The 72,089-nt window shown below is 43.6% G+C and overlaps 1 protein-coding gene across 3 annotated transcripts; it reads left to right on the top strand.

The window, feature by feature from the left end:
• Positions 1-17,897: 17,897 nt before the first annotated feature.
• LOC110497425 (polyamine-transporting ATPase 13A3) lies at positions 17,898-70,140 on the top strand. 3 transcript variants are annotated; one of them, XM_090196568.1, is made up of 32 exons: positions 17,936-18,155; positions 34,631-35,165; positions 49,256-49,340; positions 50,269-50,442; positions 51,028-51,207; positions 51,398-51,468; positions 51,610-51,693; positions 52,260-52,329; positions 53,051-53,185; positions 53,802-53,874; positions 54,192-54,323; positions 54,453-54,629; positions 54,780-54,937; positions 55,129-55,317; positions 55,471-55,683; positions 55,958-56,077; positions 56,348-56,365; positions 56,466-56,619; positions 60,069-60,314; positions 61,008-61,180; positions 61,611-61,733; positions 61,826-61,905; positions 62,025-62,067; positions 62,179-62,288; positions 62,464-62,560; positions 62,704-62,776; positions 62,926-63,103; positions 63,409-63,593; positions 63,775-63,863; positions 64,032-64,112; positions 66,174-66,266; positions 67,132-70,140. In XM_090196568.1, exons 3-32 carry the CDS (start codon positions 49,290-49,292, stop codon positions 67,342-67,344), a joined length of 3,783 nt encoding a protein of 1,260 aa, XP_090052694.1. In that variant the 5' UTR covers positions 17,936-18,155; positions 34,631-35,165; positions 49,256-49,289; the 3' UTR covers positions 67,345-70,140. The 3 variants fall into 3 exon arrangements, with proteins under 3 accessions (XP_036814740.2, XP_036814777.2, XP_090052694.1); XM_036958845.2 differs by lacking the exon at positions 34,631-35,165 and having other exon boundaries at positions 17,898-18,155; XM_036958882.2 differs by lacking the exons at positions 34,631-35,165; positions 66,174-66,266 and having other exon boundaries at positions 17,898-18,155.
• The last annotated feature ends 1,949 nt before the right edge of the window (positions 70,141-72,089 follow it).

Genomic DNA, 72,089 nt, shown 5'->3' with positions numbered 1-72,089 from the left:
CTTGAGATAAATCATCAGGCGTTCAACTGGGCTAATGGACTCCCGGTAGTTGGTTTCCATCCGGGCGATCCTGGCTCGATCTGGAGCAGGTGATCGAACTGGCTTCGGTCCAGACGAAAGTAACGTCGGAATTGCTCTCCAAGCAGTCGAAGCTCTTGAATGAGACGGTGGAACTCCGCCTGCCTGCTTTCGGGACTTCAACCATCTCTGGGTCCCGGCCCAACAGCGCGATCAAGACCACCTTCCTCAACGTTGAAACGTAATCTTCTGGATATGTGTGCAACAAAAATTCAACATTCACATTTCGTTACTTTCTGTCAAGTAAGTCTATGCATACAATTTGATGCATACGTTCGATAAATCTAAAGTATGCACCACACAGAACGCACAGCAACTGCTTCTGCAACCCAATGCTGCAGGAAACGTGGCGTTCCATTGGAAATGAATGTACTTGTTCTGGTGTATCAAAACGCAATGACACAGTCGGTGTGTTCGAAACGTAAGACACCATGGAGCCAGCGGGAGAGGTGGGTCAGAAAACGTACCTTAATGCAGGGATGGGTTATGCCACTGTTCTCCATATTGTAACTTGATCCACAATGATACACCGAGGAGATTGAAATACTACTTTACGTCCTAATGCTAGCTAGTTGTAGCCACTGCAGCAATTTTGGAATGGCAGTGTCAGCCAATCAGCTCCTTTGTTGTTCAATGCTATGTGCCATTCAATTATATTATTCAAATCAAATTTTATTTGTCACATACACATGGTTAGCAGATGTTAATGCGAGTGTAGCAAAATGCTTGTGCTTCTAGTTCCGACAATGCAGAAATAACCAACGAGTAATCTAACTAACAATTCCAAAACTACTACCTTAAACACACAAGTTTCAAGGGATAAAGAATATGTACAGAAAGATATATGAATGAGTGATGGTACAGAGCGGCATAGGCAAGATGCAGTAGATGGTATCGAGTACAGTATATACATATGAGATGAGTATGTAAACAAAGTGGCATAGTTTGAAGTGGCTAGTGATACATGTATTACATAAAGATTCAGTAGATGATATAGAGTACAGTATCATATAGTATACGTATACATATGAGATAAATAATGTAGGGTATGTAAACATTATATTAAGTAGCATTGTTTAAAGTGGCTAGTGATATATTTTACATCAATTCCCATTATTAAAGTGGCTGGAGTTGAGTCAGTGTGTTAGCAGCAGCCACTCAATGTTAGTGGTGGCTGTTTAACAGTCTGATGGCCTTGAGATAGAAGCTGTTTTTCAGTGTCTCGGTCCCAGCTTTGATGCACCTGTACTGACCTCGCGTTCTGGATGATAGCGGGGTGAACAGGCAGTGGCTCGGGTGGTTGTTGTCCTTGATGATCTTTATGGCCTTCCTGTGACATCGGGTGGTGTAGGTGTCCTGGAAGGCAGGTAGTTTGCGTTGTGCAGACCTCACTACCCTCTGGAGAGCCTTACGGTTGTGGGCGGAGCAGTTGCCGTACCAGGCGGTGATACAGCCCGACAGGATGCTCTCGATTGTGCATCTGTAGAAGTTCATGAGTGCTTTTGGTGACAAGCCAAATTTCTTCAGCCTCCTTAGATTGAAGAGGCGCCGCTGCGCCTTCTTCACGATGCTGTCTGTGTGGGTGGACCAATTCAGTTTGTCTGTGATGTGTAAACCGAGGAACTTAAAACTTACTACCCTCTCCACTAATGTTCCATCGATGTTGATAGGGGGGTGCTCCCTCTGCTGTCCACAATCATCTCCTTAGTTTTGTTGACGTTGAGTGTGAGGTTATTTTCCTGACACCACACTCCGAGGGCCCTCACCTCCTCCCTGTAGGCCGTCTCGTCGTTGTTAGTAATCAAGCCTACCACTGTTGTGTCGTCCGCAAACTTGATGATTGAGTTGGAGGCGTGCGTGGCCACGCAGTCGTGGGTGAACAGGGAGTACAGGAGAGGGCTCAGAACGCATGTTTTGGTTGCGGGCCGTGTCAGTGGCACTGTATTGTCCTCAAAGCGGGCAAAAAAGTGATTTAGTCTGCCTGGGAGCAAGACATCCTTGTCCGTGACTGGGCTGGTTTTCTTTTTGTAATCCGTGATTGACTGTAGACCCTGCCACATACCTCTTGTGTCTGAGCCGTTGAATTGCGATTCTACTTTGTCTCTATACTGACGCTTAGCTTGTTTGATTGCCTTGCAATCAATCATTTTTTATTTAATGTCACACAGATTTTGACTTCTTTGTAGTTGCTCTGAAATTTACACATTTTGTGTGCGTGTGTGTGTGTGTGTGTGTGTGTGTGGTATGCGCTCCCAAACTGTTATTGAACAGTTATAACAACAGTTATTGTTATTGAAACTGTTATTATGTTGCTCTACACGTGCTGTGTTATGGCCATCATATAGAGTCATTATAAGTGGAGTGCCTATCTGTAGTCATGTTGTTATAGATGTAACGATGGATATTGTAAATATACATTTAGCTGTTCTACAAAGATTTTAAAAAGTTGTTCAACTTTGATGGAGATTTTATGATGGATTTGCAGTTGCTCTAAAGTTTACACATGTGTGTGTGTGTGTGTGTGTGTGTGTGTGTCTGCAGAATAAACCGTGAAGGAGAACAGCACTGTCCTTTGTCATCCAAGCAAATGAGAACCGTTACACTGGCTCCACAGTGTCTTAATGTAACCATGATTGCGTTCTGACCCCAGTGCAGCTCGTAGGGTCAGTATCTTCCAGCAAATGTAGGTGCAGGAGCTCCATAATATTTTTAAAACTAATATTCAATAAGAGGTGCAGGAGCTTAAGCAGAACAACATTTGAGGTGCCGGTATTCAGCTCCAGTGATTCAGCTCCCAAGTCAAGCACTGTTATGTTTAGGCTACTTATAGTTGTTTTACTTAACTTTTACTTAACTTTTATTGGAAACACTTATTCTCGGCTGGTATGTCGGCGAGATGCAGAGTGTTGGGCAGGAAGTCAGGGGAGGAGGCAGCCTGTACCCTCTGTTTCCTTGGCCATTTGTGCAGCACCGTTGGGGCCTTTCTCTCCAGTCAGCAGGCTCTTCTGGTGACAAGACAACAATCTATGATGTACACAAATATATATGCAACAATTTCAAATATTTTACTGAGTTACAGTTCATATAAGGAAATCAGTCAATTGAAATAAATTCATTAGGTCCTAATCTATAGATTTCACATGACTGGGAATATAGATCTGTTGGTCACAGATGCCTTAAAAAAAAGGCAATGGCGTGGATTAGAAAAACAGTCAGTTTCTGGTGTGACCACCGTTTGCCTCATGCAGCATGACACATCTCCTTTCGCATAGAGTTGATCAAGCTGTTGATTGTGGCCTGTGGAATGTTGTCCCACTCTTCTTCAATGGCTGTGCGAAGTTGCTGGATATGGGCGGGAACTGGAACACGCTGTCGTTCACGTCAGTCCAAAGAATCCCAAACATGCTCAATGTGTGACATATCTGGTGAGTATGCAGGCCATGGAAGAACTGGGACATTTTCAGCTTCCAGGAATTGTGTACAGATCCTTTTGACATGGGGCTGTGCATTATCATGCTGAAACATGAGGTGATGGCAACGGATGAATGGCCTCAAGATCAATAGGCCTCAAGATCTTGTCACAGTTTCTCTGTGCTTTCAAATTGCCATTGATAAGATGCAATTGTGTTCATTGACTGTAGCTTATGCCTGCCCATACCATAACCCCACCGCCACCATGGGGCACTCTTCACAACGTTGACATCAGCAAACCGCGCACCCACACTACGCCATACACGTGTTCTGCGGTTGTGAGGCCAGTTGGACATACTGCCAAATTCTCTAAAATGACTTTGGAGGCAGCTTCTGGTAGAGAAATTAACATTAAATTCTCCGGCAACAGCTCTGTTGGACATTCTTGCAGTCAGCATGCCAATTGCACACTCCCTCAAAACTTGAGACATCTGTGGCATTGTGTGACAACTGCACATTTTAGAGTGGCCTTTTATTGTCCCCAGCATAAGATGCACCTGTGAAACAATCATGCTTTTTAATCAGCTTTTTGATATGCCACACATGTCAGGTGGATGAATTATCTTGGCAAATGAGAAATGCTCACTTTCCTTCTACACATTTCTCAATTATCCCTTTTTTGGCAGAGCTGCTCACAGTTACCCTTTAGGCAGAGCATGTTCGTTGTATCCGGTCCTACAATATGTTATCAACACAAACAATACGCTTGCACTGTATGTATAGGAATAACAATAAAGTTTGATCTATAAAGCCAAGAAATGCAAAAGAAATGAGGCTGAAGAGAGGTCCTTGTGAAATACTTTTTTTCAATGTTTCAATGGAAAACATTCAGTTAGCAGAACTGCAATTCTCAACCCTCACCCCTTTACCTTCTCCAGATAATAGACTGAGGATGATGAAGAGGAGGAGGAGGATCCAGAACCCCATGGCTGTTTCTCTGCTGTTGGTGGAGGGAGCTACCTGACATCCAGGACCAGCCCAGGGCCTGTAGACAGGCCTCTAACTGGGAGGATAATGGGAGAAGAACTTCTCACAGACCTCCTCCATTTAAGTGGGAGATTCTCTTATGAAATCACCTCCACACTAGCACCCTGTTTTCAGTGGCTAACTGACTGCTATGCTGTGTCCTTGGGCAGGACAGCACTGATGTCCTGGGTTATGTTATTGGTTTGCTCTGGACCTACAAGTTCTGTGCTTTCTCCAGAGCAGTAAGTGACATCCCATTGTAGTTCACTTCTGTTCATGTCTGAGTTGCCGTACTTGGATGTATTGTCTCAACAGTCCCTCAAAGTCAAGTGTTATGTAGTGAAAACTTGCAATACAATATGACATAATAATGCTCTTAGCACTTGAACCTCTTCATCTTTTAACGTATACTCCTCGATCATATTGCTCTACGACACTCAGTATGAGTTTGTACTGAGAGCCATGCCATGACTACTGGCATCAACGTTCTGTGCAACCCTGCATCTTGCTGTATCCTTCTCCAGCTTATGAATATGTAGCTTCGTCCCCAGCCTCGAGAGAGCTAGCTGGTGGGCGAGATTTAATGAGTATGTGAATATAACTTCTAATTGAATTGAACCCTAACCGTGTTGTCATTACTATCTTGACTCTGTGGTCAGATTGTGTTCCTGTCCTGGTGCAGGAAGAGTACCTCTCCCCGCAGCAGCCTGGAAGGGGTTCTCCAGACACAGTCTCTTGGGGGGTTCCTCTCCCCCACTCAGCACAACCCCAGAGGGAAGACTAAGAAAAACACACAGTAAGCCCAGAGTCCTCTCTGGGTTAAGGAGATGGACTCAATGCCTGGCAGTGTTGTTTATGTAATTTTATAGCAAGCATTGGAATGAAAGAGCAAATAAAGATCTTTAAGATAGAGAATGAAAGACTAAATGGTAGATGTTTGAGAACTCCTTTTTAAGTTGCTCTTTCATTCCTGTCCTGGCTTTGCCTCATACAGTATTTGATAATCATCTTTAAACACAGCTCTCTTTCCTCATGTGCGTTGGGCTTGGATGGCACTCCTCTCTGTGTTCCCTCCAATAACACAAATCTCAACAAGATGGCTGATATGGGATATTACATGGATGTCAACATTCAACCAGACTCTGTCCAGGGAAGCAGGTGTGTCAGAGAGATCCCCCTCAGGAGGACCGTGAGAATGGACAAACCCTGCACCTTAGAAATGTTCTCTGACTCCTCATCCCTCAACTCTGATGTGGAGGTCAGATCCCAACGGATCCTTACATTCTTTTTTAACAACCTTACTATTGTGTAAAATCATCTTCTACAGCAAGATTTTGCCCAATATGGTTCAGTTATTCTGAGTTTAGTATGTGATCGTAAAAAAATGTGAACTGTTAAACCATTTTCTGCCACAAGATGGTGATAGTATGTGAAGGATGGTTGAAAACTTGTTGCTTTGGATTCATCTGCGCATCAGGGAAACCTATTATTTTCAGTCTTAACACATTGTAGGCCCTGCCTATTACCAAGTAAGGAAGGTCAAATCAAGACCTTTACCCACAAGGTCTTCTGAAGTGCTTTGCTTGCTAACTAAGTATGTCTATTTAACGTTACTTCTCTATGCTCAGGCCTTTCCATGTCAACTGATTATTATAGTGCAGTGAAAGTCCACTCAAGGGCCATTTCATATGAATTCGATCACTTTCTGACTGCACCCCTTTTGATTTGAACGAAACCTTCCATACATGTTTGCCATGGTAGGAGTGGTCAGAAAAGTGACCTTTTGGACCTGAATGCCAAAACATTCAGGAGATAGAGGTGCTCAAAGTTGATGTATTTTGCATACCTACCATTAGACGTCTGTGTCTTCATCACTGAAAAATATAATTCAAATCAAATCAAACTTTATTTGTCACATGCACCAAATACAACAAGTGTAGACCTTACCGTGAAATGCTTACTTACAAGCCCTTAACAGTGCAGTTCGAGAAGAGTTAAGAATATATTTACCAAATAAACTAAAGTAAAAAATAATAAAAAAGTAACACAGTAACATAACGATAACGAGGCTATGTACAAGGGGTACCGGTACCGAGTCAGTGTGCGGGGTTACAGGTTAGAGGTAATTTGTACATGTAGGTAGGGGTGAAGTGACGATGCATGGATAATAAACAGTGAGTAGGTGCAGTGTACAAAACAAATGGGGGGGTCAATGTAATAGTTTTTAACGTTAAAGGTTAAACCAAAAAAAAGCTGATTTTTGATATATAAAACTCGTTTATCTAAACGTGTAAAGTCAGATTTGTCTCATTTTCGCATAGGTTTTAACTTAGACACGGATTTATCTGAAGTTCCAGGCATAAGCGACATAAGCAGGTAGCTTAGGGCACCCGGCCCCAAAATCAGTCGGGGTCTTGTCACGTCCTGACCATAGAGGGCCCTTATTTTCTATGGTGGAGTAGGTCAAGGCGTGACTGGGGGTTTAGTTTAGTTTATTATTTCTATGTGGGGTTCTAGTTTTGTTTTTCTATGTTGGTGATTTTGTATGATTCCCAATTAAAGGCAGCTGGTAATGGTTGTCTCTAATTGGGGATCATATTTAAGTAGCATTTTTTCCACCTGTGTTTTGTGGGATATTGTTTATGTGTAGTTGCATGTTAGCACTCCATTGTCGTCACATTTCGTTTAGTCTTTATTGTTTGTTGTGTGGTTCACTTATTTCTAATAAAAGATGTGGAACCCAGATCACGCTGCACGTTGGTCCGAGTATGCTTCCAATGATCGTGACAGAATATCCCACCACAACAGGACCAAGCAGCATTCCCAGGAGGAGAGTGTAACATGGACTTGGGAGGAGATTCTGGATGGGAAGGGATCCTGGACTTGGGAGGAAACCCTGGCAGGACAGGATCGCCTTCCTTGGCGGAAGACGCAAGGAGAGAAGGGAGGACAGTGACGACGCCGGGGTTCGTGGCCACAGAGAAAGCCCAAAAGGCAGCCCGGGGGAAAAAATGGGGAGGGGGCATATGGGGTGGTCGGCGGAACCGGGGAGTGAGCCAGAGCCTGTGTGGGAGTCGATAGAAGAAGGTAACGAGAGATTCCGGAGAGAGGTTGTGGAAAGGAGTATGCTGCAGCGCAGGCGCATTGAAAAGCTCCTTCTCAGCCCGGCACCATCTGTGCCAGCTATACGCACCAGGTCTCCAGTGCGCCTTCACAGCCCAGTACGTCCTGTGCCAGCTCCTCGCACTTACCGTGCGAAGTGTGTTAAAGTTCCGGTACAATTGATGCCAGCTATACGCACTAGGTCTCCAGTGCGCCTTCACAGCCCAGTACGTCCTGTGCCAGCCCAGTTCGTCCTGTGCCAGGTGTGTCATCGAACCGGTACCATTGATGCCGGCTATACGCACCAGGTCTCCAGTACACCTCCACAGCCCAGTACATCCTGTGCCAGCTCCACGCACCAGGCCTCCAGTGCGCCTCCCCTGTCCGGTACGTCCTGTGCCGGCTCCACGCACTCGCCCTGAAGTGCGTGTCACCAGTCCGGTACCACCTGTGCCGGCTCCATGCACAGGCCTCCAGTGCGCCTCCCCAGTCCGGTACGTCCTGTGCCGGCTCCACGCACTCGCCCTGAAGTGTGTGTCACCAGTCCAGTACCACCTGTGCTGGCTCCACGCATCAGGCCTCCAGTGCGCCTCCCCAGTTCGGTACATCCTGTGCCAGCTCCACGCACTAGGCCTCCAGTGCACCTCCCCAGTCCAGAGCTTCCGGCAACGGTCCCCAGTCCAGAGCTTCCTGCGATGGTCCCCAGTCCAGAGCTTCCGGCGACGGTCCCCAGTCCAGAGCTTCCGGCGACGGTCCCCAGTCCAGAGCTTCCGGCGACGGTTCACAGCCCAGAGCTTCCGGCGACGTTTCACATTCCGGAACCTCCAACGACGGTCCACAGTCCGGAACCTCCTGAGACAGTCCACAGTCCAGAACCTTCAGCTCCAGGGCAGGAGCCTTCCTCTGCGCCGATGTCTAGTCCAATCACGGCGTCCAGTCCAGCTCCAGGGCAGGAGCCTTCCTCAGCGCCGATGTCTAGTCCAATCACGGCGTCCAGTCCAGCTCCAGGGCAGAAGATGTTCTGTGTTGGTTGTTGCTCAGACAGTTTTTGTAAATTATTTTGTAGCCGGTCCTGCGGAGGTATGTTTACATCAAAAGGACTGTTTTGATTATTGAAATTGTTTGTATTATTCTGTTTTTGTTCCCAGGGGGGGGAGGCATCTTGGGAGTGCTTAGGCCTGCAGGCATACATATACCCGTAGTATGTACTCTGTCTATGCACACTTAAGTAAGACCTTCGCGGACCATCCCCTGCATTTTGGTTAGTGCGGCAGGTGGTGCTAGTTAGGTAAGTTGTGGGTAGGTAGGAGAGGGGGCTCTTTAACTTTAACTTTCTTTGCCTTTGTCTGTCCAGACCCTTTTTCTCAAAATGATCGTGTGAAGGAATAAATTCCCTGTTAATGGTAAGATTCTCTGTCTCAGTCATCCTTACCCGCACCTACAGTCACATTACTCTTTCACTCCACGGGAGTTGAGTGTAGCAGGGTGTTGTGTTCCCTCCTCCAAGAGGTGTGCGTAACAGGTGTCATAACTGACTTCAGTGTGCAAATGATGGCCATTGGTACGCTGGGGAAGTGTGCTCTTCACGGCTGAATCCCGGTTTCAAATGTACCAGGCAGTCGTTGTGTATGGCATTGTGTGGACGAGCAGTTTGCTGATGTCAATGATGTTAACAGATTGCCCCATGTTGGCAGTGGGCTTATGGTATGGGCAGGCATAAGCAATGGACAATGAACACAATTGCATTTTATCTATGGCAATTTGAATGCACAGAGATACCATGATAATGCACGGCCCCATGTTGCAAGGATCTGTACACAATTGCTGGGAGCTGAAAATGTCCCAGTTCTTCCATGGCCTGCATACTCACCAGACATGTCACCCATTGAGCATGTTTCGGATCCTCTGGATTGACGTGTACGACAACATGTTCCAGTTCCTGCCAATATCTAGCAACTTCGCACAGCCATTGAAGAGGAGTGGGACAACATTCCACAGGCCCAAATCAACAGCCTGATCAACTCTATGCATGAGGCAAATGCTGGTCACACCAGATGCTGACTTGGTTTCTGATCCGCTCCCCTACCTTTTTTTAAGTATCTATGACCAACCGATGCATATCTGTATTCCCAGTCGTGAAATCCATAGATTAAGGCCTAATTAATTTAATTTGTTTTCTTCAAGGACAACCTTGAGGGCTTGATTCATGCATCCTTCACAAAGACAAATCAACTCAGGATTGGTTTTTCCAGCAGGACAATGCTCCATGCCACACAGCCAGGTCAATCAAGGTGTGGATGGAGGACCACCAGATCAAGATTCTGTCATGGCCAGCCCAATCTCCAGACCTGAACCCCATTAAAAACCTCTGGAATGTGATCAAGAGGAAGATGGATGGTCACAAGCCATCAAACAAAGCGGAGCTGCTTGAATGTCTGTGCCAAGAGTGGCATAAAGTCACCCAACATCAATGTGAAAGACTGGTGGAGATCATGCCAAGACACATGAAATCTGCGATTGAAAATCAGGGTTATTCCACCAAATATTGATTTCTGAACTCTTCCTAAGTTAATTAAAACATTAGTATTGTGTTGTTTAAAAATGAATATGAACTGATTTTCTTTGCATTATTTGAGGTCTGACAACACTGCAGCTTTTTTGTTATTTTGACCAGTTGTCATTTTCTCCAAATAAATGCTCTAAATTACTATTTTTATTTGGAATTTAGGAGAAATGTTGTCAGTAGTTCATAGAATAAAACAAAAATGTTAATTTAACCCAAGCACATACCTATAAATAGTAAAACCAGAGAAACTGACAATTTTGCAGTGGTCTCTTAATTTTTTCCAGAGCTGTTTATATATATTTTAAATGTCAAGAGGGGGGCCCTTAAATGTTTTTCCACGAGGTGGGAGGGTCCCACAACCATATCTCGTTTGGAACCACAAAATGCTGGAGCCGGCCCTGGGACTTTGTGTTGTGCCAGACACAGCATACTTTTCAATACAGGGTGTCATTTCAATTATAGAAACATAATTCATAGAATGGACTTATCACTTGAGACAACTGCAATTTAGCTGGTACAACATTGACATTTAAAAAAAAAAAAAATCACATTTTACTTCCAATTACAACCAAAAATATGGCTGCTGGTCCACCCACAGTCGAATGTCAACTTTAATGGGAATGTCTATTCTAGTGTCTATATTTCTATGATTTCAATAGGTTTCCTGTTAAACATTTTCTGATGTGTGAATCTTCAACCATCTTTATGGTACCATTTGAAAGCTGAAGTTGAATTGTACTCACATTTTAGTACATTTATCAGCCAAAACATGACGTCCACCCTGTATTCAAGAGCACGCTTAGTGTCAACCGATGGTGGGCACAACAAACACCTCTGATGTAAAATAGGTCCTAAGTTCTAAGCTATGAACATGAGAAAAAGTGTATGCGTTTTTAGATATTGACATTAAAGGTAAAAATCTGTTTTAAAAAAAAATTGGAAATAGTTTAATCAACCCTAGTTTGACAAAGATTTCAAATTATACCAAACTCAACCGTTTCTGTTTTTCAGCGATGAAGACGGATGTCTAATGGTATGGTATGCAAAGTGGATCAATTTTGAGCACCTCGATCATGTGAATGTCATTGAGGTCAAAAAAGTCACTTTCTGATCACTTCTACCACGGGCAAACGTATGAAAGGGGTGCTGTCAGAAAGGGATTGAAATCATGTGCAACCTGTCAACCTCATAATTAGTAAAATAGTTTAGAATTGTTAGGGTGGTGATTGTGTGATGTCTTTAGTGCCTTGTGGAAAATACATTTTCTATTGGCACCCTTTTGTCCCTCACATCTTTAGAATAATGGAGCTCTCTGAAAGTAAAGTCATGGAGGACGTCATTTAATCTGAAACAATTGCAAATGGTGTGAGCGAAAACAATTGGAACTTTATACTATTCACCAAACAGGAAAAAGCTAATGATGTGAACCTCCCCTGGTTAAGTGTGTCAAAGAGCAGTAGGGCCCAAACAGGGGTTCAGAATATATTGTAGTTAACATGGCTTTGAATTGAGTCGTTGTCATTTTGTCAGCAGTGGCATGCAAGTATTTGAGGTCTTTTTCATCCAATTACTTAACATTTCAAATGTTATTCTTTCCCTCTTGTTAGAATTTACCAAGGTCTGACAAAGGTCAGATGTCCAATTACTTAGTAATATGGCGGGGGAACGACTCCCGCTCAGTTCCGTCTACACATATTGCATAATCTTCAATCACTAACACTGACAAATCATCTATAAATGGGGATGGGCTGGCAGCCTGCCAAATGTGTTCCTATAGGTCTGAGAAGTGCTATTCTTATTGCAGTGCCAGCTACACCACCGTTCAACAGTTTAGGGTCACTTAGAAGTGTCCTTGTTTTCCATGAAAATATACATGAAATTAAGTTGTAAAATTAAGAGGAAATATAGTCAAGAAGTTGACAAGGTTATAAATAATGATTTTTTATTTAAATAATAATTAACTTTTCTTTCATCAAATAATCTTCAATTTGCAGCAATTACAGCCTTGCAGACCTTTGGCATTCTAGTTGTCAATTTGTTGAGGTAATCTGAAGAGATTTCACCCCATGCTTCCTGAAGCACCTCCCACAAGTTGGATTGGCTTGATGGGCACTTCTTACGCACCATACGGTCAAGCTGCTCCCACAACAGCTCAATAGGGTTGAGATCCGGTGACTGTGCTGGCCACTTCATTATAGACAGAATACCAGTTGACTCCATTGTCTCCACAATGCTTGACAGATGGCGTCAAGCACTCCTCCAGCATCTTTTCATTTTTTCTGCGTCTCACGAATGACGTTCATTGCGATCCGAACACCTCAAATTTAGATTAGTCTGTCCATAACACTTTTCCCCAATCTTCCTCTGTCCAGTGTCTGTGTTCTTTTGCCCATCTTAATCTTTTATTTTTATTGACTAGTCTGAGATAGGGCTTTTTCTATGCAACTCTGCCTAGAAGGCCAGCATCTCGGAGTCGCCTCTTCACTGTTGACATTGAGACTGATGTTTTGCGGGTACTATTTAATGAAGTTGCCAGTGTAACGGATGTGAAACGGCTAGCTTAGTTAGCGTTGCGCGCTAAATAGCGTTTCAATCGGTGACGTCATTTGCTCTGAGACCTTGAAGTAGTGGTTCCTCTTGCTCTGCATGGGCCACGGCTTTTGTGGAGCGATGGGTAACGATGCTTCGTGGGTGACTGTTGTTGATGTATGCAGAGGATCCCTGGTTCGCGGCCGGGTATGGGCGAGGGGACGGTCTTATTTCTTTCTGGCCATTTTGAGCCTGTAATCGAACTCACAAATGCTGATGCTCCAGATACTCAACTAGTCTAAATAAGGCCAGTTTTATTGCTTCTTTAATCAGAACAACAGTTTTCAGCTGTGCTAACATAATTGCAAAAGGGTTTTCTAATGATCAATTAGCCTTTTAAAATGATGAATCTAGATTAGCTAACACAATGTGCCATTGGAATACAGGAGTGATGTTTCCTGATAATGGGCATCTGTTCGCCTATGTTGATATTCCATAAAAAAATCTGCCGTTTAGGAGCTGGAAAGGGGGGTAAAAAATAAACAATGTCTACACTGTATTTCTGATAAATTTGATGTTATTTTAATGGAGCTTTTCTTTCAAAAACAAGAAAATGTACAGTTTCATTTACAGATGTCGGAAGTTTACATACAACTTAGCCAAATACATTTAAACTCAGTTTTTCACAATTCCTGTAATTTAGCACGAGTAAAAATTCCCTGTCTTAGGTCAGTTAGGATCACCACTTCATTTTAATAATGAGTAATGTCAGAATAATAGTAGAGTGAATTAAATGTTTCAGCTTTTACTTCTTTCATCACATTCCCAGTAGGTCAGAAATGTACATACACTCAATTAGTATTTGGTAGCATTGCCTTTAAATTGTTTAACTTGGGTCAAACGTTTTGGGTAGCCTTCCACAAGCTTCCCACAATAAGTTGGGTGACTTGTGTCACTGAGTCAGGTTGTAGGCCTCCTTGCTCGCACACACTTTTTCAGTTCTGCCCACAAATTTTCTATAGGATTGAGGTCAGGGCTTTGTTGCCCTTAAGCCATTTTGCCACAACTTTGGAAGTATGCTTGGGGTCATTGTCCATTTGGAAGACCCATTTGCGACCAAGCTTTAACTTCCTGACTGATGTCTTGAGATGTTGCTACAATATAGCCACATAATTTTCTCCTCATGATGTTATCTATTTTGTGAAGTGCACCAGTCCCTCCTGTAGCAAAGCACCCCCACAACATGATGCTGCCACACATGATGCTGCCACCCCCGTGCTTCATGGTTGGGAGGGTGTTCTTCGGCTTGCAAGCTTCCCCTTTTTCTCCAAATATAACGATGGTCATTATGGCCAAACAGTTCTATTTTGGTTTCATCAGACTAGAGGACAAAAAGTATGATCTTTGTCCCCATGTGCAGTTGCAAACCGTAGTCTGTCTTTTTATGGTGGTTTTGGAGCATTGGCTTCTTCCTTGCTGAGCGGCCTTTCAGGTTATGTCGATATAGGACTTGTTTTACTGTGGATATAGATACTTTTGTACCTGTTTCCTCCAGCATCTTCACAAGGTCCTTTGCTGTTGTTCTGGGATTGATTTTCACTTTTCGCACCAAAGTACGTTCATCTCTAGGAGACAAAGCGCGTGTCCTTCCTGAGCGGTATGACGGATGCATTGTCCCATGGTGTTTATACTTGCGTGCTATTGTTTGTACAGATGAACGTGGTACCTTCAGGCCTTTGGAAAATGCTCCCAAGAATGAACCATACTTTTGGAGGTCTACCATTTCTTTTCTGAGGTCTTGGCTGTTTTCTTTTGATTTTCCCATGATGTCAAGCAAAGAGGCACAGAGTTTGAAGGTTGGCCTTGAAATACATCCACAGGTACAACTCCAATTGACTCAAATTATGTCAATTAGTCTATCAAAAGCTTCCAAAGCCATGACATCATTTTCTGGAATTTTCCTAGCAGTACAGTCAACTTAGTGTATGTAAACTTCTGACCCACTGGAATTGTAATACAGTGAATATAAATTAAATAATCTGCCTCTGATTGGGAACCACACTCGGCAAAAAACAAAGAAATAGAAAACATAGAAATAAAGAAACTAGAATGCCCACACTAGTCACACCCTGGCCTAACCAAAATAGAGAATAAAAGCCTCTCTATGTCCAGGACGTGACAGTCGTGCACAAAGTAGATGTCTTAACTGACTTGCCAAACTGTAGTTTGTTAACAAGAAATGTGTGGAGAGGTTGAAAAACGAGTTTTAATGAGTCAAACCTAAGTGTATGTAAACTTCCGACTTCAACTGTAAGTGACCCCGAACTTTGGAACGGTAGTGTACCTTTATATTTTATAAAACTAAACTCTAGGCTTAGGCCATAGAGCTGTAAAGTTGTTTGATCTTATTTGGAGAACAAATGGGCTAAGGATTTAAAGTATTTTGTTTTACAACTGAATGATATTAAAATAATTTGCATAAATCATGAGGTTAACTGAAATAATTTAGGTTGTTTTGCATTTCACTAATTGCTTTTGCATTGAAATCCCATGAGGAAATAAGGCCTTTTGCAATTTGCCAGCTGCATAATCTCACCACAGGACTCTGTTTCTTCATACTCTAAAAACAACCCCAGCCACAAGAAAGCTGTTTCGGAATTTGCTTTGTATTGTGTTTCTAACTCATTTCTGCTGAGTGCTCGTTCTAGCGGGGTAGGGGTGAGGCGGAGGGGTTGAATTGTTCAAGATTTGCATTGTGTTCTGCTGTTAAAGATCTTTGATTAAAGACTGAGGCAGGGCCAGTCTGCCTCGGAAGCAAGCAAAATGGTTGCCTAGTCTATAGGGGATTCGTCACTTGGCTCTGATATTTTGGGAGCTGTTTACAGTCTCCTGTGTGATGCCTGCTGGTCAGGGGCTTGGCTCAACATTTTGTAAACTGCTCTCCAAGGACTGAGGAGTTGATTGGTTGAACATGTGACATCATTGAGTATCACAGTTTGCAGGTTGGAGTGAAAAAATGAACATTGTTGTGTTTTATTGCAGTGTAGAATATTTCCATAGAGAACAAGAACACAATCATGTGATTAAGCTGTAGACATAAACAACATGTCATTCATAGTGAATATGCATAATAGATAAACAGTATCTCTGCCTTATAACAAAACAACGGTGGGATTTTGAAAAAGCAACTGCACAGTGGAAAAAACTGCCAAAAGAGCATGAGAAAGTGTAGCAGTTTCCCCTGCAAGAATGACCAAAGAACCGAAGCCCAAAACCCACTGTCTGAATCTGTGGCATCATTGGACAGACTATAAAGAGCATATCAAGCAGAGTGGTGACTGGAGTGGCATGATAATTTCAAACACTGGTGAATGACCTGGTAATAGTTCCTCATTATATCACATTGTGTCAGATCTGTGTTTTGTATTGTGACTTTATAAGGTAATAAAAGTGCAAATAATGTATCTGTCATCAAACTTTGTGTTTTTATTGTCATGTCTCATGCTTTCATTGGGTGTCATATATGTTATTGGTTTGCCATCATAAGTGTCCTGTGGAGTTTACATAACAATTTGGACCATGATCCAGCAGTTTGTTGTTTCATTAAATATTGAATGACTGGGTTAAATGGCTCATATACACATTATATGGCCGTGTATCTGTCTTGTTATTCTCTTTCTCAGTGTGTCGACTACAAATGCCGATATCACTCCTCAGATGCTCAGGTGGCCTTGCAGACAGCTTGCCTGTTATGGGTTTGCACCGCTCATTAAACGAATGACACCCAAACTACTTATCAGCCTGGCTTTTGCATGGGCTGCACTAACTAACAAGACCCATTAGGGATGTGTCACCGTAGACCTCCCCTTATAAAACAGTGTCACTCCCTGGTCGCCTCGCAAGGTCAAGGGTTCACTTCCTGTATTTTACTAGTAAGGCCGGGTTATCAGGGCTGAACTGGAAAAGGCCCAGCAAACCTGATAAGGGCCAGACTAGACGGAATGGGCTCCTCCGTCCTTCCCAGTAGCTCCCACTCCCCTGCCTGTCTGGCCCGTTTCTCGAACTGCGGGCTGGGTAGTACAGTGCCAGAGTCACAGACTTGTTTTAACTGATGGGCATTCAAGTGACTTCCCTGGGTTCTGATAATAGGACAATACATAGATTAGAGCAAAGTTGTGAAGCACATTCTTCTCCACCCCATTACATTTCCTTTGGTGAAATGTCTGCTGAAGACATTGGTCTGTGATAAGGACGAGGGTTAGCCAAGCAATTGCTGATAAACAGTAGAAATTTGCCATTAATTTAAAACCTCTTGACTACATCAACATGAATTCTTGTGACAATGAATGCCAGTGTCCTCATTACATTTAATTTTATATTGCACATCTATAAAGGCTTATTACCATATTTGTCTCAAGCTCCTTTGACATGCTGAAAACAGAGACAGCATAGCACACATACAGAGTACATGCAGGTCCTGAAGCCCAGTCACTGCCAGTGCCTTGTGTTCTGATGTAGTCTGAATGCTGAGCTGGCATTGCCCAGCCTCTGGGCTGTGAGGTGCCAGGGCCTGAGGTTGATTATTTTCCCTTCCGAGACTGGGGAAAATTAAAACAAACTGTCCTTCCATATAAATAGTTGGAATTCTGTTTGCACAACTGACTGGGAGCAAAGATTAGAACATCTGAGGCACCAGTCCTGAATGGGCTTTCTTGTTTTTCTTTAGGATTGGTGAGTACGTCATTGGTCGCTCGCTCTGAGGGAAGAGAGACGTGGGATGTATTATAGCCGGTCTAAACTGTATGAGCTTTTGCTCGTCATATGTTATGACAGACTGTTCTCGGTAGTTTCAATAGATCTCATAATGTTCTGCCATCCAGAGTAAAATACAAGAAATTGCCGTGTTAAAGCAATTAAGCTATATTGTCTGGTCTTGAATGAATCCATGTTATTTATACAATAATATTTCATGCAAGAAGAACACACCTAGCCAGATGGAATCATGAATGGAAAACACCCTTCCATGCTGTGGGTATGCATGCCGGCGTACAAGTATGTATGACATGTAGATTGTAATGTTTAAATACAACAAATGTGACCCCAGCGAGGTGAATGAAGATATTGTGATGATAATATAAGGCAGAAATATGTGCGCTATTTGACCACGGAGTTTATAACCGCGTATGTTCTTTCGTGATCTCATATCCTGTGCCTCACGCCTTCACTTCCTCTTAGTAAGTGAGGAAGTTTCAGGCAGTTAATCCGACGCCTCATTCGTTCTTTCACTGAGCTGTCAACATTTAATTGTGAGGCGACTACATTCGATATAAAATATATATATAGCCAGCTATACTTCTCTGCAACAACGTTTTTCTTTTTGAAAACAGCTGCTCTCGTCTTACTATGACTCTCAGGTGATCGTCAAAGAGTCCAGGTGGTTCTGGTAAGTGTCTTTATTTAATTTGAGCTCTCCACATCACCCCATGTGTTGGAGATTGCTTGCTTGCTTGCTAGCGAGCTAAAAAAAAACAGGCAGGCAGTCACTTCTGATATTTTTTCCACTGATTGTTCTTTTGACCAATCACATTCACATCAGCTCCTTTTCAGAACAGATCTTTTTAGTCTAAAGAGAAATTAGAGAGAAAAAAATCTGAATTGGGCTGCCTGTCTAAACGCAGCCTAAGAAAGCTAACGTTAGCAACTAGCCACAGTTCAGTCATGCTCAGCCATACCATAGTAGTGTAGCCAGTTCTTGTGTATCACGAAATGGGGATTCCTCCAGTCCGTTTGCTGTCTCTCCTGTGTTTCACATTGACAGCTAAACTAGAACGAGCGTCTTAAACTAGCTATTTATCCAGCTAATTTAATTTCTATGAGCGAGCTAGCTTTCTTGCTCTGTCATATTGGTCCCCCTCTCCCTATTATCTGAGAACATTAGCTAGTTAAGGTTACTTGGTTAGCTAGCGAGAATGTTTTAGCTGCTATTGTATGCAGTTGATCACTGCGTTGTCTGTCTAAAGTCACTAAGATGACTAACATTAAATAACACAAGCATTTGCTTTTGTTACTAACTAGGTAGTGCATGGGTGCCTAACTTTGTCTGAAAGTGGGGGTGCAAAAGCTTGGGAGGGAGTGTGTGTCCCAGAAAATTTGAGTGTAAACATTTCAACACAGTTTCTTAACAGGGGGAATCCATATTTATGAACAGAACACAACTATTTTTCTTAGGTTTAGCCACAAATTATATTGGAAAATAGGCTTTGGTAAACCGTGTATATACTGTATACCGAGATATTTGGAAAAAGCCACAGGATGGTTTTTCAATACCATTGAAACTATTTACTATTTATTTTATACATTTGAATACTGGTATTTACCTTAAGTAAATACCTGCAGTCAACTTGCACAATACGTTAGGAGATAAAGAACATTACGTTCTAAATTTCACTTGTCACAATATTATGAAGCTTACGGTAGTCCCCAGTCACATGTCACGTGGTGTTTGTCCGGAGCCTTGTGAGTAACTCACTGTTGTGCAGCATGCTCCAGGTGATCTAATTACAGTAAGGAATTCACAGCTACATTTTTGCCAGCTAGATATCTTATAACTATTAAGTTACTGTCTAAAATGTGCTAAATGCTCTGCAGTTGTGCATTTTGGTGTGCTAATTTAGTAGCTAGTTAGCTATCTAGTTAAGTGGTTAGCTATGTCCTAAATCAATTATTTGCTTGGTAACAGCATAGAATCCCCTCATAGATCAAGAGCCTTGCTGCCTATTATTTGTTTTGGCGTGCAGCAAACTGTGAGTAGCATTTGAGTAATTTATTCTAATTTTTAAAATTTACATTTGGGCAAAACAGTTAAGAACATTCTTATTTACATATAGTTGTATAGTTTAGATCCAAAGCTCTACAAAATGTTCGCAATGCACTCATCAGCATTTAGTTAGCATTCTCTATGGAATTTTACATGTACACTGAACAAAAATATATAGGCAACATGGAAATGGTTGGTCTCATGAGCTGAAATAAAAGATCGCAGAAATGTTCCATACGAACAATGCTTATTTCTCTCAAATTTGGTGACTAAATGTGTTTCCATACCTGTTAATAAGCATTACTCCTTTGCTAAGATAATCCACCTACCTGACAGGTGTGGCATATCAAGGAGCTGATTATTACACAGGTGCACCTAAAAGGCCACTCTAAAATGTGCAGTTTTGTCACACAACACAATGCCATAGGTGTCTCCTGTTTTGAGGGAGTGTGAAATTGGCATGCTGACTCATGGAATGTCCAACAGAGCTGTTGCCAGAGAATTCAATGTTTATTTCTCTACCATAAGCTGCCTGAAATGTTGTTTTAGAGAATTTGTCAGTACATCCAACTTGCCCCACAACCGCAGACCATGTGTATGGCGTTTTGTGGGCGAGAGGTTTGCTGATGTCAATGTTGTGAACAGAGTGCCCCATGGTGGCTGTGAGGTGATGGTATGGGCAGGCATGAGCTTTGGACCACGAACAAAATTGCATTTTATCGGTGGCAATTTGAATGCACAAAAATACTGTGACGTGATCCCGAGGCCCATTTTGAAGACCATTTTGATCAGATCTGTATTCCCAATCATGTGAAATCTGTAGATTAGGGCCTAATGAATTTATTTCAATTGACTGATTTTCTCAGGAACTGTAACCCAGTAAAATCTTTGAAATTGTTTCATGTTTGTTTTTGTTCAGTATACTTGTTAGCATTGCTAACCTTCGGATTACAGAATATTAGTGGGGTTTGATAACAGCGCCCCTTGTGTTCAGTGCCAGTATTACCAAATATCCCAGTATGACAGTCTCGTTACCGCCCAAGCCTATTCGGGGAAAAAGTGTTTAAATGACTAGATTACTAACCTATTCCCTTCCCCCGAAAATCCCACCCCCAATAATTAAATAACAGGTCTGAAACCCTAACAACCCTGGGACTCTCAAACATCCCTTCCCTGAAAATCCCACCGATAGTGATCGATTGATAGGTCTGAAATAGAGGTCGAGCGATTTAATCGGAATGGAAGATTTAATTAGGGCCGATTTTGAGTTTTCATAACAATCGGTGATCTGCATTTTCGGACACCGATTGTGGCCTATTTACATTGCACTCCACGAGAAGACTGCGTGGCAGGCTGGACGACCTGTTTCGCGAGAGCCGCAAGAAGCCAAGGTAAGTTGCTAGCTAGCATTAAACTTTCCTGCATTTGCCAGCAGCTCTTTGCTGTGCTTCAAGCATTAGGCTTGAAGTCATAAACAGCTCATCAACTCCTGAGATTAGGCCGGTGTAACCGATGTGAAATGGTTAGCGGGTTGCGCTAATAGCTTTTCAATCGGTGACGTCACTCGCTCTGAGACCTTGAAGTAGTTGTTCCCCTTGCTCCGCGGCTTTTGTGGAGTGATGGGTAATGATGCTTCGAGGGTGGCTGTTGTCGATGTGTCCCTGGTTCAAGCCCAAGTAGGGGCAAGGAGAGGGACGGAAGCTATACTGTTACACTGGCAATACTATAGTGCCTATAAGAACATCCAATAGTCAAAGGTATATGAAATACCAAATGGTATAGAGAGAAATAGTCCTATAATTCCTATAATAACTGCAACTTCTAACTTCTTACCTGGGAATATTGAAGACTCATGTTGAAAGGAACCACTAGCTTTCATATGTTCTCATGTTCTGAGCAAGGAACTTAAATGTTAGCTTTTTTACATGGCACTTATTGCACTTTTACTTTCTTCTCCAACACTTTGTTTTTGCATTATTTAATCCAAATTGAATATGTTTCATTATTTGAGGCAAAATGTATTTTATTGATGTATTATATTAAGTTAAAATAGGTGTTCATTCAGTATTGTTGTAATAGTCATTATTAAAAATAAATAACTAAAAATATTAAATCGGCCGATTTAAATCGGTATCTGCTTCTTTTTTTTTGAGTCTCCAATAATTGGTATCGGCGTTTAAAAATCATAATCGGTCGACCTCTAGTCTGAAACCCTACCAACTCTATGACTGTCTCAAATACCCTGCTCCACCCTGACAATCCCACCCACAGGGATGGATTGACAGGCCAACCTGCTAACCTCTCTGGGGTAGGGGGCAGTATTTTGACATCCGGATGAAAAGCGTGCCCAAAGTAAACTGCCTGTTGCTCAGGCACAGAAGCTAGGATATGCATATAATTGGTTTAGATTTAGATAGAAAACACACTAAAGTTTCTAAAACTGTTAAAATTATGTCTGTGAGGACAACAGAACTGATATGGCAGGCGAAACCCAGAGGACAACCCCCCCACACTATTTTCAATGGCTAGTACTATAATTTATAAGCCCAAGTCCTCCCAAATTGCAGTTCCAAGGGCTTCCCCTAGATGTCAACAGTCTTTAGAAAGAGTTTCAGGCTGGTTTTTGGAAAAATTACCTGGAAATTGTAGTTTTTCTAGGTGGCTCCCATTTTGGCTGTAGTGTTTCCAAGCGCGTGGAGGAAATCTGACACAACGGCTGGATTAACAAGAAGTTGAGCTTTATTTTGATATATAACACATATTTTCAAGAATGTTAAATATTTGAATTTAGTATTTTTGAATTTCGCGCTCTGCAATTTCACTGGATATTGGCCAGGTGGGACGTTACCGTCCCACGTACCCTAGTGAGGTTAAGAATGTGCCCAGGATAAATAGATAAAAATGTTATTGGTCGCATACACAAACTCAGCAAAAAAAGAAACGTCCTCTGTCAACTGCGTTTATTTTCAGCAAACTTAACATGTGTAAATATTTAATATTTAATATTTAACATAAGACTCAACAACTGAGACATAAACTGAACAAGTTCCACAGATGTGACTAACAAATGGAATTATCTGTCCCTGAACAAAGGGAAGGGGGGGGGGTGTGAAGAGCACTTTTTGCCAGTCCTATCTGGTCCAGCAACGGTGGGTTTGTGCCCATAGGCGACGTTGTTGTCGGTGATGTCTGGTGAGGACCTGCCTTACAACAGGCCTACAAGCCCTCAGTCCAGCCTCTCTCAGCCTATTGCGGACAGTCTGAGCACTGATGGAGGGATTTTGCATTCCTGATGTAACTCGGGCAGTTGTTGCCATCATGTACCTGTCCCGCAGGTGTGATGTTCGGATGTACCGATCCTGTACAGGTGTTACACGTCGTCTGCCACTGTGAGGACGATCAGCTGTCCGTCCTGTCTCCCTGTAGCTCTGTCTTAGTTGTCTCATAGTACGAACATTGCAATTTATTGCCCTGGCCACATCTGCATGCCTCCTTGCAGCATGCCTAAGGCATGTTCACGCAGGTGAGCAGGGACACTGGGCATCTTTCTTTTGGTGTTTTTCAGAGTCAGCCGAAAGGCGCCTAGTGTCCTAAGCTTTCATTACTGTGACCTTAATTGCCTACCGTCTGTAAGCCGTTAGTGTCTTAACGACTGTTCCACAGGTGCATGTTTATGGTTCACTGAACAAGTATGGGAAACAGTGTTTTAAACCCTTTACAATGAAGATCTGTGAAGTTCTTTGGATTTTTATGAATTGTCTTTGAAAAACAGGGTCCTGAAAAAGGGACATTTTTCTTTTTTTGCTGAGTTTATTTGGCAGATTTTATTGCGGGTGTTTCTAGCTGCAACAGTGCAGTAATATCAAACAATACACACATCTAAAAGTAAAATAATGGAATTAAGAAATTTATAAATATTAGGACGAGCAGTGTGTGTGTGGATATATACAGTGCATTCGGAAAGTGTTCAGACCCCTTTTTCCTGTCAATCTACACACTATCCCATAATGACAAAGGAAAAAAAAGGTTTAAAAAATTATAATTAAATTTTACATTGACATAAGTATTTAGAGCCTTTTGTCATGAGACTTGAAATTGAGCTCGGGTGTATGTTTCCATTGATCATTCTTGATGTTTCTACAACTTGATTGGAGTCCACCTGTGGTAATTTCAATTGATTGGACATGATCTGGAAAGGCACACACCTGTCTATATAAGGTCCGACAGTTGACAGTGTATGTCAAGAATGAAAACCAAGCCACGAGGTTGAAAGAATTGTCCGTAGAGCTCCGCGACAGAATTATGTTGAGGAACAGTTCTGGGGAAGGGTACCAAAACATTTCAGCAGCATTGAAGGGCTCTAAGAACACAGTGGCCTCCATCATTCTTAAATGGAAGAAGTTTGGAACCACCAAGATTCTTCCTTAAGGTGGCCGGCCGCCAGGCCAAACTGAGCAATCGGGAGAAGGACCTTGGTCAGGCAGGTGACCAAGATCCAGAGTTCCTCTGTGGAGATGGGAGAACCTTCCAGAAGGAAGGACAATCATCTCTGCAGCACTCCACCAATCAGGCCTTTTATTGTAGAGTGCCAGACAAAGCCACTCAGTAAAAGCTACATGACCGCCAGCTTGGAATTTGCCAAAAGGCACCTAAAGGACTCTCAGACAATGAGAAACAAGACTCTCTGATCTGATGAAACCAAGTTTCTCGCTTGGCATTCACTCTTTGGCCTGAATGCCAAGCGTCACATCTGGAAGAAACCAGGAACCGCTCATCTGGCCAATACCTTCCCTACGGTGAAGCGTGGTGGCAGAATCATGCTGTGGGGATGTTTATCTGCGGCAGGGACTGGGAGACTGGTCAGGATTGAGGGAAAGATGAACGGAGCAAAGTACAGAGAGAGCCTTGATGACAACCTGCTCCAGAGCGCTCAGGGCCTCAGACTAGGGCGACGGTTCACCTTCCAACAGGATAACGACCCTAAATTCACAGCCAAGACAATGCAGGAGTGGCTTCGGGACAAGTCTCTGAAGTGGCCCAACCAGAGCCCGGACTTGAACCTGATCGAACATCTCTGGAGAGACCTGAAAATAGCTGTGCAACAACGCTCCCCATCCAACCTTACAGAGCTTGAGGATCTCAAAATCAAATGTTATTTGTCACACGCGCCGAATTCAACAGGTGTAGATCTTACAGTGAAATGCTACTTACAAGCCCTTAACCAACAATGCAGTTGTTAGAAATATAAGCAATAAAAGTAAGAAATACTTAGAGCAGTGGTAAAATAACACTAGCGAGGCTATATACAGGGGGTACCGGTATAGAGTCAATGTGTGGGGAAACCGGTTAGTCAAGGTAATTGCGGTAATATGTAGATGTAGGTAGAGTTATTAAAATGACTATGCATAGATAATATCAGTAACAGTAGCGTAAAAGGGGGGCAAAGCAAATCGTCTGGAAGCCCTTTGGACCTAGACTTGGCGCTCCGGTACCGCTTGCCATGCGGTAGCAGAGAACAGTCTGTGACTAGGGTGGCTGGAGTCTGACAATTATTAGGTCCTTCCTCTGGCACCCCCTGGTATAGAGGTCCTGGATGGCAGGAAGCTTGGCCCCAGTGATGTACTGGGCCATACGCACTACCCTCTGCAGTGTCTTGCGGTCGGAGGCCGAGCAGTTGCCATACCAGGCACTCATGCAACCCGTCAGGATGCTCTCGATGGTACGGCTGTAGAACCTTTTGTTCTGCAGAGAAGAATGGGATAAACTCCCCAAATACTGGTGTGCCAAGCTTGTAGCGTCATACGCAAAAATAATCGAGGCTGTAATTGCTTCCAAAGGTGCTTCAACAAATTACTGATTTAACGGTTCTGTGTACTTATATAAATGTGATTTCATTTTTAAAATATTTTTTATATACATTTGCAAAATTTTCTAAAAACCTGTTTTTGCCTTGTCATTATGGGGCATTGTGTGTAGATTGAGGGGGAGAAACTATTTAATCCATTTTAGAATAAGGCTGTAACGTGACAAAATGTAAGGAGTCTGAATACTTTCCAAATGCACCGTATCGTCGCTGTCTGGTCCACTGGCCGGTCTACATGTGCATTCCATCATCGCAGAATGATTAGGATTTGCCATAAGATGGGTCATACACAGTCAGCAACATCACACGGCCCAGGATGTGAATAAGTGATTTTAAATAATGATTATAAGTAAGTGTGACCTACGTTATTCTCTTTTCCATGTTCCATGTCCCACTGACTCAGTGGGAGCACTAGAAATCATTCAACAATGTAACTCGAGAGTTGTCAGATGGAGAATGGGGAGGTAAACTTGATTGTTAGATGTCTTCTGGCAGTTTTCTCTCTCAGCTGTGAACTTGCCAGCTCAGCTACCTGTCAAGTCAGTCAGCTAGCTATAGCTTTCACAACTGATGGCCAGCTATTTGAATGACAGTTGACACTACCCAAACACTGAACTAAAGGTCGACCGATTATGATTTTTCAATGTTGATACAGATTATTGGAGGACAAAAAAAGCTGATGCCGATTTAAAAAAATATATATATAATAATAAAATAAAAAATTGAAATGCATTTATATATATTCACACACACACGTTTGTAATAATGTCAATTGCAACAATACTGAATGAACAATGAACACTTATTTTAACTTAATATAATACATATTATGGGCTTTTGGATGGGTGTTCTTAAGGTGATTCCACAGGTTGGTGGTATTTTTTGATTTAGCCGTTGCTGACCCCATGCTTACATATTTATCACAAATAAGACACCTTGCTTTCCCTGGTGCCAATTCCATGTAATAGTCCCACACTGGTGCTCTGCTTTTCTCTGCCATCTGTAAAACACACACACACAGCTCTGAAGTGTCAATGATACTGAAGAGTCTGCTTAGGAGACAAATACTCTCAACTGTTTGAATAAAAATAGAGTTTAAGTTACCTGTGATGAATGTTGAAAACAAAAACTATAATTTCTATATGCAGGAAATCCTATTTTAATAATGGACATGGTAAGAATTGACTACCAAAGTGTGAGTCATAATTCCCATGACACCTTCTAGCAAAATCTGAAAAGCAGTTCCTTCATTCATTTATTCCATAGGATATTTTTAGATTCACTTAAAATAAGGTCTGTGTTTCGTGTAGGCTTACACCACCTTGCCAATTTTACAACTGTGTAGATTTCCATAGGACAAGGTAACTCTGATCAATATTGGCTAAATATAAAGATCATATTTTTTGTAGAGTGGATTTATGAAAATATGTTGACAAACGTTACCTTATCCTAGTGAATTTTACACAGGTATCAAAACGCTGAGGCGGTTTAAGCCTGCACGAAACAGACCTTATTTGAAGAGAATGTCTTGATCTACTATGGAAGACATGAACGGTAAAATAACGAAGGAACCCCTTTCAAGTTCAGCCGCAAGTTATTACAGGAATTATAACGCATCGACTATTTCTCTTTAAACCATATACCTTTGACTATTACGAGCCTGCTGCTGCCTACCACCCCTCAGTCAGACTGCTCTATCAAATAGCTAATCATAGACTTAACTATAATAAACACACAGAAATACGAGCCTTAGGTCAAATCCGGAAACTATCACCTCAAACAAAACGTTTATTCCGTTCCGTATTTTATCTTAACGGGTGGCATCCATGAGTCTAACTATTCCTGTTAAATTGCACAACCTTCAATGTTATGTCATAATTATGTAAAATTCTGGCAAATTAGGCGGCCCAAACTGTTGCATATACACTGACTCTGCGTGCAATGAACTCAAGAGGTGACACAATTTCACCTGGTTAATATTGCCTGCTAACCTGGATTTCTCTTAGCTAAATATGCAGGTTTAAAAATATACTTGTGTATTGATTTTAAGAAAGGCATTGATGTTTATGGTTAAGCACACATTGGAGCAACGACAGTCGTTGATTGTTTTTTATAAGATAAGTTTAATGCTAGCTAGCAACTTACTCCTTGTGGAGTGCAATGTAATCAGGTGGTTAGAGCGTTGGTCTGGTTAACTGCAAGGTTGCAAGATTGGATCCCCCGAGCTGACAAGGTAAAAATCTGCCGTTCTGCCCCTGAACGAGGCAGTTAACCCACCGTTATTGAAATTAAGAACGTGTTCTTAACAGACTTGCCTAGTTAAATAAAGGTGTAAAAAAAAAAAGATTGTTATGAACTTGAAATCGGCCCTAATTAATCGGTTGATCTCTACACTGAAGCACAATGTTCATTATAATATTTTGTTTTTGATTGGATGATAGTCAAAGTGCCAGTTAGTCATATCAATGTTCCCTTCTGTAGTGTATGCTATGTTTTCTCAATTTTTGTTACAGCGATAGTTACTCCGTACTACACACTGGTTTGATGCAGGTTAGACATCATTGGTAAATAATTTCTTCCCATGATTTTAAGCTTGATGGTTGAATTGTATTTAGATTTTTAAGACTGCTACAGCTTGGTTTGGAAATTATCTGCATTTTTCTGTCAAATACATTACTCTCTTTAAAAATTAGTTCACATTTTGTGGGACATTCTTTCATTGTTGAATCTGGATTCTTATTCAAATTGAATGATAATGAAAAATCAATTAAAGCCAACAGTTGTTTCTAGTTAAGTGGGCTAGCTTATTGTTCCTGTTGGCCAAACCACATTCTACTTCTGTGGAAGTAACTTAGTTGTCATGTTTTGTGACATAGCATATTTTCTTTTGTCCACTGAAATGCTTTTCAGGGCTTGAGAATAAACATTATCCATGAGTGTATAGAAATGTGTGGGTTTTTCTAGTGGATATGATCCATGTAAAAACAATGAATGAAGGTTGAATAGAAAGACCAAGAAGGAAGTGGAGAACTATATGGAACTCTGCACATATAATATGCGCAACTTTCTTTCCGGTTCCTTAATTTGTTTTTGCTCTTTGTATTAGTAGGCATACAGTATCAATATCATTTGATACTGTATGCCTACATTGCATAACCTTATTTTGGAACCAGGCTTTCTCCCGGGCGTGAGCCAGGTGGCCTGTCTTAGCCGAGTGTGATGTCTACTCAAAACAAAAGCATGCAGAGTAATGAGTAGGATTCTGTTTTCAAATTCAAAAGTGATTGCTTTTGATAGTTTTTATTGGGAAGGCAGATAAAGACTAATTTGACATTTCAAAACATGTTTTATCGAAAAGAGATGTTCTATGTTTCTGAAAATGTATCCTGCTCCGTTGTTGACAACACGACTGAGCAGCGCAGATTTAATGTTAGCTTTAAGAAGGGCGCTCATCCTGCACTGCTTTTGCCTGTTTCCTAGTTTGTCATTTTAGAAATATGGTAACTTCTAGCCTAACTAAGGCAGATAGTGTTAATGGTATTTCTCCTCTAACAATCCAGAGGTGCTGTCATGCCAATGATTAACCCATTGTTTGTGTGGCTTTAAGTATGAGTCTGACCTTTCCTGTAGTGGTTCACCGGTCAATGCCAAGACTTGCCAAACTAAATATGATGCTGTAGGTTCTGTTGACCCATAGCGGGTTTTTACTGCTGACTGATTCACTATTCCCTTTCAGGGATATGATCATATCATTGTCACAATCACCCTTCAATTGGGAAGGATGAGTCACTCTTTGAAATTACAAATCATCATGAGACCTCTCTCTCCCCGGAGTGTTTACTCCTCGAGTCATTTCTGGCCTTCACTTGGTGTGCCAACTAGGCCCTTAAGGAAATTAGGGCTTACCCCAAATCAAGGAACTTGAGTGAACCTTGGGATAAAAGTGAACAGGAAATACGTTTATTTGAAAAAATAACTAAACTGCTTGGGAGGAATAAAATGACTTCTACTAGCCTATTTTTATTTTCAGGAGCATCTTGGAGGTAGGCTAAATCTTTGATAATAGGAGATTAGCCTGGCTGTATCAGCTTTAGTTTAAGTTAAGACTTGACAGTCTCTCCTCTTGGCCTCAAGTTTTCACCTTAGTTTCCTCATGAATGCTCCAACTGCAGAGAAAATCTTGATGCAAGGCTCTTGAGCATCATTTTTCGCCTTGATTTGTATCCCATTGATAATGTCTATTTCATTCTCAGGATGTAGACCAGTACCTTGTTGCTTTTTCTGCGTCTGGCTGCAGGGTTCAGGATCACGGTTAGAAATGCCTCTTATTGCCCTTGCCCAGTTGACCCCTGAACTTCCTGCTTTCTGGAAAGTTCAAATGCATACAGGATGTCCTGGCCAAACTGGAGATTTGGAGGTGGTTAGTGAAGGCTTGGGAAGCGCGGCGCCAATCTCCCCTAGGCCTTTGAGCCGAGGCCTGTGTACTTTTCACAGGTGAGCTGAAATACAGCAGCCTATGACAGAAGGTCTGCCAATGTTGGTCTGGAGTTGGGGTGAGAAATATTCTGACATGATGCAAGTCCCTTCAGCAGCCCGGCACTGTTTGCACTCTGAGCCCCCTGGCCGCGTTGCAGATAAGCAGGCCTTTCTAGTCCCGGCCCTGCGGTTTACCTCCAACAAGCCCAAGACAAACCAGCAAACCCCATCACTGGAAGCGTGATTTAAGAGCTTTTGAGTTAAAATAGAAACAACCTTGAAATTTTGCACAACGGCGTGAACCAGAGACAAGCTTTTCGGCCAAAACGAGGAGTCCAAACTTGTGCCCTCAAGGACTGAACATTGAAGTGAGATGTTATGTCACGCTGAAACTATATCCCAAGGGTTGAGTCCTCACATGTATACCCACTAAGCTCAGTGGGTTTTATAGCCTCACTGTTGCATGTGGACATAGACTTGTGATATGTGGACCTCCCTCCACTTTGAAGTGCTTATCAAGCATGTCTCTCCTTGAAAGGCACTTTGCTAGAGATCTAGCTAGTTAGTTCTGGATCAGAGGGAAGTCATTACCTCGTGTTTTTTGTATTACAAAAGTCATTCATAAAGAGTTCCTAGGTTTGTTCTGAGGACCTACACTTGCCATGCCAAGAAGCATGTGTCTCTTATGTAAATAATATTGCTTAATCTCTCTGAGGGTGTTATCAGCAGTTTTTCCCAGGCTGTAGAGCCATGCCACGGCTAATCCAGGAGCATGTGGCCTGATTTAGGGCTCCACGGCCGTTTTGATGTCTACATTTTGTTTTTGTCTTCTCCTCTGAGTTCCTCTCTCCTGGCCTACACACACCTCCTGGCCTACACACACCTCTAACCAGGGTGTAGATTTTTCTGTGTTTTATATATTTCCACACTTCCACACTGCCCTGTTTTGAGGACTGCCTAAAATTTCTGCCTGGTGGGATGGAGTTTTGACCTGCCTGGTGACACCAGGCGATAAATTAGTTAATAGACCAATAAGAAAGAGTTCCAAACCTCTACCAATAACATCTAGTTTTCATTTTCTCATCTCTACTCATACCACTCCCAGAAATTCTTGCTTGAGAAATTTCTCTTAGCTAAGAAGCTATTTTTGTTTTATTTTTGACCATTTTACCATTTGACCATGGAAACAGAGTACGGTGCTTGTTACCCAGAAACGATTTGATATTGAGATAACAGGTGCATTAGACCTTTTCTAACCTCACTCCCCGATCTCATCTCTTGATTTAAAGAAATTTATTTTACATGTTTTTTCCCGTCCTGGTTGGTGTATGAATGCCATCTCTAACATTAGCTCCATGGTCTTGTCTGTTCTGAGATATAGAGTTTGAGCGGTCTCCACTTAGGATTACTTGAGTCCCTCATCTTGACACTAATAAGATTGAGTGAGACCTGACTACTACTTTTGGCTATGGCTTAGAGTTAGGGACTCCTTCTGCATCTTAAGGTGAGTTTGACTAGGTGAGTCATGTTGTTTTGACAGGTTGGGATTGAGTTCAGCATTGCATATACATTTGCAAAAGGCCGGTGCTCTTTATTTTCTGTTAAAACGTCAAGGTTTAAAAAATATAAAAAAATGTTGATCTAAATACTCCTGCCATTTGCATTTGTTGTAAAACATGTTTCTACTTTACCTCTACAATCAATCCAGTTCAATTCAACTTTAATTGCACCCGTTTAACAGAAATTATTGCTCTTTGAATTAATCTCATACCACAAAATGTACAGTCGAGAGAGGGACACATGAATTGCAACCATGGATTTCACAGTACCTTGTCTGGTACTTGGCTCAGTAGAGGCTCTAACAGGAGGGGGGTTCACACTAGAACAAAAGCCAAGGCAGCACTGACCTGCGAGTCGAGGCAGGGGGTCCAGGGTCCTGGCCAGAGCTGATCTGAGAGCAGGTGACCAAGGCCACTGGCGGGGGGGTGATATACCACTGAATGTTAGCACGGCCGGGAACAAAGCCCTGTGATTAGGAGGGGAAGTGATAAAGAAAGCGTATTGAGTTGAGAGCATGACTGCAACAAAACATTTTTCCTCCAAATGCTTCCATGAATTATGACCTCCGTCATTGGGTCAGGGCTCATTGTTAGCTATTCTCTCCGTGTCCAAGAACAGGAGAGGGAAAACAAGAGAAGGACTGGCGTCTGTCTCTTCTGAGCCATCCAAATTGCTGAGTTACTGGTTTTTGAAGGCTTGGTTTCCCTGAAGTCAAGCCTTTCATTCAGGTTGTTTTGAAATGTATGCAGCCGGTGTGGGTGGCTGAATTGTTGCTGCTGGCTAAGAAAAGAAAAGCCTCCTCGATGACAGAGAGTGCTCAACCATAGAGTGGCGTGTACAAATCTGCCCGGCTGCCATCACAACTGTTTTCATCCTGAGAACAAACTCGTGACATTTAGGACAAAAATGTTAAAGAATAAAAAACAAACCTGCTGGGTAAAGACTGAACAGAGTCCTTTGATTATTTCCCCTTTTATTTAGAACCTTTGTGCAAATTTTCAATTAAGCATGTAACAAAATATATTGATGTATAAAATCTAAAAAGGTAAATAGAAAACACTTCAAAATAAATATAGGCCTAAAAAATATGTTTGGGGACTTGCCTGTTTTGCATGTTATTTTGTTACATATCAATTTGCATTTGGTATCTTGGATCGAGTGTTGGCACCAACTCAGGAAACCCCCGTTTCTCGACCGTGTAAATTTGGGGCCATGTTTTTGCAGATGTAAGTGGTAACGGCAGCTGTTATCTCCTTCCATCTTCGTGATTCTTTGCCATATGTTGTGCCGCAGGCAAAAACCCCCTTGCAACATCTGAGTCGGGCGTTTGTGTTGAGCTCTCAGCTCTACCTTTTTGTGTCTCATCCGTAGACTCTCCGTACTGTTTCACGTGATTTTTGCATAGTTGTTTGAGCCTGTTGTCGGGACCGCCCTGCGGCATATTTTGCAGAGGACGGATTTCTGGTCCGTGTCAGACTTTTCATACCCAAATCACGTCCATGCGACCGAAGTAGCCCCTCTTTTAGATATGAGCTCTGTCATGTTCACTCTCCATGTTTTTTTTGTGTTGCAAATTTCCTTCCACACGGCACTTGTGTAAGAGCGCAAAGCATCGTCCAATTGACAAAATATTGCCGTAAAGTGTGATTTGCAACACAACTAAATAAACGATGAGCATAATATGAAACAATAGAAAAACATCTATCATCACACGATATACACTGCTCAAAAAAATAAAGGGAACACTAAAATAACACATCCTAGATCTGAATGAATGAAATATTCTTATTAAATACTTTTTTCTTTACATAGTTGAATGTGCTGACAACAAAATCACACACAAATGATCAATGGAAATCAAATTTATCAACCCATGGAGGTCTGGATTTGGAGTCACACTTAAAATTAGTGGAAAACCACACTACAGGCTGATCCAACTTTGATGTAATGTCCTTAAAACAAGTCAAAATGAGGCTCAGTAGTGTGTGTGTGTGTGTGTGGCCTCCACGTGCCTGTATGACCTCCCTACAACGTCTGGGCATGCTCCTGATGAGGTGGCGGATGGTCTCCTGAGGGATCTCCTCCCAGACCTGGACTAAAGCATCCGCCAACTCCTGGACAGTCTGTGGTGCAACGTTGGTGGATGGAGCGAGACATGATGTCCCAGATATGCTCAATTGGATTCGGGTCTGAGGAACGGGCGGGCCAGTCCATAGCATCAATGCCTTCCTCTTGCAGGAACTGCTGACACACTCCAGTCACATGAGGTCTAGCATTGTCTTGCATTAGGAGGAACCCAGGGCCAACCACACCAGCATATGGTCTCACAAAGGTTCTGAGGATCTCATCTCGGTACCTAATGGCAGTCAGGCTACATCTGGCGAGCACATGGAGGACTGTGCGGCCCCCCCAAAGAACGTTCTCCACGGCGTCTCCAGACTCTGTCACATGTGCTCAGTGTGAACCTGCTTTCATCTGTGAAGAGCACAGGGCGCCAGTGGCGAATTTGCCAATCTTGGTGTTCTCTGGCAAATACCAAACGTCCTGCACGGTGTTGGGCTGTAAGCACAACCCCCACCTGTGGACGTCGGGCCCTCATACCACCCTCATGGAGTCTGTTTTTGACCATTTGAGCAGACACATGCACATTTGTGGCCTGCTGGAGGTCATTTTGCAGGGTTCTGGCAGTGCTCCTCCTGCTCCTCCTTGCACAAAGGCGGAGGTAGCGGTCCTGCTGCTGGGTTGTTGCCCTCCTACGGCCTCCTCCACGTCTCCTGATGTACTGGCCTGTCTCCTGGTAGTGCCTCCATGAGGTGCGTAAGATGCTAAATGAGCCTACACTACTACACTGTCTGAGCCAAGGACTACATGCTTTCTGGTAAGTTTTGATTACAATTCTGGGTGGGGTGAATATATTTTCTGTGACACATAATTTTTTGTTAACTAGTAAATAGTAGCCTACAGGAAAGTGTGTTTAAATAATTTTGAATCTTTTAAAAATTTCTGCTGGTTAGTTTTTGCTACCATGTGGGTTTTAGCTTGCTTGAGCCTGCTGACTGAGTGTTAATTCACCTGTTTCTTACATGTTTCATTTAAAAACATTTATCTTACAAAGGAGTTTAATCTAACTGCTTAACTATTTATCTGTACATGGAATTGTATTTATTCATTTTCTTAATAATTTGTTTTCTAATCTTTACAGGAAAATCCCACAGGCACTATCTGATGTGTGGAGACATTTCATTGCAGCTAATGTAGAAGGAAAAGCTGTGTACATTTTGCAAAAACTGTGCAAAATCATATGTGAAGAATGCAACAAAGATGTAGAATCATCTGGCCAAGTCCACAACGTTCCCTTAGCGCTCACAACAAGCAACCTCTGACAAAAGCTGTGTATTGCAACTGGTTCACCTCTGATGCTCACAGGCAAGGTGTATTGGAAGAGATTTCTGAATGTTCTTCACCCAGCATACACCCCTCCAACCAGACATGCTTTATCTACTTATTTGATGGATACAGAATTCAAGTGAAGGTCAAGCAAATCAGAGATGGCAGACTGTATTGCAATCATCTCTGATGGGTGGTTGAATGTTCGTGGGCAAGGACTAATTAACTACACCATCTCCACCGCTCAACCAGCATTCCACAAGAGCACAGACACAAGGGACAACAGACACACCGGTCTCTACATTGCAGATGAGCTGAAGGCAGTCATCAATGACCTTGAACCACAGAAGGTATTTGCACAGGTGACAGACAATGCTGTGAAAATAAAGGCTGCTTGGTCTAAAGTGGAGGAGTTCTACCCTCACATCACACCCATTGACTGTGCTGCTCATGCATTGAATCTGCTCCTCAAGGACATCATGGCACTGAAAACAATGGATACACTCTACAAGAGAGCCAAGGAAATGGTTAGGTATTTGAAGCTTCATCAAGTTATAGCAGCAATCTACCTCACCAAGCAAAGTGAGAAGAATAAGAGCACCACATTGAAGCTGCCCAGCAACACCTGTTGGGGTGGTGTTGTCATCATGTTTGACAGTCTCCCGGAGGGGAAGGAGTCTCTCCAAGAAATGTCCATATCACAGTCTGCCGATATGAACAGCCCCATCAAAAGGATCCTCCTTGATGATGTATTTTGGGAGAGAGTGGTAAGCAGCCTGAAACTCCTGAAACCTATAGCAGTAGCCATTGCACAGATTGAGGGAGACAATGCCATCCTGATGTTCAGACTCTGCTTGCAGATGTAGGAGAAGAAATCCGTACTGCCCTGCCCACTTCACTGTTGCTCCAAGCAGAGGAAACTGCAGTTTTGAAATACATCAAAAAGCGTGAAGACTTCTGCCTGAAGCCCATACACACCACTACGTACATGTTGTACCCCAAGTTTGCTGGCAAGAGCATCCTGTCTGGCGCAGAGATCAACAAGGCCTATGGTGTCATCACTACCGTGTCCCACCACCTTGGCCTGGATGAGGGCAAGGTTCTTGACAGTCTGGCAAAGTACACTTCCAAGCAAGGGCTTTGGAATGGAGATGCAATATGGCAGTCGTGCCAACATATCTCATCAGCCACCTGGTGGATGGGACTTTGTGGATCTGAGGCTCTTTCCCTTGTTGCCTCCATCATCCTCCAAATCCCACCAACATCAGCCGCCTCAGAGCGCAACTGGTCCTTATTTGGGAACACACACACACACACACACACACCAAAGCTCGCAAAAGGCTGCCCAATACAAGGGTTGAAAAATCGGTGGCCATCCGGGCAAATTTGAGTTTTTTTGAGCCTGACAACGAGCCATCCTCAACAAGGTTGGAAAGTGACAGTGAAGATGAGGCGTCAAGAGTCTGATGTTCAAGGTGGACATTGAGGAGGTCCAAGGAGAAGACATGGAAGCCTGAGAGGAAGACAACCAAATCTTTAGTTTCTAGACTATACATTTACAGATGCATGTTAAAAATGTTTTTGGGAGATGCAATGGATCATTGGTGATCATTCAATATTCCTTTTCTTTTGTTGTTCAGTGAAATCATCCCATGTGAAGAGTCAACTCATTTAATTAAAGTTCAATTCGTAACTAAATATATATTTTTATTTCTATTGGAAGGATTTAATAATTTCCTATTTTGTCTACTTATGATAAACCTTTTACCTTTTATGTTTCTGTCTCTGGTAAATATGTCCAATGCAAAAAACAAACATTTTATATGGTATTAATATTAATTTACATATATTCCTGTTAAATCCCACGGAAAGTGTCCATCTCTGAATATTCCCCAAAATGTGCAACCCTACTTGCAGTCAAAGTATCTATATAACATCGTTCAAAATAACATTGGGATATGCAACTATCGATCCCCCCCATCACAAGCAAACACACTGTCCTACTCGAGTTTGCCAAATTAAGTAAAATCAAGTAAAATTTTATTGGTCACATGCGTGTGTTTAGTAGATGTTGTTGCAGGTGAAGCAAAATGCTTGTGTTTCTAGCTCCGACATTCTATGTATCCCTACTGTATGACCGTGGGCTTGCGTATGACTGGGCTTGCCTATGCGGGGTCCTACAGGCATAGACAGTCGGTTGACCTGAGAGCACCTGAGTGGCGAAGCTGTGACACCCAGTATGAACACTCCCACAGACAATGACAAGCTCCTTTCCAAACAGCTGGCCTGCCCTGTAGGACAGCTGAGAGGGAGAGAGAAGAGGGGGGACATTGAGTAACACACATCTGATGACTCAGGAGTCTCTGTGCGTGTGTTCTGCAATGATCTTGAAGGCTCCCGCCACCTGTATGAGTTGAACCTGACCTAGGCCTCTGTACCAGAGAGGACGGTGTTGAAGGGGAATGTCAGGGTCAACGGGCAGTTGGAATAAACCAGTACAGCCAACGATAAAAGGAGAATCAAAGATGCACCAAGAGACGCTACAGAACGTGCAGCTGGCTAAATAAACATCTATTCAATCAACTATATATATGTGTGTAGTGTCTGCAGCAACAGTCTGTTTCAAAACAATTAGCTAACCTCCCATGGGCCTGATTGCTCCACTCTAAAACTTCCCCAGTGTTTTGGTCATGAAGTGACTGCATTCCCTTACATCGTCTTCTTTCAATCAACGCGTCCAACATTAGCAACACATCAGCCCTAGACTGAAATCCAACCGAATAACCCATGGAATGTTTTATCACATATCCTGACATGATGCCCAAAGCGATGCCCAAAGCAAGGGACCAGGAAGTCACCACAGAAGGCTTCCCAATGGATGACCGCGTTAGACTTCATGATGCCCACCAGAGTATGGCGGCAGAAGGTTGAAATTCCCCACATTAAAAAAACATTGTGCCAGGTGCACTGGGTAGCAATGAAAATGTAATAGTGTTTTATTTATATTATCTTTTTTTACAATAGCAAGCCTGGTTGACCCAGAGGGAGGTCCATCCTCTCCTTGCACCTGTGCCGGTAGTGTGGTGCTGGAAGGCCAGATTATTTATCTGGGCTAATTGCTGAGAGGGGGGCTAAAAACCGGCTAGCCCGTGCATGCATGTCTGTGATTAGCTGCAGCAAGGGAGATGCACGTTTAAACACACACAGGATTAAGCTTGCCAGTTAACATTGGAAACCGACAAGCTTTTTGCTGCCAGTGGTTATTATAATCATCAAAGCCTCAACTTTTATTAGGTGTCCACTAAAAACACATCAAACAGATTCCGTAGTTGTGCAACAACATATAGGTCGAGCCCCATTGAAGCATTGCACACAGCAGGTGCCTCCTGCTTCTGCATACACAGTGTAGGTCACTCTATGGTACAGACTACAGAGACTATTCCTACCCCAACAAGGCCTCTGAGCAGACACTTTGCCTGTGCTCTCAAGGGACTGTCTTTTCTCAAGGCCCAAAGGTGAAGAAAAAAAGACGACTGAGGGAGGCCGGTCGGCAGCGTTTTAAAAGACTTTTGGCAGAACATGCCATCGTATAAACAATGGAGCGACGCAAGGGAAAAGAGATGGGGAGAGAGGGCGCAAAGAAGGGGGGCCCAGCAGAGGGACTGACCCTGGCTTACTGTCGGGGCTGGAGCAGTGGGTTGGGCGTTGGGCCATCCCTTTGCAACGTGCCCCTGCCCTGTGCCACTGGCCCCCGGCCCTGATCTTATCTGCCCCCAGCTCTCTGGCCCTTTCTTCCCCTCGCACACAGCGGGATATTTTTCTTGGGACCAAGCCCTTCCTACTATTTAACAGCAGGTCAGGATCCCGGGCAGGCGGCTGGGAGCTGGGCATGTCACCCTCTAGTGTGTGGAAATGACATGGGCGGTGTATTAATGACAAGTAGACATTTCATAACAGTTTATACCAGGGGTGTCAAACATATGGCCCGAGTGCCGGATCCAGCCCGAGAGAGGGTCCAAGCCGGCCCGCTGGTACTTTGGGGGAAGGGGACAAACTCAAGATACTTTAAAATGACTTTAGTTTCTTGACTGTGTCCTGCTCGCTAATACTCATCTAAATGAAAGCTAAACCGTTAGTGAGCATCGGAAATTCCAAAAACGATGAATAGAGCACAATTTTTTTGCTAATTTTGACCGCAAGGAAATATAACCAATTTGCAGTGCGGCCTTCTGGACCTCATTGAAGACCAAATGCAGCCCCCAGGGCAAAGTTAGTTGGACACCCCAAGTGTCGACACTATACCAGTATGGGACTTTTGAGGCCACTCATTGTTAAACATTGCTGGATGGTTTGCACTGAAGTCAATGCACAAAGCAGAGCACTGAGGTAATTTGAGGCAGCATCATCCATTGGATTTGTCACCTGTGTGTGTGTGTGTGTATGTGTGTGTGTATACACAGTGGGGAGAACAAGTATTTGATACACTGCCGATTTTGCAGGTTTTCCTACTTACAAAGCATGTAGAGGGCTGTAATTTTTATCATAGGTACACTTCAACTGTGAGAGACGGAATCTAAAACAAAAATCCAGAAAACCACATTGTATGATTTTTAAGTAATTAATTTGCATTTTATTGCATGACATAAGTATTTGTTTACCTACCAACCAGTAAGAATTCCGGCTTTCACAGACCTGTTAGTTTTAACTGCACCTGTTTGAACTCGTTACCTGTATAAAAGACACCTGTCCACACACTCAATCAAACAGACTCCAACCTCTCCACAATGACCAAGACCAGAGAGCTGTGTAAGGACATCAGGGATAAAATTGTAGACCTGCACAAGGTTGGGATGGGCTACAGGACAATAGGCAAGCAGCTTGGTGAGAAGGCAACAACTGTTGGCACAATTATTAGAAAATGGAAGAAGATGACGGTCAATCACCCTCGGTCTGGGGCTCCATGCAAGATCTCACCTCATGGGGCATCAATGATCATGAGGAAGGTGAGGGATCAGCCCAGAACTACACGGCAGGACCTGGTCAATGACCTGAAGAGAGCTGGGACCACAGTCTCAAAGAATTAGTAACACACTACGCCGTCATGGATTAAAATCCTGCAGCGCACGCAAGGTCCCCCTGCTCAAGCCAGCACATGTCCAGGCCCGTCTGAAGCTTGCCAATGACCATCTGGATGATCCAGAGGAGGAATGGGAGAAGGTCATGTGGTCTGATGAGACAAAAATAGAGCTTTTCGGTCTAAAATCCACTCGCCGTGTTTGGAGGAAGAAGAAGGATGAGGGAGCTGAAAGTCCGTATTGCCCAGCGACAGCCCCGAAACCTGAAGGATCTGGAGAAGGTCTGTATGGAGGAGTGGGCCAAAATCCCTGCTGCAGAGTGTGCAAACCTGGTCAAGAACTACAGGAAACGTATGATATCTGTAATTGCAAACAAAGGTTTCTGTACCAAATATTAAGTTCTGCTTTTCTGATGTATCAAATACTTATGTCATGCAATAAAATGCAAATTCATTACTTAAAACTCATACAATGTGATTTTCTGGATTTTTGTTTTAGATTCCGTCTCTCACAGTTGAAGTGTACCTATGTTAAAAATGACACACCTCTACATGCTTTGTGAGTAAGAAACACTGCCGATTTTGCAGGTTATCAAATACTTGTTTTCCCCACTGTATCTGGAGAGACCTGAAAATAGCTGTGCAGCGACGCTCCCCATCCAACCTGACAGATCTTGAGAGGATCTGCAGAGAATAACGGGAGAAACGCCCCGAATACAGGTGTGACAAGCTTGGAATGTCATACCCAAGAAGACTCGAGGCTGTAATCGCTGCCAAAGGTGCATCAGCACAGTACCAAGGGTCTGAATACTTAAGTAAATGTAATATTTGTTTATTTTCAATACATTTCTCGAGAAGGCACCTGCAAGTTCCCGGACATTTCTGGGGGGAATGGCCCTAGCCCTCACCCTCTGATCCAACAGGTCCCAGACATGCTCAATGGGATTGAGATCTGGACTCTTGGCAGAACACTGACATTCCTGTCTTGCAGGAAATCACGCACAAAACGAGCAGTATGGCTGGTAGCATTGTCATGCTGGAGGGTCATGTCAGGATGAGCCTGCAGGAAGGGTACCACATGAGGGAGAAGGACGTCTTCGCTGTAACGCACAGTGTTGTGAGAATGCCTGCAATGACAACAAGCTCAGTCCGATGATGCTATGTCACACCGCCCCAGACCATGACGAACCCTCCACCTCCAAATCGATCCCGCTCTAGAGTACAAGCCTCGGCGTAATGCTCATTCCTTCGACGATAAATGCGAATCCGACCATCACCCCTGGTGAGACAAAACCGCGACTTGTCAGTGAAGAGCACTTTTTGCCAGTCCTATCTGGTCCAGCAATGGTGGGTTTGTGCCCATAGGTGACGTTGTTGCCGGTGATGTTTGGTGAGGACCTGCCTTACAATAGGCCTTACAAGCCCTCATTCCAGCCTCTCAGCCTATTGCGGACAGTCTGAGCACTGATGGAGGGATTGTGCGTTCCTGGTGTAACTTGAGCAGTTGTTGCTATCCTGTACCTGTCCCGCAGGTGTGATTTTCTGATGTACCGATCCTGTGCAGGTGTTACATGTGGTCTGCCACTGTGAGGACGATCAGCTGTCCATCCTGTCTCCCTGTAGTGCTGTCTTATGCATCTCACAGTACGGACATTGCAATTTATTGCCCTGGCCACATCTGCAATCCTCATGTCTCCTTATAGCATGCCTAAGGCATGCTATACGATATACAGGTACTGATGCTCGGACCGGTTTGGGTTTTTACTTTATAGCGGTATTTTAATGTTTGTTTTGTTAAATGTTATACGCTGTGTGTAACGTCCGTTTTTATAGATTACGTCGCTACTTCAAAATCAAATGTTATTGGTCACATACACATGGTTAGGAGATGTTAATGAGAGTGTAGCAAAATGCTTGTGCTTCTAATTCCGACAGTGCAGTAATATCTAACAAGTAATCTAACATTTCCCCAACAACTACCTAATACACACATTTAAATGGGTGAATGTGTCACGACTTCCACCGAAGTGACTTCTCTCCTTGTTCGGGCGGCGTTCGGCGTCACCGGCCTTCTAGCCATCTCCGCTACATTTTTCATTTTTTCCATTTGTTTTGTCTTCTTCCCCGCACACCTGGTTTACATTCCCTAATCACATTGTGTGTATGTGTGTGTGTATATATATATATATATATATATATATATATATATATATATATATATATATATATATATATATATTCCTCTGTTCCCCCCCATGTCCTTGTGTGGAATTGTTTTTGTTACATGTTCAGTGTGCCGCGCCAGGCTGGTTATTTCCACCCTGCGTATTCGTTTGTAACCCATAGGAGGTTGGATTATTTCGTTTGTTTTGTGACGCTATTTTGCGCATTTCTCTTTTATTTATGCCTGGAGGTTTGACGCTGTTGCGTCCATTTGTTGTGCTTTTGCCCAAATAAAGAGTGCGCCTGATCACAATGATCTACTCTCCTGCACCTGACTTCAACACCAATAGCGCATACTCTGACAGAATGAGAGTATGTATATGGATGAGAGATGGCTGAGTGGCGTAGGCAAGGTGCAGTAGATTGTATAAAATACAGTATATACATTTGATGAGTAATGTAAGATATGTAAACATTATTGAAGTGGCATTATTTAAAGTGGTGTAGTTTAAAGTGTCCAGTGATCCATTTATTAAAGTGTCCAGTGATTGGGTCTCAATGTAGGCAGCAGCCTCTTGGAGTTAGTGATTGCTCTTTAGCATTCTAATGGCCTTGAGTTTGAAAAACAGCTTCTCTCTCTCGGTCCCAGCTTTGATGCACCTGTACTGACCACGCCTTCTGGATAATAGTTGTGTGAACAGGCATTTCTCTTGAAACATGCCCAAATCCGTACATTTTTTTACACTGCAATGGCTTGGGAACGAAAGCTCTTACAGCTAGTCTTGAGTAACCAAGCTTCACATGTGTAAGTAAATCTGTTAAAACAGAGTCTCCTGAGGTTGAAGAGGTGCTGCTGCGCCTTCACCACACTCTATATGGGTGGACCATTTCAGTTTGTCTGAAATGTACGCCCAGGAACATGAAACTTTCCACCTTCTCCACTGCTGTACCTTGATTCATCTCTCTCTGCTCTCCCTCTCTCCATGCTGCTTTTCACACAGACTTGGACCCACCCTGTCACTCAAGGAACGCATTTTGTACCTCTACCACGAGATACTTGCGTTCAGTGTCTGCATGGTCAATGCAGCACACGCAACAATGTTGATGACAACGATGCTGTTTTCACTTTGCTTATTAATAAAAATCCACTAGTGTTCTGTAATTACACTACTAGTTTCTGTTTCTTACATTTGCAAACAGCTAATTTGTCTTTTCTTAGCGAGTTGGGCCTGAATCTTGTTAGCCACTAATCGCTAGCTAGCTAAAAAATGTCAGATCAAAAGTAACTAGCTATACAGCCTGATAATACCAGTGATGGTGTAGGCCGACAGTACCAGTCAAGTTTGGACACACCTACTCATTCAAGCGTTTTTCTTTATTTTTACTATTTTCTACATTGTAGAATAATAGTGAAGAAATCTATGAAATAACACATGGAATCATGTAGTAACCAAAAAAGTGTTCAACAAATCAAAATATATTTTAGATTATTCAAAGTAGCCACCCTTTGCCTTGACAGCTTTGCACTCTCTCAACCAGCTTCATGACCTGGAATGCATTTCAATTAACAGGTGTGCTTTGTTAAGTTAATTTATGGAATTTATTTCCTTCTTAATGTGTTTGAGCCAATCAGTTGTGTTGGGACTAGGTAAGGGTGGTATACAAAGACCAAGTCCATATTATGGCAAGAACAGCTCAAATATGCAAAGAGAAATGACAGTCCATCATTACTTTAAGACATGAAGGTCAGACAATATGGAAAATGTCAAAGTTTCTTCAAGTGCATTCACAAAAACCATCAAGCGTTATGATGAAACTGGCTCTTATGAAGACCGCCACAGGAAAGGAAGATCCAGAGTTACATCTCCTGTAGATGATACGTTCATTAGATTTACCAGCCTCAGAAATTGCAGCCCAAATAAATGCTTCAGAGTTCAAGTAACAGACACATCAACTGTTCAGAGGAGACTGCGTGAATCAGGCCTTCATGGTCGAATTTCTGCAAAGAAACGACTACTAAATGAGACCAATAAGAAGAAGAGACTTGCTTGGGCCAAGAAATATGAGCAATGGACATTAGACTGGTGGAAATTTGTAATTTGGTCTGATGAGTCCAAATTTGAGGTTTATGGTTCCAACCGCCATGTCTTTGTGAGACGCAGAGTAGGTGAACGGATGATCTCGGCATGTGTGGTTCCCACAGTGAAGCATGGAGGAGGTGGTGTGGGGGTGCTTTGTTGGTGATCTGTCTGTGATCTATTTAGAATTCAAGGCACACTTAAGCAGCATAGCTACCACAGCATTTTGCAGTGATACGCCATATCATCTGGTTTGTGCTTAGTGGGACGATCATTTGTTTTTCAACAGAACAAGGACCCAACACACCTCCAGGTTGGAGTGCTGCTTTAGATGACCTGGCCTCTACAAATTCCCCTGATCTTAACCCAATTGAGATGGTTTGGGATGAGTTGGACCGCAGAGTGAAGGAAATGCTGTCAAAAAGTGTTCAGTATATGTGGGAACTCCTTCAACACTGTTGGAAAAGCATTCCAGGTGAAGCTTGTTGAGAGAATGCCAAGAGGGCAAAGCTGTCATCAAGGCAAAGGGTAGCTACTTTGAAGAATCTCAAATATATTTAGATTTTTTTTAAAACTTTTTGGTTACTACATGATTCCATGCGTGTTATTTCATAGTTTTGATGTCTTCACTATTGTACAGTGTAGAAAATAGTCAAAATAAAGAAAAACCCTTGAATGAGTAGGTGTGTCAACTTTTGACTGGTACTGTACATCTGAATGTTTTTTGAGCAACAGTATCTTCTAAATCAAAGAGGCATAAGTGAAGCAAGAATGTTAGCTACATGAAGTAGCTAAGAGAAAATATCCAATGTAGCCAAAGATTATAGGGTCCCCCTAGGAAACACTTGTCAACACTTTGGTTCCTGCCTTGTCACAAAACTTCTCCCTGGCATTTATTCGCTTTCATGTCAAAGTTTGATGCTTTCATGTCTGAGTTTTTCAGATTAGTTTTGAATGTATGAAACCTGTGCTGGTGTAAAAATATTTTGGATGTGGAGCACTGTCCTCAAACAATCGCAAAGCATGTTTTCGCTGTAATAGCTACTGTAACAAGAATTTAAGCTTTCAGCCGATATTACCCTTGTGTACCTAAATGTTTAATATCCATAATTTGATGATTATTTGTTTGAATTGCGAGCCCTCCAGTTTCACTGGACTTCTATCCCGAAATTGTGTAACTTGGGTCCAATGTTTTAGGTAGCCTTCCGCAAGCTTCCCACAATAAGTTGGGTGAATTTTGGTCCATTCCTCCTGACAGAGTTGGTGTAACTGAGTCAGATTAGTAGGCCTCCTTGCTCGCACATTGCTTTTCAGTTCTGCCCACAACATGTCCATGGGATTGAGGCATGGGATTGAGGTCAGGGATTTGTGATGGCCACTCCAATACCTTGACTTAAGCCATTTTGCCACAACTTTGGAAGTGTGCTTGGGGTCATTGTCCATTTGGAAGACAAATTTGCAACCAAGCTTTAACTTCCTGACTGATGTCTTGAGATGTTGCTTCAATATATCCACAGAATTAGTCTTCCTCATGATATCATCTATTTTTTGAAGTGCACCAGTCCCTCCTGCAGCAAAGCACCCCCACAACATGATGCTGCCACCCCCGTGCTTCACGGTTGGGATGGGGTTCTTCGGCTTGCAAGCTTCCCCCTTTTTCCTCCAAACATAAGGATGGTCATTATGGTCAAACTGTTCTATTTTTGTTTCATCAGACTAGAGGACATTTCTCCAAAAAGTACGATGTTTGTCCCTGTGTGCAGTTGCAAATCGTAGTCTGGCTTTTTTTTATGGTGGTTTTGGAGCAGTGGCTTCTTCCTTGCTGAGCGACCTTTCAGGTTATGTCGATTGTAGGACTCGTTTTACTGTGGATATAGATACTTTTGTATCCGTTTCCTCCAGCATCATCACAAGGTCATTTGCTGTTGTTCTGGGATTGATTTGCACTTTTTTGCATCAAAGTACTTTAATCTCTAGCAGACAGAGCACGTCTCCTTCCTGAGCGGTGTGACGGCTACTTGCGTACTATTGTTTGTACAGATGAACGTGGTACCTTCAGGCGTTTGGAAATTGCTCCCAAGGATGAACCAGACTTGTGGAGGTCTACAATTTATTTTCTGAGGTTTTCTTTTGATTTTCCCATGATGTCAAGCAAAGAGGCACAGAGTTTGAAGGTAGGCCTTGAAATACATCCACAGGTACACCTCCAATTGACTCAAATTATGTCAATTAGCCTATCAGAAGCTTCTAAAGCCATGACCTCATTTTCTGGCAGTTTCCAAGCTGTTTAAAGGCACAGTGAACTTAGTGTATGTAAACTTCTGACCCACTGGAATGATACAGTGAATTATAAGTGAAATAATCTGTCTGTTAACAATTGTTGGAAAAATGTCTTGTGTCATGCACAAAGTAGATGTCATAACCGACTTGTCAAAACTATAGTTTGTCAACAAGAAATTTGTGGAGTGGTTGAAAATGTAGTTTTAATGACTTCAACCTATGTGTATGTAAACTTCTGACTTCAACTGTATGCGTTGCCACCCTAGGGTCATGCACTACTCATAAAAGCAAATTCTGAACTTGTATTAATCAAAAACATAAAATACATTTAAATACTGCCATAACTTCTATAAAAAAAAGGTTTACTGTGATAACATTTTGGTCATATTGCCCAGCCTTACGTGCGACTAGTAGGTAGCCAGGGTTAGGGACAAGGGAAGGGACTAGGGAATATTCAGACGTGGAACCTTTCTGTGGGAATTAACGGGAATATATGCGAATTAATATTAATGCCATTTAAATGTAGATGTTTTTTTTGCATTGATATATTTTCCATATCATATGGAGACCGAAACGTAAACCTTTTACCTTATCATAAGTAGACATAATGGCAAATTATTAAATCCTTCCAATTGTTTTATTTCGAACTTTTTAGTTACGAATAGAACTTTAATTAAATGAGTTGACTCTTCACATGGGATGATTTCACTGAACAACAAAAGAAAGGGAATATTGAATGATCCCCAATGATCCATTGCATCTCCCAAAAACGTTTTCAACATACATCTGTAAAATTATAGTCTAGAAACTTAAGCTTTGGTTGTCTTCCTCTCAGGCTTCCATGTCTTCTTCCTGGACCTCCTCAATGTCCACCTCTTGAACATCAGACTCTGAGGTCTCATCTTCACTGTCACTTTCCAACCTTGTTGAGGATGGCTTGTTGTCAGGCTCAAAAAGCCTCAAATTTGCCCGGATGGCCACCAATTTTTCAACCCTTGTATTGGTCAGCCTGTTGCGTGCTTTGGTGCGCGCGCGTGTGTGTGTTCCCAAACAAGGACCAGTTGCGCCCTGAGGCGGCTGATGTTGGTGGGATTTGGAGGATGATTGAGGCAACGGGGGAAAGAGCCTCAGATCCACAAAGTCCCTTACAACAGCTGGCTGATGAGATATGTTGGCACGACTGCCATATTGTATCTCCATCCCAAAGCCCTTGCTTGGAAGTGTACTTTGCCAGACTGTCAAGAACCTTGCCCTCATCCAGGCCAAGGTGGTGGGACACGGTAGTGATGACACCATAGGCCTTGTTGATCTCTGCGCCAGACAGGATGCTCTTGCCAGCAAACTTGGGGTACAACATGTACGTAGTGGTGTGTATGGGCTTCAGGCAGAAGTCTTCACGCTTTTTGATGTATTTCAAAACTGCAGTTTCCTCTGCTTGGAGCAACAGTGAAGTGGGCAGGGTAGTACGGATTTCTTCTCCTACATCTGCAAGCAGAGTCTGAACATCAGGATGGCATTGTCTCCCTCAATCTGTGCAATGGCTACTGCTATAGGTTTCAGGAGTTTCAGGCTGCTTACCACTCTCTCCCAAAATACATCATCAAGGAGGATCCTCTTGATGGGGCTGTTCATATCGGCAGACTGTGATATGGACATTTCTTGGAGAGACTCCTTCCCCTCCGGGAGACTGTCAAACATGATGACAACACCACCCCAACAGGTGTTGCTGGGCAGCTTCAATGTGGTGCTCTTATTCTTCTCACTTTGCTTGGTGAGGTAGATTGCTGCTATAACTTGATGAAGCTTCAAATACCTAACCATTTCCTTGGCTCTCTTGTAGAGTGTATCCATTGTTTTCAGTGCCATGATGTCCTTGAGGAGCAGATTCAATGCATGAGCAGCACAGTCAATGGGTGTGATGTGAGGGTAGGACTCCTCCACTTTAGACCAATACACTTATACACTTGGCCAGATGATTCCGCATCTTTGTTGCATTCTTCACATATGATTTGGCACAGTATTTGCAAAATGTACACAGCTTTTCCTTCTACATTAGCTGCAGTGAAATGTCTCCACACATCAGATAGTGCCTGTGGCATTTTCCTGTAAAGATTAGAAGAAAAAAAATGTTTCCCCAAATACAATTCCATCTACAGATATATGTTGAAAACGTTTTTGGGAGATGCAATGAATCATTGGGGATCATTCAATATTCCCTTTTTTTGTTCAGTGAAATCATCCCATGTGAAGAGTCAGCTCATTTAATTAAAGTTCAGTTAGTAACTGTTTTTTTTGTTTTTTTCTATTGGAACGATTTAATCATTTGCAATTATGTCTACTTATGATAAGGTAAAATGTTTGTTTGTCTCCATATGGTAAATATATCCAATGCAAATAAACATCTACATTTTAAATGGTATTAATATATTCCCGTTAATTCCCACATAGTTTCCACCTCCTGAATATTCCCCAAAATGTGCAACCCTAATAGTGAGTAATATGTTTGGAACATCAAATCATAATAATATTTCAGTATCAAATACATATTGTATTGGCACCTAAGAATCATGATTATATCGTATCGTGAGGTCCCTGGCAATTTCCAACCCTAATGTTTGCTCCCAAATATTCAAGCCCTGTCCGGTCTATTCTAGTTCATCATTCATTCATTCAGATGTCTGTGTGTATATGGTTCTGGTTTCAGTCACTACACTAGTGGTGTGGTTGATTCATGTTCTGGTATGCACTGGGTTGGACACATACTCTGGGATATACTTTTCCTCTCGTACTGGGGAAGACTCACATTCTCATGTAGTGGTGTCATTGTGTTCTTGTTTCAATGAAGCTGTGCTCTGTGGCCTTGGTGACTTATCTGCAGAATGGAGAAGGAAGAACTGAAGATCGTGAATAAGGATGAGGAGGATGAGATGGTGTGTTTTCTTATTTTACCTCAAGTTTTTTCCCTCTCGCTCTTCTTTTCCCTCTCGCTCTTCTTTTCCCTCCCGCTCTTCTTTTCCCTCCCGCTCTTCCTACCCCTCCCGCTCTTCTTTTCCCTCCCGCTCTTCTTTTCCCTCCCGCTCTTCTTTTCCCTCCCGCTCTTCTTTTCCCTCCCGCTCTTCTTTTCCCTCCCGCTCTTCCTACCCCTCCCGCTCTTCTTTTCCCTCCCGCTCTTCCTACCCCTCCCGCTCTTCCTACCCCTCCCGCTCTTCCTACCCCTCCCGCTCTTCCTACCCCTCCCGCTCTTCCTACCCCTCCCGCTCTTCCTACCCCTCCCGCTCTTCCTACCCCTCCCGCTCTTCTTTTCCCTCCCGCTCTTCCTACCCCTCCCGCTCTTCCTACCCCTCCCGCTCTTCCTACCCCTCCCGCTCTTCCTACCCCTCCCGCTCTTCCTACCCCTCCCGCTCTTCTTTTCCCTCCCGCTCTTCTTTTCGCTCCCGCCCTTCTTTTCGCTCCCGCTCTTCTTTTCGCTCCCGCTCTTCTTTTCCCTCCCGCTCTTCTTTTCCCTCCCGCTCTTCTTTTCGCTCCCGCTCTTCTTTTCGCTCCCGCTCTTCTTTTCGCTCCCGCTCTTCTTTTCGCTCCCGCTCTTCTTTTCGCTCCCGCTCTTCTTTTCCCTCCCGCTCTTCTTTTCCCTCCCGCTCTTCTTTTCCCTCCCGCTCTTCTTTTCCCTCCCGCTCTTCTTTTCCCTCCCGCTCTCTCGCAATTTCTTTCCCGCTCTCTCGCTCTGAATTACACATATGCCAACGCCTAATATTTTATTCAAATCAAATGGGATACGAACTCATGTTAAAACTTGACTCAAACTCCCCTGAGGACCCCATATGAACTGCCATTTTAACCGTCCCCTCTGGCCCCCGTTAGGAGCTCCAGGGGTACCGTGTGTGTCGGTGGCGTGTGGCAGTGGTGAGCCTGGGGGTGCTGTGTACAGGGGGTTTCCTCCTGCTGCTGCTCTACTGGATGCCAGAATGGTGTGTGAAGGCCACCTGCACCCGGACCACCGTCAGAGAGGCCGAAGTGGTGCTGCTCCAATCAACCGTAAGCCATTCTGAATATTTTCATAAGACTTCATTTTAAAGTAGACATATCAGCCACCAATTTGTAGTTCGTTAGTGTATTTTTAAGTATCTTATTAGCCATTTATTAGTCCTTAATTAAGTGTTGTCTTATTCAAACATAAGTCATGTGTTATTGGACAATCCTTAATAACCGCACATCTCCACACCCATGAGCAAAAGTTTATAAGGATTTCCTGACACTGGATTTGTGTAGGTTCATGAAATACAGCCAACATTCAACAAAAAATGTGACGTAAACAATTAGCATCGAAACTTCCATGGTAATCACAATGGCCACTTTCAGGACACACGTCACCATTCAGTACTTATTGGGAATCTTATCAATCATATTCATGTTCCTTCCTACTGTAGGATATGAGAGAAGTTGACTTAAGGTGTCAATCTGACTTTTTGCACCACCTGTACAAACACGTATAATGCATCAAAATCTGAATGTCCTTCACTGAATCGTAGGCTCCTCACATACGAAGGAAATTTAGCTTCACTGTCCAAATACGTGAATACCAGAGAACCTGTCACCGCTGATGGTATGTGTGTGTCTCAGGATGACTTTAAGCGCTGGTTCCTGGCCAAGGTGCGTGTGATGCTGGCCCCTGGAAGAAACCCCTTTGACAGCCTGGAGACCCAGACCACTCCCCCCATGACCAATGGACACTCCCCCCACCCCTCGGACGGCTTCACCCAGGAGTTAATCAGGAAGTACGCAGAGTACCAACCCACTCAGGTAATACCATGCGATGGCACACACAATAACACACGTCTTTTTGCTTTTTTTACTGGTTTCTTTCTCACATAAGCTCACGCTCAAAAGTATACATCTTTATGGTCAATGAAATGGGGAGGGAAAAGCACAAATCAAAAAAGTTTCTGCCTTAGTTATTTTTGCTAACATTCTTATTTCTTTCTCCCTTCAGATTCGCTATTTTACACTCCATAGCACAAAGTACTACTGGAACGACGAGGTCCACAATTTTGAAGTATTAACGTAAGCAATTTAACAGACCATTATTATAGCCAGTGACCTGGATACTTTCCAAATGGTTTGTGTAATGCATGTCCAAGCAAATGTTCTAATGGAGGCCTCGTTTCCCTTCTTTCACTCACTCACACACACACACACTCACAGGGGCCTGGAGGACCGGGAGGTGACCTGTTCCACCGTCCACTCAGAGCACAGCACGGGGCTCACCAGCAACCAGCAGGAGTACAGGTAACTTATACCAAACACCTTGTACAGAGTGGAAGGCCATGATGGTTTGAGCAATGTGATGTGTTGAGGTTAAATTCACCCCATAGGAATGCTTGGTTTTGGTGCATTAGCTAAGTCACTCAAAGGTGGTACTGGTACCTGCAAAATGTATATTGTTACTCTTACACTTAACCCTGCCCTTCCTACGGTAGATTCGTTACCCCCATCCCCCACTGCCAGACTTCACGGTTGAAAGCAGATACTGCAGGCCACAGCAGCCTCTCTGTCACCTTAGACGCCCAGACTTCCAAAGCCCTGACAACACCTTCTAATAGCCCTGTTGGGTGTCAGTCTGCTCAGAGCTGGCCTTCTGTTCCCCATGTGTCACTCACCCAGCATCTAGAGGGAGGGAGAGAGTGTGTTCATGTGTGTGACTCTGACCTACTTAATGTAGCACTGTCAGTGTCACACCTTATCAATGGTTTTATTAGACACATTGTGTCTGTGAGACGAACATTTGTTATAAAGTTGAGTTGTTAGTTTGAACTGTAAATGTTAAACCTTTGTTCTCTCGTGCTTTCCCACAGGAGACTGTTTTTCGGAGTGAATGAAATTGCAGTGAAAGTGCCTTCAGTTTTTAAGCTTCTAATCAAAGAGGTATGAGAGGTTTTGGGTGTAAGAGTGAATAAAGTGTTCATACCCACTACTTAAAGGATGCTTGATTTTCTTACCAGAGCTCATTGATAACATAAGTCTATATGAATTATTTACATCCAAAGGTGCCTATCAAAATCAATAGCTAATTTAGCTGAGATAATGATCAAGATAATGAGCTCCTGTGCCTGGCATTTTAATGGGAAAGTTCTGTTGAATGGAAGCCAACTTGGCTTTAAGCTTCTTTTTTTCTGACCAGACAGATTTAGATTCTGAGTTGTTGCAGGGAGGTTGTCTTTAGTCTAATGAGTGAACACTGTGAACAGGGCCAACAATGTCAGTAAAAACAGCATTTTCCACCTCCGCAGTTCCTCTCAGCTCCTTATTGTCTTTCTATTTCTCTGACGTCTCTCTCGCTCTCTTTGACCCCGCGGTCTCTGCGACAGTCTCCATGTCTCTGTGCTCTGTCTGTCTCCCTCACTCTGTCTGCTGCACTCTCTGTATAAAGAAACAAATTGAACCATATGTGTCGAGGTATTTCACATTTATACCCTTTTCCCACTATTGAGCCAAACATGACATATTATGGTTAGCCTGCTATAGGGCTTAATCAGGCATTATTCGAGTGAATGTCAAAGTGGATGTCTTGTTGCAGCTTGTTGTTTTCAAGAAGTTGTTTGACTTGCCTCTTTCTTTCTTTCCCTCCTTTCCTTCCCTCCTGCAGGTCCTCAACCCTTTCTACATCTTCCAGCTCTTCAGTGTGATCCTGTGGAGCGCTGATGAGTACTACTACTATGCCGCAGCCATCGTCTTTATGTCGGTCATTTCCATAGCTACCTCGCTGTACACCATCAAAAAGGTATGTCTGTCCCCGCCCCTTGGTCTCCTCTTATTTCTTTACTTACCTACACACACACACACTTTTTTTTCCTCCGCACTATTGGTTAGAGCCTGTAAGTAAGCATTTCACTGTAAGGTCTATTCGGCGTACGTGACAAATAACCTTTGATTTTGATCTATCCCTTTTTGTCTGTCCTCTCTTTCTCAACCCCTCTCATCCCCAATCTTATTATTCCTTCCACAATTTGGAAAAATGTATTCAATAATCAAAAGGTGAGTCTGGGGCCTTTCTGAACTGGCTGGAACCAGGCTGAATTAGGCTCATCTGGACTAAAACAGACTTTAGCCCCCTCCCCACTCTAGGGCCCTGGGTTCACCCCCTTACAATCACACTGCATAAGTAGAGATGGAAGGGGTGGAGGCTTCACCTGGGCCCCTAGGTTTACACAAAGAAGGAGATCGCCCCCTTAGAATCACACAGCATATGGAAGAGGGCGATAAAGAGAGAGGTTGGATGGATGGGGAGGGGGCAGCAAAGTCTTCTCTGGGAATTTCAAGGGACATTGAGAATCTATTAACTGTTTTTGTAGCACCTGATGTGTGGTTATGCTTATTAGCTGTTCTCTCCTTTTCAGCAATACGTCACGCTTCATGACATGGTGTCAGCACACAGTATTGTCCGAGTTTCAGTCTGCAGAGCCAGCAACGGTTTGTCTAATATAACTCACTAAGATTTCATGCACTTTGACTAGTGTTCAATTCACCAGTACAACGGCACACTTATCCGTGTGTGTGTGTGCGCTCCCACAGCGGGCTCAGGCTGTGCATGTGATGCCTCAGCATTTTCCCCCTGCTGCCCAGATGGGTGTGAGTAATGAGAGATGTTCCGAACAAGACTGGGGCTCTGACGCACAGAATACCTCTTTTATCCTCCTCCCTTCCTTCCACTCCTCTCTCCCTCTGTCCTTTCCCTGCATTCCCCTCCTCTCTCCACACCTGCTCTCCCCTCTGTTGAATCCTAATAGACATCGAGGAGGCCCTGTCCACTGACCTGGTGCCCGGCGACGTCATGGTCATCCCTAGCAATGGGACCATTATGCCCTGCGACGCGGTGCTGATCAGCGGCACCTGCATCGTCAACGAGAGCATGCTGACAGGTGAGACTTGGAGATTCTGCCTTCTCGCTCTCTCACTGCTGGTCACTTGCCAAATACACAATTCTAAAATATATTTATTTGACACAACACTACACTCTGTAAATACCTGGCTCTTCCCCTTCCCCCAAGGCGAGAGTGTGCCAGTCACCAAGACCAACCTCCCCAACCCAGGCGAAGGGGACAAGGAGGGTGACGCAGCTTACAGCATGGAGGAGCACAAGAGACACACCCTCTTCTGTGGCACGCACGTCATACAGACCCGCTTCTACTCAGGGGAGCTGGTCAAGGCAGTGGTGGTCCGCACAGGTTAGCCGTCTGTGTGTCCGTTCGTGTCCTCAGTCACAACACACACAGTATGCCTTTTCAAATTGTTGTACGATCATGATCTGATTTTGGATAATAAAATAAGGAGTGTTTACCATATTCTGAATGTAGCTCCTCCTCCATCCCCCCCAGGTTTCAGCACAGCTAAGGGCCAGCTGGTGCGCTCCATCCTGTACCCCAAGCCCACCGACTTCAAGCTGTACCGCGACGCCTACCTCTTCCTTCTGTGCCTGGTGGCTATAGCTGGCATCGGCTTTGTCTACTCCATCGTCCTCAGCATCATGAACAATGTACTGGGCCACACAGTACACTATACTCTGGCTGGGCTGGGAGTGGGAGGGACAGTGACTAGTCCTATAGAGGCTGTAGAAGGTTTCTAGGTCACAGTGGACTATTATGGCTAGTTAGCTTCACGACCAATTCGGTCCCTACAGTAACCCCTGCTGTATTGTCATTTTTTCCCTTGTCTACTGTACCCCAGGTGCCAGCCAAGACCATCATCATTGAGTCCCTGGACATCATCACCATCACTGTGCCCCCCGCGCTGCCCGCTGCCATGACGGCGGGCATCGTGTACGCCCAGCGCCGCCTCAAACGCATCGGCATCTTCTGCATCAGCCCCCAGAGGATCAACATCTGTGGCCAGCTCAACCTGGTCTGCTTCGACAAGGTGGACACACACACACACACACACACACACATTGGTAGAGGAGAGGCTGTGCTGGGGAAACTAGTCGTGGTGTGGTGATCCGGTATGGTAATCGCCCTCCCCAACAGTTAGTGCTATATATCTCCCCTATTCACTTTGTGCCTCTGTCTTCAGACAGGTACACTCACAGAGGATGGATTAGACCTGTGGGGAGTCCAGAGAGTGGAGAAGGGGACTTTCCACATGTCAGAGGAGAATGCCTACAAGGACACTCTGGTTAAGTCCCAGTTTGTAGCCTGCATGGCCACCTGCCACTCTCTTACCAATATCGATGGCAAGCTGTCCGGAGACCCTCTGGATCTGAAGATGTTCGAGGCCACAGGCTGGGTGAGTGACTGAAACTTTACCCTTAATCTCTAACCTGTGTGTCCTTCACTCTTTCTTTACCCAAACAATGTGTTTCATGCTCAGAAATGTTGACTCAAAATATGTTGCTTTGAGAGATTTTCCGGCTTCTATTTTCAGACAGATATTTGCTTCTCCCTGACTTTCAATGTTGTTCCGATCACACTTATGGTATCCATTTTGAGATGCTGGTCAGCTGAAATCTTGACTTTCGATGCTGCTTAGATTTTCTAATGTTGACTCCTCTCCGTGTCAGATCCTGGAGGAGGCCACTGAGGAGGAGACATCCCTCCACAACCGTATCATGCCCACCGTGGTGCGGCCCCCCAAGCAACTGATGCCCCCCGAGCCCGTCATGTCACCTGAACAGGACATGGTGCGAACAGGTTACCCTTCCTGAGAGCAAGGCTCAGTGCTGCCCCCAATGTACACACACCCTCAGCATTGATCATGTATCCCTCATCACATGTTGATTTGGTCTGTTGCTGTTAGCTCTTGGTCATGTGTAAACGTTCAAGTTCATGTTAATCATAGTTCTGAATGGTATCTGGGTTTTCTATGTTCACATTCTATGTTCCTCTCGCATTCTTTGAAATGCACTGTTTGACTGTACGTTCACTCTATGTTCTTGTCTTTCACATTGTAGGAGCTGTATGACTTGTCGGTAAGTAGTGCAATCTCAAGTTTTGAATATTTATTGTACCTTTACGTAGAGGTGAAAGATCTGGAGGTTAAAGGTCATTCTCTGTTGTGTCCTCATGCAGTCGGCCTATGAGATTGGTATCGTGCGTCAGTTCCCCTTCTCCTCGGCGCTGCAGAGGATGTGTGTGGTGGCCCGTCTGCTGGGGGAGAAGCGCATGGATGCCTACCTCAAGGGGGCGCCAGAGGTGGTGGCCAGCCTCTGCAAGAAAGATACTGGTTGGTCTCTTAACTGTTTACTCTGAATTTGCCTATACACTTTGCAGACGCTCCTATTGAGAATAAGTTACGGTCAGTATAGTAATGAACGCATGCTCTGCTACTGAATTGTTAGTCCCTTGGTCTAACCAAGTGAGATAATTGACTGCTTTGATGTCAACAGTGTAGTGGCATGATCAAAGACCAGCAGTTTCAAAAGTTTACTGCCTGGAATCTTGTCTTTTCCTTCATTTCCAAGAAGTTTCTGAACCCATCTCTCACTCTCTCTCACACACACAAACAATGTCTATTTAAGGGCTATATTGGCAAACCAATGTTTACTTTGCCAAAGCAAGTGAAATGGATAATAAACTATAAAACATTTACTGGGAACATTACACAAGTTCCAAAAGAATAGTAATTTCAATGTCATATGTCTAAACTCAGCAAAAAAAGAAATGTCCCCCGTCAACTGCGTTTATTTTCAGCAAACTTAACATGTGTAAATATTTGTTTGAACATAACAAGATTCAACAACTGATACAAACTGAACAAGTTCCACAGACATGTGACTAACAGAAATGTAATAATGTGTCCCTGAACAAAGGGGGGGTCAAAATCAATAGTAACAGTCAGTATCTGGTGTGGCCACCAGCTGCATTAAGTACTGCAGTGCAGCTCCTCCTCATGGACTGTACCAGATTTGCCAGTTCTTGCTGTGAGATGTTACCCCACTCTTCCACCAAGGCACCTGCAAGTTCCCAGACATTGCTGGGGGGAATGGCCCTAGCCCTCACCCTCCGATCCAACAGGTCCCAGACGTGCTCAAAGAGATCCGGGCTCTTCACTGGCCATGGCAGAACACAAACATTCCTCTCTTGCAGGAAATCACGCACAGAACGAGCAGTATGACTGTTGGCATTGTCATGCTGGAGGGTCATGTCAGGATGAGCCTGCAGGAAGGGTACCACATGAGGGAGAAGGACGTCTTCCCTGTAACGCACAGCGTTGAGATTGCCTGCAATGACAACAAGCTCAGTACGATGATGCTGTGACACACCGCTCCAGACCATGACGGACCCTCCACCTCCAAATCGATCCCGCTCCAGAGTACAGGCCTCAGTGTTACGCTCATTCCTTCAACGATAAACGCGAATCCGACCATTACCTTAGGTGAGACAAAACCGCAACTCGTCAGTGAAGAGCACTTTTTGCCAGTCTTGTCTGGTCCAGCAACGGTGGGTTTGTGCCCATAGGCAACGTTGTTGCCGGTGATGTCTGGTGAGGACCTGCCTTACAACAGGCCTACAAGCCCTCAGTCCAGCCTCTCAGCCTATTGCGGACAGTCTGAGCACTGATTGAGGGATTGTGCGTTCCTGGTATAACTCGGGCAGTTGTTGCCATCCTGTACCTTTCCGCAGGTGTGATGTTCGGATGTACTGATCCTGTGCTGGTGTTACATGTGGTCTGCCACTGCGAGGACGATCAGCTGTCCGTATTGTCTCTCTTAGGCATCTCACAGTACGAACATTGCAATTTATTGCCCTGGCCACATCTGCAGTCCTCATGCCTCCTAGCAGCATGCCTAAGGCACGTTCTCGCAGATGAGCAGGGACCCTGGGCATCTTTCTTTTGGTGTTTTCCTCCGTAGAAAGGCCTCTTTCGTGTCCTAAGTTTTCATAAATGTGACCTTGAATGCCTACTGTCTGTAAGCTGTTAGTGTCTTAACGAGGGGTCCACAGCTGCATGTTCATAATTGTTTATGGTTCTCTGAACAAGCATGGGAAACAGTGTTTAAACCCTTTACAATGAAGATCTGGATTTTTACTAATTATCTTTGAAAGACAGGGTCCTGAAAAAGGGACATTTCTTTTTTTTTTTTTTGCTGAGTTTATACAGTGTTGTAATGATGTGCAAATACATAACATGAATAAACATAAAAATAGGTTGTGTCTACAATGGTTTTTGTTCTTCACTGGTTGCCCTTTTTCTTGTGGCAGCAGGTCACAAATCTGCTGTGATGGCACACTGGTATTTCACCCAATAGATATGGGAGTTTATCAAAATTGGATTTGTTCTTTAATTCTTTGTGGGTCTGTGTAATCTGAGGGAAATATGTGTCTCTAATATTGTCATACATTGGCAGGAGGTTAGGAAGTGTAGCTCAGTTTCCACCTCATTTTGTGGGCAGTGTGCACATAGACCGGGCTTTCAAGAGAAGACAGTCTGCCTTCGGCGGCCTTTCTCAATAGCAAGGCTATGCTCACTGACTCTGTACATAGTCAAAGCTTTCCTTAACTTTGGGTCAGTCACAGTGGTCAGGTATTCTGCCGCTGTGTACTCTCTGTTTAGGGCCAAATAGCATTCTAGTTTGCTCTGTTTTTCCAATGTGTCAAGTAATTATCTTTTTGTTTTCTCATGATTTGGTTGGGTCTAATTCTCCTGTCTGTGTCCGTCTGTGTCCGTCTGTGTGTGTCTCTCCGTCTGTGTGTGTCTCTCCGTCTGTGTGTGTGTCTCTCCGTCTGTGTGTGTGTGTGTCTCTCCGTCTGTGTGTGTCTCTCCGTCTGTGTGTGTCTCTCCGTCTGTGTGTGTCTCTCCGTCTGTGTGTGTCTCTCTCCGTCTGTGTGTGTCTCTCTCCGTCTGTGTGTGTCTCTCTCCGTCTGTGTGTGTCTCTCTCCGTCTGTGTGTCTCTCTCCGTCTGTGTGTCTCTCTCCGTCTGTGTGTCTCTCTCCGTCTGTGTGTCTCTCTCCGTCTGTGTGTCTCTCTCCGTCTGTGTGTCTCTCTCCGTCTGTGTGTCTCTCTCTCCCCGTCTGTGTGTCTCTCTCTCTCCGTCTGTGTGTCTCTCTCTCTCCGTCTGTGTGTGTCTCTCTCTCCGTCTGTGTGTGTCTCTCTCTCCGTCTGTGTGTGTCTCTCTCTCTCCGTCTGTGTGTGTCTCTCTCTCCGTCTGTGTGTGTCTCTCTCTCTCCGTCTGTGTGTGTCTCTCTCCGTCTGTGTGTGTCTCTCTCCCCGTCTGTGTGTGTCTCTCTCCCCGTCTGTGTGTGTCTCTCTCCCCGTCTGTGTGTGTCTCTCTCCCCGTCTGTGTGTGTCTCTCTCCCCGTCTGTGTGTGTCTCTCTCCCCGTCTGTGTGTGTCTCTCTCCCCGTCTGTGTGTGTCTCTCTCCCCGTCTGTGTGTCTCTCTCCGTCTGTGTGTCTCTCTCTCTCCGTCTGTGTGTCTCTCTCTCTCCGTCTGTGTGTGTCTCTCTCTCCGTCTGTGTGTGTCTCTCTCTCCGTCTGTGTGTGTCTCTCTCTCCGTCTGTATGTCTCTCTCTCCGCCTGTGTGTCTCTCTCTCCGCCTGTGTGTGTGTCTCTCTCTCCGTCTGTGTGTGTCTCTCTCTTTGTCTGTGTGTGTCTCTCTCTTTGTCTGTGTGTGTCTCTCTCTTTGTCTGTGTGTCTCTCTGTCGCTCTCTTTGTCTCTCTGTGTGTGTGTGTAGTTCCAGAAGACTTTGCAGAGGTTCTGGAGGACTACACCAAGCAGGGCTTCCGGGTCATCGCCCTGGCCCATCGCCGCCTCGAGTCCAAACTCACCTGGCACAAAGTACAGAACGTCAACAGGGATCAGATGGAGGCCAACATGGAGTTCCTGGGGCTGATCATCATGCAGAACAAGCTAAAGGCTGAGACCTCCGGGGTACTGCAGGACCTCCGCAGGGCACACATCCGCACCGTCATGGTCACTGGTGAGAAAGCTGGCACACCAACATGTTTAACATATAAACAGACATTCAGTAACACACTAAATCTATCCTTCCTCCCTGCAGTAGACTTTACTTTTTGTTGTCGTTTTCAAAGTTTGATGGAGGTATTCCTGGAATCCTAACGAATATAGTTCTGGGTCTTGCAGCTTAACGGGCAGAAAGCTCCAAAGTCCAGCCTGTCCCTCTTTCTTTTTTTTTTTCTCTTTCTCTCGCTCGCTCGCGCTCTCTCTCTGTCGCTTTCAGCAGTGTAAATGTAATCAAACTATCAGATAGAATTTCAGCGCCCGCAAAGTCCTTTCATGCAGGTTGCTGGTCCAGAGCCAGTACCCGCAGGCCACCCGATCCCACTCACAACCCCTACCCAGGTTTGGAGTGTCACAATGGGGAGAGCGCCAGGACAATACCCCCGTCTCACACTCGAGAATAGAATGAAGTCCCCTCTTAGGAAGTTATTTGTTTGGAGTTCCCCCTCATGGTTTTGAATAGGTTTGTGCTTAAGGGCAACATACACAGAGTATACCCAACATTAGGAACACCTTCATAATATTGAGTTGCACCCATTCCCAATGACATCAATAAGGGATCATAGTTTTCACCTGAATTAATCTGGTCAGTCTGTCATGGAAAGTGTGTTTTAATGTTTTGTATACTCAGTGTAAAACATCTCTCCTCCAGGTGACAACATGTTAACGGCCATCTCGGTGGCTAGGGACTGTGGCATGATTCCCCCTCAGGACCAGGTCATCATCGCCGACGCGCTGCCCCCTAAAGATGGCCAGGCGGCCAAGATCACTTGGCGCTATGCAGACAACCCCAGCAAACATGTGGGCAAAGCACCACGCCTGGAGGTGAGGGACCCCTGGTGGTGGGTGTGGCTCATTACAGCTCAGACAGACACACACACACACACACAAATGTACACACACACTGATCCCCCTTAGATCCATGCAGGAAAACATCAGAACTCAGAAATTACCCAGTGAGCACACGCAGCAAGAATGGATGAAAGAATGTGTGTGTTCTGTGTTCCAGACACTGGCACACACAGAGGTCACACCGCCAGCCAGTCAGATTGTGTCTAGATGCTATCAGGGATATGTATATTTAGTGGCATACCTCGAGGTCTCCACGTCAGTTTATATGGAAACTGAAGTTGTTTGTCTCTAGAACGATTGATAATCTACAAAGGCCATGTTGTACCATTCAATCATTTACAAGATGTCATTCTTCCCTTGCTCACCTGCACCTGCTTTTCCCTGCCCCTTCCTGTCCCAACAGGATGTACAGATCAATCTAGAGGATGTGCATCACACTCACAAGCCTCAGGAGCAGTACCACTTTGCTATGAGTGGCAAGTCCTTTGCTGTCATCACCGAGCACTTTCAGGACCTGCTGCAAAAGGTACACCACCCCTCCATTCCCCTATAAACGCATAGCTACTGCTGTGGGATTTGGTTGTGTCTAATGCATTGTTGTTGACCTATCTGGTGTAGTTGGTGCTGCATGGCACCGTGTTTGCCAGAATGGCCCCCGACCAGAAGACCGAGCTCATTGAGGCACTGCAGAGTGTGGAGTGAGTAGAAACCCTGTTGACTCAGTTCACCCTCTTCATAGATCTTTTCAAATATTTAAAAAACATTTCATTAATTACATTTACAACAGTCAAATGATCTTCTCCTTCCCCATCTGCAGTTATTTTGTGGGCATGTGTGGAGACGGCGCAAACGATTGTGGTGTAAGTACAGACTCTTTGAAAGCATGCAAATAGAAGTAAAGACACTGTCATTCCTTTAAATGTTCTTGTTTCTGACAACGTTCTACCGTCTCCTCCACCCTCGCTCTCCAGGCTTTGAAGAGGGCTCACGGTGGGATCTCTCTCTCTGAGCTGGAGGCCTCTGTAGCCTCTCCCTTCACTTCCAGGACACCCAACATCTCCTGTGTGCCTAGCCTCATCAGGTAGGCCTGCCCTGGGCCTCGAGCTCCACAATACTACCCTACACCATCAGCTGAACATGGCTAACAAACTAACACCATCCTACTACCAAGCTTCCAGGCTAATCAGTCAGCCTTATGAACTTGCATGCTGACTCACTCGTTTGCGCCGCAATAAAAAACGACTCTTTCTCCACAGAGAAGGGCGAGCGGCTCTCATCACCTCCTTCTGTGTGTTCAAGTTCATGGCCCTCTACAGCATCATCCAGTACATCAGTGTCACCCTGCTCTACTCTGTGAGTACAGTACCCCTCCTTTAGTCTCTGCACTCCTATCAGGAGAATACCTCAGAGATCCTATTAAATATGTCATTCTATGGATATTACTCTCTGGTGTATACAGTAGCTGACCTCTGACCTTCTCTCTCTAACCCTGTCAGATCCTCAGTAACCTGGGAGACTTCCAGTTCCTCTTCATCGACATCGCAATCATCCTCCTCGTAGTCTTCACCAGTAAGTAAACAACACCAGTTAGATGGAGCGTTATGTTATTGCAAAATTCCCTTTTTTGATGCTGCAGACCATTACTTGTTTGATCTAGTACCAACTTTCTATCTTCTGGTTCCTTACTTCTCTTTTTCTCTCCCACCTTCTCTGTCCAGTGTCTCTGAACCCAGCGTGGAAGGAGCTGGTGTCGAGGCGTCCCCCCTCAGGTCTGATCTCAGGCCCTCTGCTGTTTTCCGTGCTGACTCAGATCCTCATCTGTCTGGGCTTCCAGACCATTGCCTTCCTCTGGGTCCGACACCAGGCCTGGTACCACATCTGGACGCCACAGTCCGAGTGAGTCCAAGTTCAACCCCCACAATAACTACTGGACCTATCAAAACACACTAATTGGAGGATAGCTGTATCAGTCTAAAATCACCAATAAGACACCTGTAACAAAACACCAATGGACCAATGAGACAACTGTACCAGACCCAAAACAAACCAATAACCAACTGTAAACACAGTAACATTAGCCGTGATTGTCTTCCTGTGTGTCATTACCTCAAAGAGTAGGGACGTCGCCAGTAAGCTTTTGACTTGTAAAGCTGCTTCCTGCTAAACATCTGTGTGTGTGCCCTGTGTGTCTCCTCTCCCAGTGCCTGCAACTCGTCCCTCCGTGCCAACTTGGGGCCAGAACACAACTCCTCAGAGGAGAGGGACGACCACAACATCAAGAACTACGAGAACACCTCCCTGTTCTACGTCTCCTCCTTCCAGTACCTCATCGTGGCCATCGTCTTCTCCAAGGGGAAGCCCTTCAGACAGCCCAGCTACAAAAACTGTGAGGATCACTACTTACACCAATGTTCCCACATACCTACCTGAAAATCAGATAAAGGTTTAAGTTTTGGTTCTAAAATCAGTTGACGGTTTGAGATTTGTTGAAAGTGCAACATTGGGGGGAGTGTCTTTTGCTGTGTGACTGACATGTTGGTTTTATCGTCTCTCTTCCGTCTCTGCAGGGCCTTTTGTGGTGTCATGTATTGGCCTGTATATATTTATGTTCTTCATCATGTTTTACCCTGTGTCTGCTATCGATGAATTCCTAGAGGTGAGTGGACGTCAACCATGAGAGACAAGCTTTATACAGATATTAGCCTCAAGCTTTGGTTGAATTGAGTCCTACAATAGTGACATTGTGAATTAACATGGCACTGCTCCACTGTCTGTTAAATGTTCTCTTGTGAATCTGTTTCTCTTTTTTATATTTTTTATATAGATTGTGTGTGTTCCGTTTGAATGGAGAATCACTCTGTTCTTCATCATCATAGTCAATGCAGCCGTGTCTGTATTGGTGGAGGTAAGACACACACTAACGCATGAACATCAAAGTGAGATGTGTGCTGTCCATTTTGCATTATTCTGAGCTCTCTTTACACCATGTTACATAGGTAATTTTCTCATGTACAATTTTTGTTTTGTCATGCAATGTTTTCATTAGTGGCACTTAGGTTCAGTCAGGTGGTGCTGGATTGTGTGTTGACTGTGGCCTACTGACTGACTGGAGAGTGACTGTGGCCTACTGACTGACTGGAGAGTGACTGTGGCCTACTGACCGACTGGAGAGTGACTGTGGCCTACTGACCGACTGGAGAGTGACTGTGGCCTACTGACCGACTGGAGAGTGACTGTGGCCTACTGACTGACTGGAGAGTGACTGTGGCCTACTGACTGACTGGAGAGTGACTGTGGCCTACTGACTGACTGGAGAGTGACTGTGGCCTACTGACTGACTGGAGAGTGACTGTGGCCTACTGACTGACTGGAGAGTGACTGTGGCCTACTGACTGACTGGAGAGTGACTGTGGCCTACTGACTGACTGGAGAGTGACTGTGGCCTACTGACTGACTGGAGAATGACTGTGGCCTACTGACTGACTGGAGAGTGACTGTGGCCTACTGACCGACTGGAGAGTGACTGTCGCAGAATATTAACAGATGAAGCTGAGGGCTGGGCCAATGTCTGTCTGACATACCATTTGACTACCTTTTCATTATGAAAAAGCCAGACATTCTTCATTGTCTTTCATTGATGTAACCCAATGAACCTTTTAGCGGACACATACACACAATTCCTCCCAAAAAACATTCCTTACCCCAGGACTTCAACGGGTGACTATCCAGGAACATAAGGAACACTCCATTTCTGCCTAGATTTGACATTCATTGACGGGATATACAAAAACAGGCGTAACGTTTTGGCTTAATCGCCTTCATCGCATAATTCCTACCTGTAAATACAACCTGCAATCACCACAGTGACTGCCATACTGTAGTCCACTCATTCAACCTAATGGGTGGTTGGTTACACACCTAGTTCCTTTTCTCTCTCAATCTCCAGGTGTCAGAAAATGATGACCTAAAGATTTGTGGCCCAATGATAATAGCTCACCAGTGATTTACTATTAGAAAATGTCCCTGGCTTACCCTGCACAGTAGAGCAGGAGCACTACAGTGCCTTCAGGAAGTATTCACGCCCCTTGACCTTTTCCACGTTGTTACAGTCTGAATTTAAAATGGAGAAGAAAACATTTCACTGGCCTACACACAATAGCCCATAACGTCAAAGTGGCATTATGTTTATTTTGACTAATTAATACAAAATGAAAAGCTGAAATGTCTTGAGTCAATAAGTATTCAACCTCTTTGTTATGGCACGCCTAAATAAGTTCAGGGATAAAAAATGTGCTTAATAAGTGCATGGACTCACTGTGTGTAGTACTTGTGTTAATATGATTTGTTAATGACTACCCCACACATACAGTTTATCTGTAAGGTCCCTCAGTCGAGCAGTGAATTTCAAACACTGATTCAACCACAGTTTTCCAATGTCTCGCTAAGAAGGGCACCTATTAGTTGATGGGTAAAAATACAAAATGCTAAAAAATGTGGAATAAGTCCAGGGGTATGAATACTTTCAGAAGACACTATTACTGTGCTGCTCTTATCCCCCCTCTTGAGCCTCACAAGCCCAAGAACAGCTTAGCAGTGACAAGATGGTGCTCTCCCCAAAGCGTCCAACCTCTCACTCCCCAACCAATGACACTCAATGGATAATCACCAGCAACGGATCTGTCACAAAACAAAATCATCACAACAAATTCCAAAAAGCACCGTTCTTCTGTTGTAGATGAAGTTAACACTCTCTCGCTTTATTTGTTTTCATTTATTTTGAGAGTAACTCCTTTTGCCTATCATCACGACTAAGGCACAGCCCTGAAATCACCCTAAATGTCCTTTCAATAGTTTGACTATTCAAAAAAAACTAACGTACAAAATCTTCTTGAGAGACGCTGTGTGATCAAGTAGCCACTCTACTCTTTGTAATTCTTTCCTGCCCACTGCACCTATTATTCCATAGACCCTCGTCCTTGACGTCGTCTTATGGAAGCTTGTCTTCAGCCGAGACAAGCAGGGCGGCTATGGCACCACCCATGCCGCTCCAACAACACAGGTTGGGAAATCTGACGCTCCTCCTCTCTTCCACCGTCGCTTTTCACCTCCCCCTGTGCCCCCCCCCTCTTCTTTCTTTCTTTCCTTCTTTCTATATACCCTCCCCAGACCTTGCATGTGCAGACCTGATTGTGCTCTGGCCCCTCTTCTGCCCCCTGGTGGGTCTCCTGTGTTATTACTCTCCTCTGGGAACAAGATTGCCCCAGTCTTCCCTCCTATCTAAAGCTCCAGCAGTAGTACAGATATTGCTCCAGTAAGCTCCCCCTGTTGCATGTACCTCACAGCTTTCCTGTAAGCCGCTATAAGAGTGGAAATAGCATGGCCTAGATCAGGTATGTATACACTGCAGGTTAGCTGGTATGTCCCACACATGGTCACTCTTAGCCTCCTTCATATGTAGCAGGTAAAATGGGCTCCCATTTCCAATTGCAAATAGTCACAATGACCTTTTTTTCTGAACCGCAGCATCTTAGCTTGTCTGCTTGTTTTGAGGTAATTCTCTGGCAGAAAAACTTCAAACCCCAAAACGTAATGCAATGCTGGACGTTCATTTGAATGACCTAAGAACATTTTCTGTTGAGGGGAAAGTTCCCCAGGAAATTATTTAATTGTCTCAATTATTAACCATTATAAAACAATGTGCATTCTGCAATAAAGTGAACCGATCTGAATCCCATCGCTACCTTCTTTTGGTTATATAGTGCATGTGATGTCATTCTACTGTCTAAAGGCTATAATTCTATAGTCTATAATTCTGTCTATAATTTAAAGGGATCAATTGGAAAGAGAATGAGTGGGGAATATTCATTGTTTTCTTTGCTGTTTCCTTTGCCCTTTTCTCATTGTTGTTATCGTGCTGTTTCCAGGGGGGCATCGACCTCTGGGGAGCCAAGTGTCTGTCGTTGCTGTGCTGCCGCCGGAGGAAGGTACCCAAGGCGCGCTACATGCACCTGGCCCAGGAACTTAGCGTGGACCCCGACTGGCCCCCCAAACCCACCACCACCACCGAGGCCAAGCACCCACTGCCCGGCAACCCCCCTGAAAATGGCTCCTCCTACCAGATAATGGCCGACTCCTAGCACCCCCCCGCCCCACTCTTGGCCAAAGCAAAAACACACACTCCCGACAAAAGGACAAAAAGAAACAGTGGTCTATGGACAGAACAAGGCGAAAGATGGGGCGGGGCGATGGTAGAAAAGGATTTTGGGGTGAAGAAATGGTAGTGTGGATCTCTCCATGCTCTTTGCTGCTCAGATCCAGCACACTGTTCAGACCCTGGCTGGTCTACATAACCCTCACCAACCAAACCCCTCAACCTGCCACCACCCCCTGGTATACAATGGTTTGTCTACTACATAAATACACCCCCAGTATGGTCTACTCTATATCCACCCCGCCTTCAGCTGGTCTACCTGCAGTCCAAGAGTCCACGTTGTCCACAGGCTGGGTCCTGTGGCAGAGTCAGACCCCTGTGTCATTATTATGAGTTTAATCATTGCCTCACTGCTTTTTAACCCTTGCAGAACTATGCAGCGAACTGACAAAACTCCAATCGTAGTCTTAAAACGGTAATGATTTTTACAATTGTAATTGGTGTTGCCGTGATTCCTCCATGAGCTCCAGACCTTCTCGCATTTTTGCTTTTGTTTGTAAGCAGCCACCAGCCATCTCCACTAACATGGTTATCATACAGGGGACTTGAAGCATGGATGTGCATGAACCCAGCTCCGTTTAGCCATTGTTATATGGTGGTTGGAATACTACTGCTTACCTAACAGTACTGTAGTATTAATATTGCTGAACAGGGACCAGAACCTTTTTGTATTATGAAACTAGGCATAACAAGAGGCAGTATGCAAACGGCTTGGAATCACAGGTAGCAGCAACCCACCCCCCCTGCATGTAGAAACCATCCAAAGGCAAAATAGACTTGCAAAATCATGTCAAACTGGCCTCACATGGGCTAGTGTTGCTCCACATGGAGAAGGTCTGTCTTTAAAAAAAGAAAAAAAATGATATGATAATGGTGAAAGGCGAGGCATTGTGAAATTCATTACCTAGCCGTTTGCGTGCGCTCTCTCCATACAACCATGCAACTGGCAAGATACTGTACTACCAATGTATACTCCACTAAAGCCATGGTAGCATGAATGTATTGTATTAGCATTGCTCACTGCACAGTCAAAAGAGAAATCAAAGGGCTTAAAACTCATTGTCCATCAGAGGAGGCTGCTGTGTAGAGATATAGGATGACGTGCTCATTGTAATGGCTGGAATGGAGGAATTAATTTCATTCCAACCATTACAAGTCCGTCCTCCTATATCTCCGCCCACTAGCCACCATTGTTATCCAAATATTCAAAGATTCAATACACACTCTGTCACTGTATATATTTTCACAACCGTTTATTTCATAACAGAAAATGTACATTGTGCATTGCTGTCCAGCCTCATGATGTGTTGTACATGTCATATTTTCTGCCAGTCAGTCATAAGCCAGTCTTTCTCCTCATAGTAGCAGGTCGTCACATATCGTCAGAGATCCTAGTTTGTGTTCATCTGATGTAAATATTTTATTTGATGACATTCCAAATGTGTGTCAGAATTGCCGGAAACACAATACTGAGAGGTATCGCTAAGAATGCAAGTTCAAATCTTTAAATATGATGTATTTACTTGGTGTTAAAGGTCCAATGCAGCTGTTTTTATCTCAATATCAAATCATTTCTGGGTAACAATTAAGTACCTGACTAACCAGGTTTACATCCAACCTTTTTTATGCGAGTAAAGTACATGTCGGATAAAAAATGTTATGACAGGCCTGATGGAAACCATTTTTTCCGGTAAACTTTCCAAATGTCGACAAAACAAAATCCACTAGACAAGGTGGGATCTTTTTGTCAGTAAAAATAATTATGCGGGGGAAAAAGTAATGCTTTTATGATATAGTAACCATCATATCGAAGTGAACTTGGAGTCACGCGATGACGTGTAGTCCTCCCACTAATACTCATCAGGAAAGCATACACTTTATGTTACAGATCTAAATAATTGATGATGAACTTCAAAGGGTGGTGAAAGTGCAAGTAGATGGGCTTAATTCTTTCCAGTAAATATCGAGGGTCTTATTTTGGTGACACAATAATTCATCCCTGGCTGCAGTTTGACAAATAAAAATAGTCTTGCTCTTTTGTCCATAATAATAATCTCATGTAGGCTATATGTGAGCTCTAAGCAAAAATGGCTTCTTAGCAAATAGCAATTTTGCTGGGAGTGGTCCGAGTGGAGCAGGGAAAACTGAGAATGAGCTATTATTGGCAGAGGTTTTGACCTCTTTCTTATTGGTCTATTAACTAATTTACCACCTGGTGGAGTCACCAGGCAGGCCAAAACTCCACTCCAACAGCTCTTACGCTAGCTAAGTGGTTATCATTTTCACAAGTTCACAGTATTATTCCAACCTCAGTGTGAAAATATAAAACACAGAAAAATCACGGTTTTGACTTCACTGGGCCATTTTATTTCTGCATAAATCACTTGTTTTATTTTTCAGATTCACATTTCAATTTCAGGAATGACAACAACAGATGTCCTAGTTATGCATTATTTGCATGATCAAACCTTCCAGATCTCTACTAGACATACACTACCGTTCAAAGGTGTGGGGTCACTTAGAAATGTCCTTGTTTTTGAAAGTAAAACGTTTTTTTTGTCCATTAAAATAACATACAATTGATCAGAAATACAGTGTAGACATAGTTAATGTTGTAAATGACTATTGTTGATGCAAACAGCGGATTCAGAGGCCCATTTTCAGCAACCATCACTCCTGTGTTCCAATGTCACATTTTTAGCTAATTAAAGTTATCATTTTAGAAGGATATTTGATCATTAAACCCTTTTGCAATTATGTTAGCACAGTTGAAGACTTGTGCTGATTTTAAAGAAGCTTTTAAACTGGCCTTCTTTAGACTAGTTGAGTATCTGGAGCATCGGCATTTGTGGGTTCGATTACAGGCTCAAAATGGACAGAAAGAAATACGTTTCTTCTAAAACTCGTCAGTCTGTTCCATGTGAGAAATTGCCAAGAAGATCCCGCACAACGCTGTGTACTACTCCCTTCACAGAACAGCGCAAACTGTCTCTAACCAGAATAGAAAGAGTGGGAGGCCCCGGTACACAACTGAGCAAGTGGACAAGTACATTAGTGTCTAGTTTGAAAAAGACACCTCAAGTCCTCAACTGGCAGCTTCATTAAATAGTACCCGCAAAACACCAGTCTCAACGTCAACAGTGAAGAGGCGACTCCGGGATTCTGGCCTTCTAGGCAGAGTTCCTCTGTGTTCTTTTGCCTATCTTAATATTTTATTTTTATTGGCCAGTCTGAAGTGGCTTTTTCTTTACAGCTCTTTACAGACTCCAGCATCCTGGAGTCGCCACTTCGCTGTTGAGGCTGGTGTTTTGCGGATACTATTGAAGCTACTAGTTGACGACTTGTGAGGCATCTTTCGCAAACTAGATACTCTAATGTACTTGTCCTCTTTCTCAGTTGTGGCCTCCCACTCCTCTTTCTATTCTGGTTAGACAGTTTGTGCTGTTCTGTGAAGAGTAGTACACAGCGTTGTATGGTATCTTCCGTTTCTTGTTAATTTCTCGCATGGAATAGCCTTCATTTCTCAGAACAAGAATAGACTGACGGGTTTCAGAAGAAAGTTTTGTTTCTAGTCATTTTGAACATGTAATTGAACCCACAAATGCTGATGCTCCAGATACTCAACTAGTCTAAAGAAGGACAGTTTTATTGCTTCTTTAATCAGAACAACAGTTTTCAGCTGTGCTAACATAATTGCAAAAGGGTTTTCTAATGATCAATTAGCTTATTAAAATGATAAACTTGGATTAGCTAACACAACGTGCCATTGGAACACAGGACTGATGGTTGCTGATAATGGGGCTTCTGTACGCCTATGTAGATATTCCATTTAAAAAATCTGCTGTTACCAGCTCCAATATTAATTTACAACATTATCAATGTCCACAATGTATTTCTGATCAATTTTGTTATATTAATGGACAAAAAATGTGCTTTTCTTTCAAAACAAGGACATTTCTAAGTGACTCAACTTGAACGGTAGTGTATATTGTTCCTGATATTTGGAGTGTTGGTAATATGACACAGGTGTATAAAGAATGCACAGTAGAGAGCACATTCTCCAGGAATATCCAGCAATTTTGGTCATTGACAATATATGACCAGGAACAAGAGTACATCCTCCTGTGACAATTAACCTGTTTCTGCAAACCAACTCTAGATTGAATTCATGACAGTTCTGCTTTTAGTAAAGGTATATTTACTCAATGTTTCTGAAGAATGATTTACATTGGTGTTGGTATTTAATTATGTTGAGGGGATCTTTCCTAAATATCTGTACAAGATGCAAATGTTTATTTTCAGAACAAAATGTTCAATTTTACATTTAGTTATTCAAATTAAAAATGTAATTTTTGTTGAATGATTATAGAGTAAAAAACATTTAAAATGTTTAAGTGGTTGTAAACAAGTCATGTTTCCAGAAAGAAGCCCACCTCCAAATCAGACTGGAACATTATGGACTTTTTAATGTTAATAATACAAAGACAATTGGACTAGCTTTATTTTTAAAAATGTACATTTACAGTATGTGTTTTTAATGTACCTTCAAAAACATTGTTTAGAGATGTGCTTGAAATATGGATCATGCGCTTATATCGAAGGGCTGTAGTGGTGCTTTCTACTCTTGGTACTGTTTTGTCACAATCAGTTGTTTGTACACTTTTTTGTTGT

The sequence above is a fragment of the Oncorhynchus mykiss genome, chromosome 1 (genome assembly GCF_057628025.1).
Source record: "Oncorhynchus mykiss isolate SJ-2025 chromosome 1, ASM5762802v1, whole genome shotgun sequence".
In the NCBI taxonomy this organism is placed as follows: Eukaryota; Metazoa; Chordata; class Actinopteri; order Salmoniformes; family Salmonidae; genus Oncorhynchus; species Oncorhynchus mykiss.
This window is presented reverse-complemented; position numbering and strand designations above follow the sequence as displayed.

Coding starts and splice junctions, on each gene's coding strand:
- LOC110497425 (XM_036958845.2), top strand. CDS start 49,290: ATGGAGAAGGAAGAACTGAAGATCGTGAATAAGGATGAGGAGGATGAG. Junction 60,315..61,007: donor CCGCACCGTCATGGTCACTG/GTGAGAAAGCTG, acceptor TCTCTCCTCCAG/GTGACAACATGTTAACGGCC. Junction 62,289..62,463: donor TGTGTGCCTAGCCTCATCAG/GTAGGCCTGCCC, acceptor CTTTCTCCACAG/AGAAGGGCGAGCGGCTCTCA.